The 66562-nt window shown below is 31.5% G+C and overlaps 2 protein-coding genes, 1 long non-coding RNA gene and 1 other non-coding gene across 7 annotated transcripts; 2 read left to right on the top strand and 2 right to left on the bottom strand.

Moving 5' to 3' along the window:
* The first annotated feature begins 3998 nt into the window (after positions 1–3998).
* LOC131178085 (small nucleolar RNA R71) lies at positions 3999–4105 on the top strand. Its single transcript, XR_009147217.1, has one exon. It is a non-coding gene; the product is annotated as a small nucleolar RNA R71 (small nucleolar RNA).
* Positions 4106–16455: 12350 nt separating this feature from the next.
* On the bottom strand, positions 16456–51890 carry LOC110646259 (probable LRR receptor-like serine/threonine-protein kinase At1g53430). Of its 2 annotated transcripts, XM_058137773.1 has the most exons (26): positions 51721–51890; positions 51274–51552; positions 49498–49648; positions 46407–46481; positions 30226–30297; positions 30052–30123; positions 29814–29885; positions 29655–29726; positions 29493–29564; positions 29329–29400; positions 28755–28826; positions 28573–28647; positions 28297–28359; positions 27374–27436; positions 27214–27270; positions 21530–21607; positions 21391–21402; positions 21249–21298; positions 18790–19163; positions 18518–18710; positions 18274–18408; positions 18080–18195; positions 17761–17992; positions 17403–17643; positions 17147–17297; positions 16456–17010 (listed from the first exon to the last, which is right to left on the bottom strand). In XM_058137773.1, the coding sequence occupies exons 2-26, from the start codon at positions 51503–51505 to the stop codon at positions 16717–16719; spliced, it is 3096 nt and encodes a 1031-aa protein (XP_057993756.1). In that variant the 5' UTR covers positions 51506–51552; positions 51721–51890; the 3' UTR covers positions 16456–16716. The 2 variants fall into 2 exon arrangements, with proteins under 2 accessions (XP_057993756.1, XP_057993757.1); XM_058137774.1 differs by lacking the exon at positions 21391–21402.
* On the top strand, positions 33216–45450 carry LOC131174442 (uncharacterized). Its single transcript, XR_009144744.1, has 3 exons — positions 33216–33675; positions 33778–33935; positions 45337–45450. It is a non-coding gene; the product is annotated as an uncharacterized LOC131174442 (long non-coding RNA).
* A 4860-nt stretch (positions 51891–56750) lies between the features above and the next one.
* On the bottom strand, positions 56751–60800 carry LOC110639392 (disease resistance RPP13-like protein 4). 3 transcript variants are annotated; one of them, XM_058137762.1, is made up of 3 exons: positions 60687–60800; positions 60516–60558; positions 56751–59645 (listed from the first exon to the last, which is right to left on the bottom strand). In XM_058137762.1, the coding sequence occupies exon 3, from the start codon at positions 59624–59626 to the stop codon at positions 57074–57076; it is 2553 nt and encodes an 850-aa protein (XP_057993745.1). In that variant the 5' UTR covers positions 59627–59645; positions 60516–60558; positions 60687–60800; the 3' UTR covers positions 56751–57073. The 3 variants fall into 3 exon arrangements, with proteins under 3 accessions (XP_057993745.1, XP_057993750.1, XP_057993754.1); XM_058137767.1 differs by having other exon boundaries at positions 60519–60558; positions 60687–60785; XM_058137771.1 differs by lacking the exon at positions 60687–60800 and having other exon boundaries at positions 60516–60658.
* Between the last annotated feature and the right edge of the window lie 5762 nt (positions 60801–66562).

Raw genomic sequence — 66562 nt, 5'->3', positions numbered from 1 at the left:
TTGCAATAGCTTCCACCCACTTTGACACATAGTCAACCCCAACTAAGATGTATCTATTACCATATGAAGGAGGGAATGGCCCCATAAAATCTATTCCCCAAACATCAAATAATTCCACTTCAAGAATATTATTTAGGGCATTTGATCTCTTTTTGACAAATTTCCACTCCTTTGACATTTATCACAATCCAACACAAATTTCCTCACATCCTTAAAAAGATTTGGCCAAAAGAAACCAGCTTGCAAAATTTTACTAGCTGTCTTAGAGATGCCAAAATGTCCTCCATAATCAGAAGCATGGCAATGATGCAAAATACTCTGGATTTCCTCTTCAGGAATACATCTTCTAATTAGACCATCACAACATCTCCTAAAGAGTAAAGGATCATCCCATCTATAAAACTTCACTTCATGCAAGAACTTTTTCTTTTGTTGCCATGTCATACCTAGAGGTAATATTCCACAAGATAGATAATTCACAAAGTCTGCATACCAAGGTAGTTTAGCAACAAGAGAGAAAAGTTGTTCATCCAAGAAAAACTCATCAATAGGGATTTCATCCAATTCTTCACCATCCAATTTCAACCTACTAAGATTATCAGCAACTACATTTTCAGCTCCCTTCTTATCTCTAATCTCCAAATCAAACTCTTGTAGCATCAGAATCCACCTAATGAGCCTTGGTTTGGCCTCCTTTTTACGGAGCAAATACCTGATGGCTGCATGATCTGAAAATATAACCACCTTTGAGTCAATAATGTAAGGTCTGAACTTTTCCAATGCAAAGACAATTGCCAAAAATTCCTTTTCAGTTGTTGCATAATTTGTTTGAGCCTCATCCAGTGTTCTACTAGCATAATAAATAGCATAAGCCTTTTTGTCCTTTCTTTGACCAAGAACAGCCCCAATTGCATAGTTGCTAGCATCACACATAATTTCAAAAGGTAGGCTCCAATCAGGTGGTTGCATGATTGGTGCAGTGATGAGAGCTTGCTTTAACCTGCAAAAGGCATCCAAACACTCTTGGTCAAATTCAAATGGTGTGTCATTACTTAACAAATTAGACAAAGGTTTAGCTATTTTAGAAAAATCCTTAATAAAGCGTCTGTAGAACCCGGCATGTCCTAGGAAACTTCGAATTCCCTTGACATTGGTAGGAGGAGCCATCTTCTCTATCACTTCAACTTTGGCTTTATCAACCTCTATTCCTCTGTTAGACACCAAATGTCCAAGCACTATCACTTCTGAACCATGAAATGACACTTTTCCCGCTTTAACACAAGGTCGATTCGCACATCATGCAAAATTTTAGAAAGGTTAGCTAAGCATATATCAAAAGAAGATCCATAAATGTAAAAATCGTCCATAAAAACCTCCATTATGTCTTCAATGAAATCTGAGAAGATTGCCATCATGCACCTCTGAAAAGTGGCTGGTGCATTACACAACCCAAATGGCATCCTTCTATAAGCAAAGGTTCCATATGGACAAGTAAAAGTGGTTTTCTCTTGATCATTTGGATGGATAGGGATTTGAAAAAAACCTGAATATCCATCTAAATAGCAAAAGTAAGAATGCCTAGCTAGTCTTTCCAACATTTGATCAATGAAGGGAAGTGGAAAATGATCTTTTCTAGTGGCAACATTTAATTTTCTGTAATCTATGCACATTCGCCAACTAGTCACTGTTCTGGTGGGAATTAATTCATTATTTTCATTTTTGACAACTGTCATTCCACCCTTTTTTGGGACAACATGTACTGGGCTCACCCAAGTACTGTCTGAGATGGGATATATGATCCCTGCATCAAGCAACTTCAAAATTTCCTTTTTAACAACTTCTTTCATATTTGGGTTCAACCTCCTTTGATGTTCAATAGATGGTTTACAATTTTCTTCCAAACTGATTCTATGCATGCAAAAGTGTGGGCTTATTCCCTTAATGTCATCTATGGTGTATCCCAAAACTTTCCTAAATTTTCTCAACACTCTTAACAGCTTATCAGCCTCTAAAGTACTCAAGTTTGCATTTACAATTACTGGATAAGTGTTATTAGTGCCAAGAAATTCATACCTGAGCTGAGAAGGAAGTTGCTTAAGTTCTACCTTAGGTGCATCTTCTTCCTTGAATGATGATTGCTTAAATTCAGCTTTTTCCTTTTGTGTGAGTTGAAAAACTGGAGCAGAAATGAATGGTGGACTTCCCTCTAAGTGTTGAGTATATGCAGCTACATGAGGGTTGTCATAGTCTATGCCTCCTCCATGAACCAAACAATTTTCAAGTGGATCTTCTGGATATTTTTTTCTGAAGTGTTCTTCAACCAGCTCATCAATAATATCAACTCTCAAGCAAGTATCAGCTTCAGAATGATGCTTTTTCATAGTGTTATTGATATTGAAAATTAACTGCTCTTCACCAACTCTAAGAGTAAGCTTTTCTCCTTTCACATCAATCAATGCTCCTGCTGTAGCTAGAAAGGGTCTCCCCAATATAATTGGAATATTAGAATCTTCTTCCATGTCCAAGATGACAAAGTCAACAGGTATATAGAACTTTCCAACCTTCAGGGGCACATTCTCCAAAATCCCTTCAGGATACTTGATTGTTCTCACCTAATCAAGAGAAATGTGGGTTGGCTTTAGATCTCCCATGTTGAGCTTTTCATAGATAGAAAGGGGCATAAGGCTAACGCTGGCCCCTAAATCACATAGAGCTTTTGTAGAACAAGACTCTCCAATGTGGCATGGAATTGAAAAACTCCCTGGATCCTTAAGCTTTGGAGGAAGTTTCCTTTGGAGGATAGCACTACATTCTTCTGTCAAAGCTACAGTTTCATCATCTTCAAGTTTTCTCTTGTTTGAGAGAATTTCTTTCAAGAATTTTGCATAAGAGGGCATTTGTGAAAGAGCATCAACAAAAGGCACATTTATGTAAAGTTTCTTCAAAACCTCTAAGAACTTCCCAAATTGCCTATCAAGCTTGGCTTTGTGAAATCTTTGTGGAAAGGGAAGTTGTGGCTTGTAGGGTTCAGGAGGTATATACTTCTCTTCTTTTTCTTCAAATTTCTCCTTACTCTCTTGTTTTTCACTCTCACGCCTTTTTAATTTTCTCTCTTCTCACTGTTTTCACTCTTCTCATCATTTATAACTTTTCCACTTCTTAAAGTAATAGCTTGACACTGCTCTCTTGGATTTTCTGGTTGACTTGGAAGCTTTCCAAAAGATTTGGCACTTGAGGAAGATGCTTGTTGTGCAATCTGATTTTCCAGCATTCTGTTGTGTGTTTGCATCTGTTCCAGCCTTGCCTTCACCTCTCTCATCTCCTCATCATGCTTATTTTGGTTGGCAAGAATCATTTGCAATAAAGCTTGATGGTGGAATTTCGTTCTTCTTTGTTTTGGTGGAGGGTTCATATTTTTCTGCTGAAAATTGGGCAATGGTTGCCTATTTTGCTGATATGGAACTTGACTTTGCTGTTGTGGTTGAAAATTCTGATTTTGAACTTGACCTTGCTGATTGCCCCATGAAAAGTTGGGATGATTCCTCCAATTTGGATTGTAAGTTTGAGAATAAGGATTCCCCATTTGCTTGTTTCCATAATTACCAACATATGCCGCTTGTTCTCCATAATCTACTCCACAGCTGGTAGTTTCCTCTGCATAAGCCACTTGTTGTTAACTTCCAGCTGATGATGATGAACTAACCAACATACTCAAATCTTCCATTTTCTTAGCAAGGACATTTGTAAGTGCATCAAACTTTGCATTAATCATGTTGAATGGATCAAGATCATACATTCCAGCAGCTTGCCTTTTCTGAGTTGGAGCTGGTCCTCTTGGACTACTCCAAAGATGAGTATTCTTTGCAATTTTCTCTAATAACTCATAAGCTTCATCTTCATGCTTTATAATAAATTCTCCTCCTATTTGAGCATCAATAATTCCTCTGATTGCAGGAGTGACATTTGTGTAGAAATTCTGATTTATCATCCATTTTGGAATGGCATGATGTGGGCATAATCTTTCCAATTCCTTCCATCTCATCCATGATTCATAGAGAGTTTCATCTTCTCTTGGTCTGAAAGATGTCATTTGATTCCTCAGCTCTTGAGTTTTTCCAGGTGGAAAATATTGTGCAAGAAATGCATCAGTTAGTTGCTCCCAATTTGTAATGGAGTTGTGAGGTAAAGAATCAAGCCAATCCAATGCTCTATCTTTCAAAGAGAATGGAAATAGCTTCAATCTTGCTGCATCATCAGACACTCCAGGTTGTTTTTGCATGTCGCAAATCATAGCAAACTTCTTCAGGTGTGTGTGTGGATTTTCAGAAGGATGTCCTCCAAATTGAGAGTTTTGGATCATTTGAAGAACTCCAAAATCCATCTTGTAACTATTTGCATCAATTCTTGGTCTTGCTATGCTCTCTCTCAAGTCATCAAAACGAGGAAAAGCATGATCCATCATACTTCCCCTAGGCACATTTGCATTAACAACTTCTTCACCATGGGCTGCATTTTCATTATTTTGATCATTTCCAGCATTACCAACACCAATTCTAACTCTTTCATCAGCCATGTTTGCTTCTAATTCAGTCTCTCTCGAAACTTCCTTCCTTCTTCTGGTTTCTTTCTTGTTGGCCTTACAAAATTTCTCAATTTCAGGATTAAACAGTAAGGTTGTGTCACTTGAGCTTCTAGCTCTTCTCATAAAAGATTAAAGTACCTGAAAAAGAACAAACAAACACAAAAATGAAAAGATAACAAAGATAAAACTAAAAACAACTAAAATAATCAAGAATTCAATCTTAAACAAACAACTCCCCGGCAACGGCGCCAAAAACTTGATGCGTCCCAACCGCAAGTGCACGGTTCTTACAAGTAGTATAGAAAAATATCGATCCCACGAGGAGTTGTGTTAATGATTGAATTTTCGATATAAAAGTTGACTAAATTGAAGTATTTATGAGATTAAAATGATGAATTAATGGGTAATGGAATGTGAAATCTAATTGTGCAAAATTAATATTCTATTCAACAATGTATTAATTAAACTAAAATTGCATCAAATAGAAATAAGCAAGTTCAAATATGGCAATATTTAAATTGGCAAATGATTAAATTCGATTAGAAATTAACAATGGTAAAAGGCGATTAGGAGTTCGGATTTCATATTCGAGCTATTTTGGGATTTTAAATTGGTTATCCAATCTTGTGAAACTAATGGGTTTTAAGGAGATTAATTCTTAAATCCTTTGAATTCCCTTTCGAGTGAGACAAAGAGTGCCTTAATCAAACTAATCCTACTTTCGTGGAGTTAGAATTAATTAAGACCCATTAAGTTCCTTAATTAATCTGTGAATCCTCTTAATCCTTAGCCTATTTCTAGGTCTAAGTTAATTAAGTCCAATTTCCTGATTATCTATCACAAGGCTTTCTCCTTTCGGTGCTTCAACCATGGATTAAGAACATTACTCAATGGGATCCTACATTAAGCATGTCATTAAGCTTACAAGAAATGAATAAAACTCATTAAGACCACAAAATATGGATTACCCAATCAAAATCCACAAATATCTCAAATATTACAACCCTTACTCCAGAATCAAAAGTAAACTACTCACTATCCATAATGCTTACAAGATATGATGAGTTTAAATGGAAATAAAGCTTTAATCTAAGCTAAGAAGTAAGTAATTAAACACTAGAAATGTAGAAAAGTGTAAAGAAAGAAAGAAATCTGCAAATCTTAGTTGAAAAATGGTGTGGAAGGTGAGATGACTCCTCAAATTCTGCCTCTCTTCTCCTCTTCTTCTTTTCTCCTTGCCTCCCCTCTAAAATGAGAAAATGGGACTATTTATATCATTTTTCTGACATGGAGCCCTAAAATAGTATGTTCTAGGAGGAATACATTAAGGGAATCTTCTGCCAGCTCATTAATGAACTCTTTATGGGATTGCATAAGTGGATCGCATAAGTTATGCGATCCCTTATGCGATTCAGCTGATTCGGGTCACTTATGCGATTGCATGACTTGGTGCATAGGTTATGCACAATTTCGTGAATCTGCATAAGGGAGGTGAGAATGTGCATAAGTGTGCGATCTCCTTATGCACATTTCTTTGGATTCTGGAACAGTGTTCTTCCTCCTTATGCAGAACTGCATAGCTTATGCGGCAAGTTATGCACAGTTTGGTCAATGCATATTTCAGCTTGAAAACTTGTTTTTGGCATCTTTTTGCTGTAGAAGACACTCCTCAAAGGCAAAATTCTCTTTAGTCCTTCAAAAACACCATTTTTCCTACAAAACAAAGTAAAAATTACAAATTAGTGCAAAATTGACAACTAAGAAAAACTAACTAATTAACTACTGAAATTAGCTAAAAATGACTAATAATCAAATAAAATGATTGTGAAATTAGACCTAAATGATTATGCAAAATGAATGCATCACTTTTCCTTCCATCAATAAAGCTTTTTCTCTAGTGGTGCAATAAGAAAGGCAGTTAGCTCCTATTTTGGCCACAAAACCAAAGGTGTTTATGAATAGATCAATTAGATCTGATGTGTCAAATTCTTGTGCAAAACCATTTTCTGCTCCCAAGACAATCACTAGTATACCAAAACAATTTTCTTCTGGTAGAGATAACAGAATTTTTACTTATTGTGGAAAGCCTAGACATACAATTGAGACAAGCGATAAGAAGCATGGTTATCCTCTTGGTTATAAAGCAAGAGGTTATTCTGCTGTTGCTAATAATATTTCTGGCAATGCTAAAGTTGAATCACTAATTGATACACCTATTTCTCTTGTTGAAGGAAGTAATGGCAATTCCAACATTGGTTTGACTCAAGAATAATATCAAAATCTGATAGCATTGCTTCAAGCATCACAACTTAATTCTACCACTTTTGTTCCCAACTCTAATTCATATCCTAATTCCACTCCTGTCACTAATTTAGTTTCTTCTTTTACAGCACAGCCAGGTACTCATTTTATCTTCTCTTGCTTTACTGATTCTCATTAATGGATTATGGATACAGGTGCTATAGACCATATCACATATTCAATAAGTAGTTTTACCTCTTTTAAATCCATTTCTCCCATATATGTTACTCTTCCTAATGGTGTTAAACTTATTAGCACTATTTCTGGCACTGTTCAACTTTCTAGCTCTTTATTTCTTGAAGATGTTCTTTATAATTCTAATTTTCACTTCAATCTTATTTCTGCTACTAAACTTTTATCATCCACTAACTACTTGGTCATTTTTCATTATTATAAATGTTTCATTCAGGACCTAAACAAATGGAGGACAGTTGGTGTAGCTGAAGTTCAAGGAGGACTATACGTGATGCATAATTCTGCAAAATCCACATCTCATACATCTCTAGCTACTTCCACCACATTTGACACCTGGCACTACAAACTTGTTCACCTTTCTGCTTCTAACTACAAACTTGTTCACCTTTCTGCTTCTAGAATAAAACTTTTACAACATTTCTTTCCTGATGTTACTTTTACCAATAATAGTACATGTGAAATATGTCATTTAGCTAAGCAAAAGAAATTGTCCTTTCCTGTAAGTGAATCTCAATCCAATAAAGCATTTGATCTTGTCCATGTGGACATTTGGGGTCCATTTTTTATTCCCTCTATCCATAATCACAAGTATTTCTTGACTATTGTTGATGATTATACAAGGCACACTTGGGTTTTTCTTTTGCAGTCAAAATCACAAGCAAGATAAATTCTACAATCTTTCTTTCTTTTAATTGAAACATAATTCTCAGCTAAAAAAGGGTCATTAGAAGTGGCAATCGTCCTGAGTTTAACATGCCTATTTTCTATTTTGCTAAAGGGACTATTCACCAAACTTCTTATGTTGAAACTCCTGAGTAAAATGGTTTGGTTGAAAGAAAGCACTAACATATTTTAAATATTGCTAGATCCTTACTTTTTCAAGCTAAGCTTCCTAAATCATATTGGTGTTATACCATTACTCATGCAGTTTACTTGATCAACAGAACTCCCTCACCTCTTCTACAAAATAAATCTCCAATTCAACTTCTCTATAATCATTTACCTAATATCAGTGATCTTAAAGTCTTTGGTTCTCTTTGTTGTGCTTTCACTTTGATAGCAAACAAGTCCAAATTTGACCGTAGGGACAAGAAATGTGTTTTTCTATGCCACAAACCCGGTACCATAGGTTATATCCTTCTTGATTTTCATACTAGAAACATTTTCATCTCTAGAAATGTTGTTTTTCATGAACATTTATTTCCATTTCATTATGAACCTCCTTCTTTTCCACCTCTCTTTGCCTCAAGATTCTACACTTCCTGTTATTGGTATTTTTTTTACTCCTCCACAGTCTTTTACTACTTCTCCATTTCTTGATCCTTCCATATATAATTCTTAACCGATAAGACAATCAATTAGATTCAGAAAACATCCTTCTTACTTGCAAGACTATCATTGCAACCTTCTCTCCACTTCATCTGCTACTGAGCAGTTCTTTAATATAGGTACCTTTCATCCCTTATCTTCTGTTTTATCTTACTCTCATTTATCTCCTATACAAAAACACTTTAGCTTGTCCATTTCTGTCCGTCATGAGCCTAAGACTTACAATCAAGCTATGAAACATGACTGCTAGAAGTAAGCAATACAGATAGAGATAGATGCTCTTTAACAAAACAATACATGGGTTGTTACTGACCTTCCAAAAGGAAAGAGTCCTATAGGTTGTAAATTGGTGTTCAGAGTCAAATACAAGGCTGATGGGATAATAGAGAAGTATAAAGCACACTTTGTAGCCAAGGGTTACACGCAAACAAAAGGTGTTGACTACTTTGACACTTTCTTTCTAGTTGCAAAGATAACAATAGTGAGTTACTATTAGCTTTAGCTGCTACAAACAATTAGCATCTTGAACAACTTGATGTCAACAATGCATTTCTTCATGGAGATCTCCATGAAGAAGTTTATATGTTGCTCTCACCAGGTTTTATTACTTCAAAACCTAATCAAGAATGTCATCTTAAGAAGTCCTTGTATGGCCTAAAATAGGCTAGTAGACAATGGTTCTCCAAGTTATCTTAGGATCTCTTATCTCTAGGCTATAAGCAATCATAGTCAGATTATTCTCTTTTTGTCAAATATTCTAATACAGATTTGACAGTGTTATTAGTCTATGTTGATGACTTAATAATTGCAATACAAGTTTGTCTGCGATTAACAGAGTAAAAACCTTCCGTGATCATCAATTTAAAATCAAAGATTTGGGGGACTTGAAGTATTTCTTGGGTTTAGAAGTTGCAAGAACAAACTCTGGTATTACTTCAAATCAAAGAAAATATGCCTTGGATATTCTCTCAGACACAAGGTTTCTAGATTCTAAACCTGCTAAGACACTAAATGTGACGCCCCTTACTCGTCTACCGTATAGCCGAGCAAGAAGTGCCACATTCGGTGCCGGAGCACCCTATCTTGTTTTATCATATCTATTGTAAACTTTTGATGTCATTTAAAACATGTATTCTTTGTGTAAATTTTTTTTTTTTTTATATCTTATTTCTGTGGAGACCCGGACAGAGCCTCCCTTATTTTATTAGCATCTGGCGGATTCCACTAGTCACCTATTAACATGTCCATATTCATTTCACACATTTCCATATCATATTCTCATGTATCATATCATTTACAATTATTTATGAGATCTCAAAATGAAGTATTATCTATTGCATTCATATAGAAATTCATAGATAATAAATTACAAGTTTTCATTTCAATCTCAAAGTTTAATTACAAGTCAAAAATAAAATACATCATAAACTAGTAATTACATCATGACTAAACATAATGAACCAAAATACTAGTCTATACATGGGCCCTACCAAAATACAACACACCGGTGAGGTGACTCTGGACAATGGCAGATCTGATCAAAGCTCACGTCGATTGCACTCTAGTCTTCTTTATTGCGTTCTGCTGATCTCCAGTACCTATGCGATGGAAAACCAACTCGCTAAGCATAACGCTTAGTGGTGCATAATTTATAATAACAATAATTTAATAATTTGAAACAATATATGCAACTCATAATTTCTGGGTCTTTTATATTTTTATTGCTCTTTGGAAATAATTAACATTATTGGGATCTTTTATGATTACTTATTGTATTTTAAGTCTTAATTATTTTTTTTTTCAGTGCCCAAGAAAACCTATAACAAATTATAAAAGCTGGATGTACGGGTGTATACTAGTTAGACAGCCATATGTCTATCCAAGATATCGTCATCTGCACGAGGCCGGTGTCAGCACGAGACCTTATCGGGCTTGTAAAGCCGGAAATAAAGTAGGCATATAGCCTGTAGAACAATCATACCAGACATATATTGTCAGTTCATGATTTTCTCGGTAGGCAGTACTGCTATCTGTAGTCCCTAATTGGTATACTAATTTATCCAATTAAATAAATAAGTCTAGGTATACTATGGGCAATTAAATATTTTTAATTAATTTAGCACTATTCACTATTACTATTTTCTAGTACTGTTCATTAGTACCATAAATTTCATATTAATAGGACATTAGTCCTAATTTACATATTCATATCATTTTTAAATATTAAATTTTCCTTATGAGTATTTTAATTATCCTATATAGCATTTTTCCCATGAACCTTTCATTAGGTTCATGTTGATGTGTTATCTTTATCTAGGAATTTGACTAGGTTGGGATGTCTATTTAGTCACAATTCCTTCATAACAATTGCTCCTCTATGTTTAAACTTGAATTTCAGTTTTTAAATCACTGAGTTTGGGGTTATAGAACTCAAGTTATGGACAAAATACCAAAGGAATAGTATTTTGGGACATTTTCTGGGTTGGTAGTTTCAGTGACCCAACTTGTGCTAACCATTTGAATTGGTTAAAGGCAAAACTGGGTTAAGTGGTCTTCATGAAAAGTGTAGCCCTATGTCTAAAATTTCCATGGGTAAAATTTTAGGTCATTTGGACCAGTATAGAGAGAGTTATGACCAAACGAACACGTACTGTTCATTTTGTCATTTTCTGGGTTGGCAGTTTCAGTGACCCAACTTGTGCTAACAATTTGAATTTGTTAAAGGCAAAACTGGGTTAAGTGGTCCTCATGAAAAGTGTAGCCCTATGTCTAAAATTTCCATGGGTAAAATTTTAGGTCATTTGGACCATTATAGAGAGAGTTATAACCAAATGAACACGTACTGTTCATTTGGTCATTTTCTGGGTTGGCAGTTTCAGTTACCCAACTTATGCTAACAATTTGAATTTGTTAAAGGCAAAACTGGGTTAAGTGGTCTTCATGAAAAGTGTAGCCCTATGTCTAAAATTTCCATGGGTAAAATTTTAGGTCATTTGGACCATTATAGAGAGAGTTATGACCAAATGAACACGTACTGTTCATTTGGTCATTTTCTGGGTTGGCAGTTTCAGTGAACCAAATTGTGCTAACAATATGAATTTGTTAAAGGCAAAACTGGGTTAAGTGGTCTTCATGAAAAGTGTAGCCCTATGTCTAAACTTTCCATGGGTAAAATTTTAGGTTATTTGGACCATTATAGAGAGAGTTATGACCAAATGAACACATACTGTTCATTTGGTCATTTTCTGGGTTGGCAGTTTCAGTGACCCAACTTTTGCTAACAATTTGAATTTGTTAAAGGCAAAACTGGGTTAAGTGGTCTTCATGAAAAGTGTAGCCCTATGTCTAAACTTTCCATGGGTAAAATTTTAGGTCATTTGAACCATTATAGAGAGAGTTATGACCAAATGAACACGTACTGTTTATTTGGTCATTTTCTGGATTGGGTGCAGGGAAATCCAAATTTGGGCAGTATTTAGCTCAAGTTTTGGACAGAATTTAGGCATGGTTTCTTCATGGAAAATGGGCTATTTTGGGTCTAGTTTCACCTCCAATTGGCTTCATACCAATTGGGGTCACACAATTTTATTTATGGCCTAAAATGTACACTGCCCTCAACAAATACAACCTGCAGAAAATTAACACTTCCAAAACTCAATCTCCTCCAACTTCCTTACTTCAATTTGCATGCAATACACTTCTATAAGCAACAATCTCATCCCAATAGGTCAATTTCAACATTTTACACAAAGTCCTCAACATTTACACAAACCCTAATTTTCAAAGTTTCAAATTTACACAAACACTACACAATCAAACACCCAAACATTTCAACTAATTACACATTCTCATGGAACCATTTTTCATCACTTAAAAGCAATAAACTTCAAGTTCCATGGCTGCCAAAAATTCAAGGGTTCTTTCCTCTAGATTTTCTTTTTGTTTTAATGGTATTTATTCTTAGCTAAACATGCTTTTCATGTTTAATAAAGAGAAGAAGAGGGATTAGTGCACTAACCTCTTGTGACCCACTTCAAACTTTAATCTTTCTTCTTCTTATGGGTATCTAAAGCTTCCTTATGGTGTGGGCTAAATTTTTTGTGAAGGGGTCTATGGGTTTTGGTGAGTGAAAGCTTGGAAAATCAAGCTTTAGGGAAGACAAAAATGGAGGGAGAGAGCTCCCATGGTGGACGGCAAGGAGAGAGAGAGAGAGAGAAGAGGGAAGAAGAAGATGGTTGGTGGTGTTTTGTCTCTTGTGGGTATTTATATATATACATTTATGTGTACTTTATTGTTTTTAAATTTCATAAATCTATTTCCTTTCTTTTCTTTTCTTTCCTTTTTTTTTTCTTTTCTTCTTCTTTCTCTTCTCATTTTTCAAATTCAAATTCATAAATTTAATTTATGTTATTTATTTTATTTCCTAATTTTAATTTGACATTTATGTCAAAATTCACCTCTATGGGTGAAATGACTAAAATGCCCTTCATGGTGCATATCGGGTTATTTTTATTATTTTTGTACCAAATAAATAAATTCTCTAAATTTTATTTTATTTTCTCAAAATTTTTCCTACATTTTTTTTAATATTTATTTCATTAATTTATGCCTCCTCACTATAGTTTAAGTGTAGTTCTAGACATTTTAATTGTTCGAACAGACATTAGTCATCAGAACGGTAAAATCTACGGACTACCTTTGGTGAGGACGTTACACTAATGGACAGCAAGTTGAAGTTAAGCTTAGCTGACGGTGAACCTTTGCTTGACACTCTTCAATACAGAGAGTTAATTGGTAACTACTTTATCTCACTTCCACCAGACCAGATATTGCTTTTGCTGTTCAACAGCTAAGTCAATTCCTAGATAAACCCACTTCTCAACATCTACAGGCAGCACATAGAGTATTAAGATATGTAAAAGCATCTCTTGGAGTAGGCCTTTTTTTCCCTTCTCAATCAGACATTCAACTTAAGGCCTTCAGTGATTCAAATTGGGCAGGTTGTCCTGATTTTCGAGAGTTTATTACAAGTTACTGCATTTATCTTGGCTCATTTTTAATTTGTTAGAAAGCCAAGAAGAAAACCACAATATCCAAATCTTCTTCAGAGGCAGAATACAAGGCTTTAGCTTCAACTACATGTGAAATTCAGTGGCTTTCCTATTTACTTCAGGATTTACATGTACCTCATCACCAATCTACTCTTCTATTTTATGATAACAAGTTAGCTTTTCAAATTGCTACTAATCTTACATTCCATGAACGCACCAAACATATTAAAATTGATTGCCATATAGTCAGAGAGAGAGTTCTATTAGGTCTTATCAAATTACTTCTAGTTCATTCTCAAGCTCAACTTGCTGATATTTATACCAAACCATTGCTTGTTGTTTCTTTTCAAGATCTCATTCTCAAGGTGGGAATGATCAACATTTACTCTCCAGATTGCGCGGGTCGGAAAGGTGCCAAAGTTTGTTAAGTAAGCTAAAGAAACTGTTAGTTTGTTACAGTCCACGTGTACAAGTCAGTTAGAAAAGTAGTTACTTTGGCTCTGTATTTATATGCTAGCTACTTAGCCCAAAACATAATCTTCTGTAATCTCTCTTTTCATTCAATAGAATTTCTATCTTCAAACGTTCTCAAACGGAAATGAAAATAGAATGGTAATTTTTTATTTGTATTCGGTTCATCATAGAATCGAAATTATATATTTTTTAAAGTGTTTTATTCTATTTATGTAGATTACGAAATCGAAATTGAATTTATTTTATATTTGATGAAAATCGACCTAAACTTATATATATTTTTTGCTTTTTTAATTTTAATTAATTATAAGAAAATATAAATATATATATATATATTAAATATATTTGATTATAATTAATTATAAATTTTCTATTTTATTTAATTATAACAAAATATAAAATAATATATTATTATTATTATTATTATTATTATTATTATGATAAAATTTTTAATTTTAATTAATATAAAAATTTTATTTTATTTAATAATATGGAACATATGAAAATTGAAATATTTAATAAATACATTGGCGAAATTGAGTATCTAACCATATAATCATTCTTATTCTTATATTTTGATTTCTAGGTTAAAAAGAAAAATGATGATTCTCTTAGTTGTGAGAATAAGATTCCCTAACTTATGGAAATTGAAAAAAAAAAAAAATTCTAAACACTCACAATGAAAATGAAATTCATTTATTCTCATTTTGAAGTCAATTTTTGGTGAACCAAATAGAACCTAAATCGATAATTTACATAAATATTTATTTTTATTTTTTTATCTTTTAACTTATTAAATTAATATTGCTAATGAATTTATTATTATTTTATTTAAATCTGTTAAAAAAATATTTAATATACTAAAAAATTAAAGTTTAAGAACTCAATTGGAAATAATAATTCACGGAAAGCTCAATACAAAAATACAAAAAAGTTTAGGAGAGCTTAAAAATAGATTTACAAATGAAGTTAACGCCAATAGTCAATTTAATAATTTTTAATTCAGTTATTAAAAAATTATAATATATTTTAAAATAAAAATCTAGGAGTTCAATTAGAAACGACAATTTTCAGAGACTTTATTTAAAATAAATTATATGTAAGAAAATAATTCAATGAAATTATCATAAATCATATAATTTTTATTTGATTTTTATTTTTTTAAATAATTTTTTAAAAATTAAATTCTTTTATTTATTATTTCTTCATTAATATAAAAATTGAATTGAATTATTATAAATTTTTACTTTTCAAACAAGCTGAAAAAGCTCCACAATAAAAACGCATTAAATTCGCGAGCTTAAAATAAGTTTTTCTTATGACATGAAGATTAAAGCTGCGTTTGTCTTCTTTAAATATGTTGTTTAATATTTCTGTTTGAATATCATATTTAGTTAATGTTTAATTTTAAGTAATACATTATATATTTATATCGCTTTAAAAAAATATAAAAACATCTTTTTAATTATTGCAACGTACAATAAAAATAGGTATACATTCAAACCCTTGAAAATGAATATTAAAATAAATATAAAATTTAATTAAAAATTTAAAAATAAAATATAACAAATATAATTTTATCAAAGAAAATTTTATCAAGTCTAACAAAATTTATAAAACATGAAAATACATGGCTTTATATAGAGTTTATAACTCCTAATTTAAGCATGAAATAGTTAAAAGAACTAAACCATTTAAGAATAAAATTTTAAAAAACCCAATTTAAATAGAAATAATATTTAAAAGTCCTAAACGCAACCATAGCTAATTAGGAACCTATATATTAGAAATTGAAACTCTTACAAATGTTCCAATAAAATCATACCTTGACATAGAGGTGAGCATTCGGTTCAAACCGAACTGAATTAAATCATGAAAATCGAATTACACATTTTAGAAATCGAACCAAATCGAAATGGATGAAAAATAGAATCGAACAAAACTACTCTATTTCGGTTCGATTCGATTCAAACCGATCGATTTTATTTTTTATTATTTTTTAATTTAGACTTCAAAAACTTGATTTTCAATTTATTTGGTCTTATTTCAATTTAGACTATTAATCAATTAAATTAAATAATTTTTATATATAAAATTACATACAATTCATAAATTCTCCATAAAAAAAGTCATTTCAAAAATCAATAAAACTATATTTTTTTCTCTTTAAAATCGAACCGAATTAAAATCTTAAAAACCGAATCGAATTACTGAATTAAAACAGTTCGATTCGATTTATTCAATTTGAACTGAATAATGCTCACCCCTACCTTGATCGATCTTGAAGGCAAGATCAATTCGTCTCACAGCTTGATTAATATTTTGTGGAGCGTCTATCCTAAGTGTGAGATTTTTGGAACTTATTTTTTATGCTTGCCAATTAAAAATGTTAACAAAACAATTATGTCCATGTATTCTTTGAAAGCAACAAAAAAATACTAAACTTTTGATATTTAATGAAATCCATTTGGAAAGTCATTTGATAAAACATAAAAAACTTAATATGCACATAGACAACACATCAAGTTTTAATGAGGCTGACACCACCAAATCTATCATTCATGAAAAACATATTTCTAGCAATCTGCTGTAAACATTATACAAGTTCTGTGAATATTATATAATTATACATACCCACACAGCATTAGATATATATGCTACAAACAAGGTAAGAAAAACACACTGAAAAGGTAAACATATAAAGAAAGCTGCGGAATTCCCTCAGGAAATTAGGACTTTGGAGGGAAATTTTTGAATACTCTGAGTGCTGAAGTGCTTTCTCGCTCATAAAAATGTAGGCTTTTTGTGTAATAAAAAAAGCAGACCCCACATAATTATTATTGAGGATGGATGTGCAGCTGGAGTATTGGATAATTTCCCAACTTTAGATATCTGATCAACGGTTTTCTCATCTTCAAGTACACTGACTACTTCAGACATTGTAGGCCTAAGATCTGCAGTTGCATTGATGCATAAAATCGCCAAGTTCATAATATTCAAGGCCTTCTTCCTATCATAATTGATTAATCTCCTATCAACCAAACCAAACATCTTTCCCTTTGCATGTGCAATACGAGCCTGAAATTACACAGCAGCTAGCTAGGCTTTAGAAATTGAGCTTACATGGAACCAAGGATTATATATTTATATTCGTAACATATTTAATCACTTGATCTACTAGTGATAAAGAGTCGACCAATTACTAATCACTTACATCATCTGTAAGAATAGCAGCTTCCCGATTTGGTTGATTGTCTATACCAGGTCTTCCACTGAATATTTCAAGTGCCACAACCCCAAAACTATAAACATCAGCTTTATCGGTGATGGGTTGCCCCAGTGCATACTCAGGTGCAACATATACTCTGTAACGAGAATAGATAAAAATTAATTGTCAATCAATGGTTGCAGAATTCTAAAATGGTAAAAGAAAGTTATATCTTCTTAAAGAAAAAGAAATAATTAAATACCTTGCCCCTCCTGCTTTGATAGTCAAAAATGGATCTTCCTCACTATAAACCCTTGCCCATCCAAAGTCGGTTAACTTAGCAATGTAATTTTTATCAAGCAAAATGTTACTGGTTTTTATATTCCTGTGCAGAATTTTGAGTCCATCTTCTTCCACTTCATGCAGATACTTCAAAGCTTTTGCTAATCCCAGGCAGATATTAAATCTAACTTTCCAATCAAGTTCTATTTTGGAATTTGGATCTGCCAAACCAAAACACTCAACTCAACCTCATTGCCAATCATGTTACAATATTAACTATAAACAAAATTTTGCCACTAGAAGGGTTAAATTGAAAATAGATTTCCAAGGTAGATTACCAAATAAGGCTTGGTGAAGGGAGCCTTTCTCCATGTATTCGTATATTAGTAGATGAAGGTCTTTTCTTGAATAACCACCAAAAAGCTGAATTATGTTCTCATGTTTCAATCTTTTCATCTGGCTGAAAAAAATCTCCCCTTGTAATTCATCTTTAAGCTTGTCTTGCATTGATTCAGGGGAAATCTTCTTCACTGCAAATTTAATCAGATCATTCTGATCTGACAGTTCAGCCTGCATATCCACTTATAGAGTATAAGATACGAATGGTTAATTTATTTTTATGTAATAACTTGAAAACTGAAAAATAAACATGCCAACCTTATACACTATCCCAAAACGTCCTCTACCTATCATCATTTCAGGGCTGAAATTTTGAGTAGCATCTATGATTTGTTTGAGGGTGAACCTTCTGTCTTCAACATCTATATGTATTTCTGTTTGAAGAAATTAAACATCGAAAATTCTTAGCAGAATGGTGCAGAACAGTTTTAATTAGATCATAGTAATCTCACCTTTCAACTCTCTGTTACCTAGCCAGCCCATTTTCCACATCAAAGCCAAGAGAAGAATTGGAGCAAGTACAGAACCTACTGTGATCCCTACTATCTGTGGAGTAGATAGTTTATTGCCTCCAGGAATTGTGAAGTCTGAATATAACAGCAGACGACAGAGAGCAACAGAGAAATTATATCATCTGAAGTGATTTAAAGTAATGTCAGCTAAAATAGAATTAAGGATGACTGCCATATATTTTACTTGGGGTCACAGAAATGCCTGACACAAGTGGTCCATTGAGAAGTGGTGAGGTGTACATAGATCCCTTTCCAGCCCAGTGAAAATGGATCTCCAGCAAATTGTCATCTACATGTGCCACGAATTCTTCTATTAATGCTTTGTTTGGATCCTTAGCTTTATCCTTTATGCTGAAATCTTTTAGTTTTCTCTCACCCTGCAATGAAGAGCAGTTCCTTGAATGATGACAATAGCACAATGAAGCTGTCACAAAACTAAAAAAATAAATGTAATACCTGAATATACACATCAAAAATACGTTTTCCAGAGCTGCTATAATCTTCATCCTTTGAATAAACAATTTCAGCAAAGTGAAGTTTTACAGTGTAATTTCCCTTATGTAAACAGAACCCATAATATGTGAGAGACACGGGACAAAGACGAGCTGTTTCATGCAAAGATTCCTCTGAAACTCCACATGTCTTGTTCTTTATGTAATCACTTGAATTAGCGTATGATGATAAGAATTCTCCAGAACAAGAATAAGCCCATCTTTTTTCTTTACTTTTCTCTGGACCTTCGTAGAACTTGGCTTGTGATACATCTCCATCATACTGATTCCCTTCAAAAGGTAAACTTGCACCTCCACAATTTATGAACAAGGAATAGTCTGCAGTGAACATTATTGTAAGTAGAAGATCAGAGTATTCTACAACAATCGCGAAGGTAAAGCTCCAATATTTTGGTCTTAACCGAGATTTGGCTTCATCATTATTGAGATCACCTCCAACTGATGGACAACAAGTTTAATGGTACTAGTGCACCTCTTTTAACCCATTAGCTCTCCAATCTTAGGACATGAGTTCTAAGGTTGGGCTTGGATTTCTATAACTTAGGAAGTGTTTGGTAGGAGATTAAAAAATTAAGTACTAAATATTACTTTTGTAAGTTTTAACTTTTAATGAGAATAATTATTAATTTAGGCTTCTGAGGTTGACATTTAACTCCTCAAAAAGGTATAAATATTAATGAGATGAAAAATTAACATACTCACACATCATTAACGAGAGATTAAAAATTACAACGATAACAATTACCCTACTCATGCCAAACACTCCTTTATATGGAAGTGAGCTATTAACAAAAATTTTTGTTAGCGTCTTATTTCATATTATCTGTGTTTTAAGGTTGGGCTTTGACTTCTAAAACTAATAATGAGAGTGAGAATTATAGAGGTAACATAGAATATCGGAAATATAATTTTTATGTTAATTCGTATTAATATTTACCCTTTCAGTATAAAAGTATGATAACACAAAAATAAAAATTATTAAATTAGATAAAAAAAATTTAACTTCAGCATTTTTCAAAGGCTATGTCAAATTCAACAATGAGGTTAGCTCAATTTTTATAATAAAAAAGGAAAAGGCCCTTTAAACTATTAAAAAATAGTTCACACTTCAATTCTAGTCAAATCAAGCATGTCATTGAAATCCTTAAATTTTTTAAAATAGCTACTCAATCTCTTAAACTTTAAAAATAACTCAAAAAAGTTTAAAACCTTAACTTTGTTAAGTCTCCATTAAAGAACTAAAAAAAATGGACATTTAAGCTCCTAATAAATAATTTGATAATCATTTAAGTTCAATATTGAAGAAATAAATTTAATTTTAAAATTTTAATGATTAAGTTTATAAATAAATTATGTTCATTAATATTGTTAGTAAATAAATAAAATAATTTTATAAAATCTTCAAAATGAATAAAAATTATTAAAAATATTAAAATTTGAATTTATAAATATGAAAAAATCCTTTGCTTCAACCAAATATTGAAAAGAAAGTAAATTTTCTTTTCTTTTCTCATCAACTAAATACTAAACATTAATCTTAACATCTCTTTAAAATTTTTTAAAGAGTCGCTAAAAAATTTATGTGTATTATTCTATAGGTAAGTTAAATAACAAAAGTCACAAAAATATATAGAAAATATAGATTTAATTTTCTTATATAGATATAAGATTCAAACTATATTACAATTGAGAAATAAAGAAAAACTAAAAATACTTTTTATAATTCTTTATTAGCTTTATTAAGAAAATTTTATTTTTATAGATTTTATTATTTATAATTTTTATATTTTTTATGGCTTTTATTAACTTTATTAAGAAAATCTAAAATTATTTCTTATAATTTTAATTTTAAATATAATTTTATGCTTTTGTTTTTAATCATGTATATAAAATAATATTCATATATTTTTTAATGGTATTTTAAAAATCTTTTATTAAGATTTTAAAGTTAAAGTTTAGTGTTTGGTTGGTGAGAAAGAAAGAAAAATCTAAATTCTTTTTGGTATTTGGTTGAAGTAAATGATTTTTTTATACATTTTTAATAAATTTAAATTTAAATATTTAAAAATTTTAACTAATATTTAATTTATTTTATAAATTTTTTAAAATTTATTTATTTATTTATTCAATGAGCTTAAATGGCTATAGGGTTATTTCTTATAAGGATTTAATTGTCCTTTTGATTAGTTTTTTTAACAGGAACTTTTTAAAGCTATTTTTAACAATTTAAGGGCCTAAAACTATTTTAAAAAGTTTAAATAAAGGACCCACTAAATTTGATTAGGCCTTAAGTGACTATGGCCTATTTATCAAGGGCTTAAAGCCATTGGCCATTGAAAAACTAAGATTCTACTAATTGCACAATGATAATGTTCAGAGTAAGCCCTTCTGAATAGAACATACACTTTGATTTCCCCTTGCAAAATTTGGTTCTCGCTTCAAGTGTATAATTCCTAGGAAACAAGCAAATTTGTCAGAGAAAACTCAGGATATATTGTTCTGACTGCAGGGGAGAAAAAAATAAAAAATAAGTTCATCAATGTACCTGCTCGGTTTGCTAGTTGAACAGCAACATGATTTGCAAAACAAGTCGCATGAAATAAGAAGACACTCTCTCAAATTGAAATAGCCCTAATTAATCAAGGAAACAAGATAATGAAAAAGAAATAGAATATGTTCGTTACATGTTTGGCTTTGGTGCATGGGACTTGTTTCTGGAATCGTTGCTGGGCAGAATTGAGAAATTGTTGTAAGACAGATCCCTGAAACGTAGTAATTTTTTTTTAATTTATTTTTAACTGCAACCATTTGCATTACATGGAACAATTTGTGTAATAGAAGGACTTTTTTACATATAAATAAGAAGATAGATGACAGTGCACTGAAAATTTGCCTCTTCCTTATGCATAATAGAAAATCAGAAAGGATTTGCACGTAAAAAGAATTAAAAAAAGGGGGAACAAAAAAAAGAATCAATGGTTGTTTGGTGTGGAGAAGCACCTTTAAAATGCTTGCAAAAAAAACATTCATACAAATAAATTTCCGAGGCAATAATGCACATAGCAGAAAAAATAGAGAGATGGCACGAGAGGTAATGGGCATTTATCAAGTGTGGCAAATGCGCAGGAATACAATGGGTATATAAAGTGTTTGAGGGAAATTTATAATGCCTTTGGTTATACTTAGTAATATAATTATAATTTTAATATTATATAATGTAATTATCATTACATTCTTCTTTTTATTGTAAAATAAAAATACAAGTGATTAATGTAATAATAATTTTTATTTTAATATTTAATTTATTTATAGTGTTAATAATAAGAGATAACAGTTGTAATAGTTGGTAATTGAGTAGTAGTAGTAGTTAAATGATGGTGGTAGTGGTAGTGGCAACAACAGTAATTAGATGATGGTGATAGTATTAGTGGTAGTGATCAAGTGATGTGAAGGTGACAGTAGTTAAATGGTGATATTGGTGGTCAAGTGGTGTGGTAGTGGTAGTGACAGAGTAGGGGTAATGGTGGTTGTTGTAGTGGCGTTGGTGGTGGTGATGGTGATGATAGGATATGAGTAGTGGTAGTAGGAGCATTGGTAGCCAAGTAGTGGTGAGAGTAATAGTATTTACAATAAATTCAAATAATGATTATAACTATTTTTGTATGTAATGATTATATTTTAGATATAATTGATTACATTATATAATTATTATTTTATTACATTAAATTTTTTTACATTATCAAATAACATAATTAAATACGTAATGTAATCACCGTTATATTATAACTTTGACTGTACCGTACCAAACATGACCTTGGAGCACTAAATAATATTTGAGTGATTCCTTAAAGTGAGGAGAGCAAATTTTATTTACCGTGAGAGGAAAAGCATGTATCACTACAAGAATTTTTAAGATTACCAAGGATTACAAATGGATTTCATCGGTTGTAGTGAACCTCGTGAATTTTTTTATATATATATATAAATGCATTTAAAATCTGTTAATAAGGATAGGAGAATCCATTCATAAATAAGGAGAAAATAAAAAAATTAAAAAAAACAACAAATATTACAATCTATTAGTAAATTCGATGGTAATTAAAAAATAAAAAAATATTTCTAATTAAAAATAATAAATTTTATTATTATTTTTTAGATTAATTTTATCTTTAAAATTATTTGATTATTATAAATATGCTTTTATTTTATGAATAATAATGATCATAAATAGATTATAATGAGAGAAAAAAATGGTACTTATAAAAAAAAATAGAGATGAGGAAATGAAATGATGGAAAATTATATTAATGAAAAATAGAAAATATGAGGTAAAAATTAAAAGGGAGAAAAAAAATGAAAGTGAATAAAATAATGAAAAAGAGATGAAAATAAGAGAAAAGAGAGGAAAATGATAGAAAAGAGAAGAAATGATGAAAGAAAGGAAAATGAGAAAAAAAAAAAAAGAAAGAAGAAAATGAGAGAAAAAAAGAAGAAATGATGAGAGAAGAAAATTTAATGAGAGAAAGGGAAAGAAAATGATGAGAAAAGAGAAACGAAAATGAAAGGTTAAGAGAAAAAAATGATGATAGTAAAGAAAAAAGAAGAAAATAACGAGAGAAGAAAATGAGAGAAAAAGAAAGAAAATAAGAGAAAATAATAAGAAAATAAGTCAAAAATTATGAAAATGAATGATAAGAGAGAAAAAAAAAAAGAATAAATAAAAGAAACGTTAAAAAAAATATGTGATATTTATATGTGTATATACGCGATTTATCAACGAATTTAGCCGCGAATTGCGAATACTTTGCCAATTTTTTTTATTTTAAATAGTGGGTTTTTTCCCCTCTAAGAATTACCAATAGATTTTGAAATTTATTAGTAAATTATTAACAGATTTCAAAATTTATTAGTAACTGGAAAAAAAGTGGGCTTTTAAAAAATAAACGTGGGACTTTTCCATATAAAATTCACCAACATTGTAAAATATGTTGATAAATTATGAATGGATTTTAGAATGGATTTTAGAATCTATTGGTAATTTAAAAACTAAATTTTTTTAATCACACAAATTATCAATGAATTTTAAAATTTATTGGTAATTTACTAACGAATTTTAAATCGATTGGTAAATTAAACCTCTATTTTTTTTTCTCACAAATCACCGATAGATTTTAAAATCTATTGGTAAGCTACTAAAGGATTACAAAATCCATTGGTAATTTGAGCACTCAATTTTTTTTTTTTTTACAAATCACTAATGAAATTCAAATTGGTTGATAATTTAGACATCTTTTTTTTTCTTTGTCTCACAAATCACTAATGGATTTTAAAATCTGTTGTTAATTTACCAATCGATTTGTAATCTATTGGTAAATTAAACACCCAATTTTTTCCCTTATAAATTAGCAACAAATTTTAAAATTCAATAGTAATTAGCAACATATTCATATCCCTTGCTATGTCGGTAGATTCTTGTAATGTATTACAGGAGCCAAAAGTATTCAATAATCTCAAGTTTTAGAGAGCTCAATAAGCATGATCGCTATTATGTTTGGCACAGTATAATGTATTAGAATGCAATTAACTATATAATGGAATAAAAATTATAATGTAATATAATATATTAATCATTCATATTTTCAATGTTATCACAGCTACCATCACCATGTGGTAGTAGTTGTAGCTAAGTGGTGATTGCGGTGACAGTATCTGAATGATGGTGGTAATGTTGGTGGTGGCGATAGTAATAATACGGTGAGAGTGGTGGTGTTAGTAAACAAACACCCCCCCCCCAGAAAAAAAAAAAAATCCATGCAGCTTTACCCCACACAATTTTTTTTTAATTATATTTAAAATATTAATATTTATATAATTTATGAAATTTTATTTATAACTAATTGTAAATTTAGTCAATAAGTATAAATTATAATTAAATATTATTTATGATCTCACATTAATTTAATTAATGAATATATTTTATTTATTAATTTTCTCAATTTAAATAAAAATATTTTATTTTAATTCAAAATATGCTTTGCTAGCTTGTTTACAAAATTAATGAATAATGTTTAAAAAAGAAAATTAATGAATAAAATAGATTGAATTAATATAGTAAATTTATGTTATTTTTTAAGTGTAATATTTAGATTGAAAATATTTTATAATATATTTTAAGTATAATATAAAAATATATATTTTTACTTATGAATAAATGTAAATAATTAATAAATTAATTTATAATTTTCTTCGATTCCTCCAAAAATTATCATTTAACTTCGCTATTGACCAGGTGAAAGTGGTGGTGGTAGTGGCGACAATAACGATGGGTAAGTGTTGGTGGAGTGGCGATAGTAGTGGTGGCGAAAATGGCAATTACATGGTGGTGACAATGGAGATGATCGAGTATTGATAGTAATAGGGTTAATAATAAATAAAAGAATTAAAATAAGTAATTGTAATTATATTATTTTTATATGTAATAATAATTATATTACTTAAAGTACAATTGATATCATTATGTGATTGTTATTTAATTACATTAAATTCTCTTGTATTACCAAATAAATACATTACACCTAACATTGTTTGGTTCAATTTTATGGCATAATTCATTTCATTTGTAAATAAATTCCATGATAAAATTTATTTACAAATGACTTTTTTGTATATTTTATATTAACTATGGAATTCATTTCAAATGAAATAAATTTTATATTTGAAATAAATAAAATAAAATAAAATGATATATAATAGGACATGAAATATGTATAATTTAAAGTTTAAAATTCATTTATAAATTTTATCAATTTTGATGAAATTTATAAAATTAATTATTAAAAATTTCAGATAAATTTTCATTTAAATCAAACACTAAAATTTTAGATTTATAAATAAATTTCATTAATACTAAACACTACCTAAATTATTTTTGAGTTTGTATATATAAAATAATATTTAGAATCAATAACTAAGATATATTTTCCAATATATGATTGCTATTTTTAAAAAATTATAAATTTAATTTTTATTTTTTGAAAAAGATTTTAACCATTCAATTTGAATGGAATGGTAAAAATTATTAAAATATGATAAATTCTATTTTTATTGAGGGGATTCTTTAAACCCAATAAATTGTGTAAAGGGGCCTTTGAGGATGAGTTTCAAGCCACCGTTATATAGTAAGGTAATTTTTATAAATCATCTTTAAATTTTATTCTGTACTTCATTTTCATTCCTTAATTTTAATTTATTATTAAAAGATTCTTCAATTTTAATGTTATTCCACACAAAATTTCTCTAACCAATGATAACATGTTTTTAGGATAAATTACTAAAAATTACTATTATATCCCTCTTTTCTAAACTAAAATCACCATTTTAACATTTTATCAATAAAATTATTTTATTTTTATTTAAGTTATTATTTTTAATTTATTAATAAAATTATATGATAATTTATATTTTTCTATTTATTATTAATTCAAAATTTTTTAATTTATTAATTCATAAAATTATTATTTTTATTAATAATAAAATTATTTATTAATGATAAAATCCATCCATCTACTCTATTAGAAAGATGAATTGAGGGGAAAGAGAAAAAAAAAAAAAAAAACTGTGGCAACGACCTATCTCTCATCCTTTTTCGACTGTTAGGAAGCAGATTGCTATGATCGATAGTATTAATATTTTGTGATAGATCTAGATGGTGGTTGAAATGACTAAAAAATTTTGGGTTTATGCGGAAGAAAGAGAAAGAAGAGAGGGAAAATGTGGAAGGTGAGGAAAGAGAGTAAAAGAGTAATTATATATATATATATATATATATATATATATACACTTGCTATAGCAAGTTAAAAGGGATTTTTGTCAAATAAAATTAAAGTTCAAAAATTTTTTAGTAACATATTAAAGCGAAGGAATTAAAGTGAAATATAAGACGAAGTTCAGAGATCGATTACAAAAATTATCCTTCCTACTTGTAATGAAAAACATAAATGTGGCATTTAAAACAAGTGTGTTTTAGCTATATCTTTAATAAGCTCTTAAACCCTCAATGATGTCAAAATTCTAAAAATCTCATTGATATGAAAGTAATTCTGAAATTCACTCACGAATTTTAGAATTAATGAAGGATAACAGATCAGTATATTTTAGAACTAATTCTGAAATTCAATCACCTAAAACTCATCAACAACTAAAGTTTTAGTTAGGAGATAGATGGATGGCTATCTAAATCTTAGGCATACCTCATTATGAAGCCCAAGATGGCAATATGCAACATATCTTTCAATATGCAATAGCTATATATAATCAAATAACAATAGCTTCAATGATTCGGGAAAAGAAAAACTTCAATGGAACATACCAGTTATCATCAACGAGAGGAGGGATTGGTCCTTCAAGCATATTTCCGGTCAAAAGCCTAAGCATAACCACAAACAGGTAAGAGATGACAAGTTTTTTATGTGTTGGGCAAAAACTCATAATGGATTGAAAGATTGAGCTCAAAGGTTTCGTTTACTTACATCGTTGTCACATTCTCCACAGCTTTTGGGATCTCACCAGTTAATTGATTAAAGCTCAAATCCCTGTATATATGTGACAAAAATCAAAGCAACAATCATCTTGAATAAAATATTAATGGATTGAAAGTCCAAGTATGCCCCTCATTTTCACATCCAAATCCAAATAAATTCAATTTCATCTTTTTGTCAAACAAACTCTACGCTTTACATTTAAGTTCAAATAAATTTATTTTTTAAAAAATTTAAAATAATAATACTTGAAACTTTTTATTAATAAAAATATTAATTTTCATATTTTTAAATATTAAAATATTTGTTATTTTTATTAAAATCAATAAAAAAAAATATTAACTCAAATTCTCAAAGTAGATGAATCAAATCTTGAACCTCCCCCTCCTTCCTCTTCTTTCTGCTTCTTCAAATAACCCTGCAACCAAATCTTGAACCTCTTCCTCCTTCAAATAATCCAGCAACCCCACAAATCCCTAAACACAGATGGCTCCAGGTTTTCACCTCGCTTTCTCTGCTAGGAGACGATACCAAAACGGCAGCCTAGTGGTGGCGAAGAAATATAGCATTGCCTCCTACAGGGATATCAATGAGGCATCGAATATTTGGGTTTGCTATTCTGGCTTTAAATCAAGTTGGATTTAATTATGATGCATTTGCATCTCAAAATGGGTTTAAATCTGGGTTGAATCTGTGTTGATGTTTATGGGTTGAAATCCGAGTAGCTTTTAATCATCATATTAATAATTACTTTTTTAAAGATTAAAATTTATTTTTAACTTTTTATCAAACACATCTAAGAGATAAAAATTGAATTATAAAATTATCAATGGAATGAGTCCACTTTAATTATAACTCTGCACTGGAGATTAGCAAATATGATCCAATAGATTTTCTGATTAGAAAGAACTTACAGGTAATATAACTGTGGAATATTATTAGGAATATAGCCTTTAAGGGAGCAGTTCCTCAGTATCCTGTGAAGAACATCAAAGAAGTTGGGGATTTATATTTTTTATTTATCAATTTATTTTCCACATGCATATAATTAATCAAATTTAAACACAATTCAAAAATTAATCTGGCGGATCAGGTGCGGTATAATTAAGAAATTAACAACAACAAATTAAATGATAAATGTAATTTATATATAAAGTTCAATGAATATGCAACAGTAACAGATCACTCACATTTTATATATTGACGGCATATCTATATGTTTTGGAAAAGAGAAACCAGCGCTGTTGTTTAGGTCACTAACCCACCTGTAACAATAAACAATTAATTATCGCTTTTAAACATGATTTTTCACTTTTTTTTTTCTGCAATTAAGAATTGAACTATTGAATGAAGAACACGAAACTGCACTTACAAAGATTGAAGATTTTTCATTCTAAAAATTTCATCAGGCAGGCCCCCTTCAAAATCATTTCCCATGAGATACCTGGGAGATCCGGGCAGAATATCACACTTAATTTGAAGTAATTTTTATCTTAAAATTTAATTAATATTCAATTTAAATAATTTTATAATAAAATTAATGTGTTTGAATAAATTTTAATAATAATAAAATTCATTTGAATTTTACTATTTAACAAAATTAAAAAGTAAAATGAATGTACTATTATTTTCCTATTTTTCTTTATATAAAAAAAATATATAATTTGAGCATGAATATTTAGGCTTTAATATAAAATTTCATCAAATTAATTAAATTTTTATAAAATTATTTTTTTATATGAATATTTTTAAATAATTTTTTAATTCAAAAAATTAAATTTTAATAATTTCAAGCTTTCAAAACATAAAAATTAATAAAATAAAAATTAAGCTATGTTAGCTCATTTCATTTTTAAACTTTCTAAACACACTCTTAAATCTTTCCAAGTCAATTCATGCAATGCACAACTTAACCATAACCATGAATTATTGAAAAGAATCCTTACAGAGAACTGAGATTAGTCCATCCTGAAATGAATTTTCGTATCGAACCATTCAAGCTGTTCCCAGCTACTCCACTGCATTGCCCACTTACAATTTTTCTTTAACAACGATAATATGAACCACAAGTCAGGCTGAGGACTAAAAGAAAATGAAGGGTCGCACTTACAAAAAGATTAGAGACTTGAGGTCTTTATAAGTTGGAGGCAGAGGTCCAGTCAATTTGTTGGAACTCAAATCACTGCAGCAAATAAAAGACTTGTACTTTTATCTAATATTTCAAACTAAATGTGTTTCTTTGACTATTCTTTGTTTCTGGGCCAAAACTTACAGGCGTTCAAGCTTCCTCAGGTTTCCAATTTCCAATGGAAGACTACCACTGAGTTGATTCTCATCTAATTCCCTAGAATTAATTAGACCAATAACTGAATACATAAAAATTAAAGAAAAATAGGAAATTCATGGAAGTTAAGAAGAAAGAGTATATTACATTGTAATCAGATTATAGAGTTTGCCCAGTTCTCTAGGAATTTCACCTGACAACCTATTGTTGCTCAAAGTCCTGAAAAATCCCAGAATTAATTACAATATAAGCATATTCAAAGCTATCAACAGGATTCCCCCTTTATCTCCAATAACACAATTTTACCGGAATAGAATAAATAAGAAAGTTTAATTTTTTTGTGAAAAACAAGGGAATCTTAAGTGATGATCGTGCTGATACTTACAAAACCTGGAGTGATGCCAGGTTCCCCAATGATAGAGGTATGGAGCCCTTGAGGAAGTTATTTTTCAGATTGCTGTGGCGAGAAAACATTTAGTAGGTAACATATTAAATTGGCAATTAAGTGGACAGGCCAAGATTATGATGCAGGTAAAAAAATACTAATAGAAAGACTTACAGATAAACCAGAGCCTTCAGATTCCCTAAGGAGTCAGGAATAGCACAACGAAGATGGTTGGAGGACAAATCACTGTTTCAGGCAAATCCGTCAAAACCATGACTGCTGAAATTTGAATTTGTGGCATAGCATACCATATTTCAATTTTCAAGGGAACAACATTTTCTAGTTAAACTCGATCATAAGCTCTAAAAATAAACATATATAGTTTTATAAAGTTAAAAAAAAAAATTGGAAGGAATTAATTTTTTGTTTTGATACTTATAAACGCTACATACTTATAAATTGTTTTAAAAAATTATTTTATTATACTATTTTCATTTAATTTTTAAAATTTCACAACATATCTCATTTGATATTATTTTTAGTAATTTTAATAATAAATGTACTTATAAGTTATTTTTTATTAAACATGTTAGTTATTTACTAATTACTTATAAACACTTTAACTAAATATATTATTACTTAAAATTTTAAATACTTACAAGATTAAATTAACTTCTAAACTAAGTGCTTATAAACTATTTTTATAATTTAAACTAAATACTTAGATGATCAGTTACTTTTTACTTTACCTTTTTTTTTATTTAATAATTGCTTCATGATATATTTACTTATGAGAAATGATTGATAGTTTTTTTTATATAGTTGGCTCTTTAAAATCTAAACTCAAAGATTTCATAGTCATAAAAACAAAAGCAGTACTACTAAATTAAAATTTGTTAATAATTGATTTTTTAATGATATATATTGTATGTATAAATTTTTGGTGTCTTGATGCATCTCCAGCTCCAACACTTGCGATATATAGTTGCACATTTGCATGAGATAATGACACCTTTAATTATATGACGTTTCAATAATAAAAATATATCATAAAATTTAACTAAACAACAAAATTGATCACTGGTTAATTTGGTAGATTATCTACTTACGATATGAAAAATTATTATTAGAGTTATTGTTATATCTTTATTATTCATTAAAAGTAATTAGCTAGGTTGTGTTATATATATATATATATATATATATATATATATATATATATATATATATATATATATATATATAAATTAAATTAATTATTAATTTACATGTATTTTAATATATTTGGTGGCGTATATTAATTAATATTTAAAAATTAAAAAGTATTTCAATTCAAAAATCTCCCTCCCCATGCAGCACATATACTCAGGTCGCCATTACACATACACATATATATAAATAACTAAAAGAAATTATTGTTTGTGCTCCGCGATTTCACCATATATAATTAGATAGCTCAAAATCTTCGTCCAACAGTGCAGGCCATATTTTAAGCATATATGAATGTATATATATAGAACTTGGTGTTTAGTATCTTATCTTCCATGATATTCTATTATGAGTAAAGCCAAATTATATTAGAGAATTAATCATAGTTTATAACATTAATTTATAATTTATCTTATTGTATAATTATATAAAAGTAATATACATTGTCCCATATATCGGCTTGGAATAAGGTATGTGGTCTAAATGTAAGAACTTGGGTAATTCTTCTTTATTTTGAGTTGAGTGAGACCTGATCCATTTTTTACATGGCACATCAAATTTTTTTTTTTAAAATACTAAATAGTGCATCAGTTTAGGATAAAGAAAAAGTCTAAATATAAGGACTTGGGTAATCATACCCTCTCATGTGTAAACATTAAGAGCCAAAATTTAAATGATTATATAATTATTATAATTCATAAAATTTTTTTTGTAGATTATGCATTTATCAAACAATTGTCAACATTCATTAATATTTTGATATATCATATATTTTATTAATTTTAAATAATAAAAAATTAAATAAAAAGTACATAAATCATAATCAGTATTTACTGTAGTATTTTTTTAGTCATCTATTAAGAGATTAATTTTTAGAAATTTTGATTTAGGGTTTCAGAATCCAAAAGGTTAAAGTGTAAAAAAAAAAAAAAACTAAATTTAAGTTTTAAGAGTTTAAATGTGTGTAAAGATATTTTTAAATTAATTACTATTTTAAAATATTAACTTGTAATTATCATAACAGATATTAATTAAAATAAAATAAATTGATAAATTTTATGCCAAAAAAATTTTTTTAGCTTCAATATTTAATCTATTTTCATAAATGTTGATAAAATTAAATTTAAATATTAAATTTGATAAAATTATGTAATAACCTGAATTTCAAAAATATAAATTTTATGAATTTTGATATTATTTTGATGTTTTATTTTTGTAATTTAAATATTTTATTTAAAAATTATTTTTATTATATTAAATTAAATATTGGTTCTATTATTTGATTAATATATATAATTTTATTTTTATTTATTATAATTCTATTGTGCTAATATCTTGAGTATATTGTTATTTGATTTAAAAGAGTTGTTATTATTATTATTATTATTATTATTATTATTATTATTATTATTATTATTATTATTATTATTATTATTATTAATGCATTGAAAAAGATTTTGGACTTAATTGAAAAGATTAGGAAAGTTTAGGGACTATAATAAAATTAAACCCTTCTCTCTTCTCTCTTCCCTGACACCATACTCAAAAAATTTAAAGCCTTATAAATATATTTTGTCCGTTAAAAAAAATACAAAAATATAATGAATAAATGAAAAAAAATATATTATAAGTCAAAATTAATTAAACTTTAGTTTTATTGTACGAAAATAGAGTGCGTAAATATAAAATCTATTCGTTACTAATATTTGTAACACCCCAAATTTTATTATTTATGAGCATTTTTGATATTTTAATTTTATTTAAATTTTAGGAATTTTTTTCAGATTTTTCGGATTTTAAAAATCGGGTTCGATTTTCCGAAAATATAAACTTTGATGATTTTTAAAAATTAATTTAAAGACCACGTGGCAAAACTAAAAATATATTTGGAGTCTACGTATTTTTCTGAGTTTCTGAATTTTTCAGAATTTTTGGACCTCGTTTTCGGTCCCGAGGCAGAGTAAAAATTCAAAATTTTGTATTTCGAATCGAACCGGCCGAATCGAACCGGACCGGATCGGACCGGTCGAATCGAACCGGCTCCCTTTCCTTTTTCTTCTCCCGCGCGCGTCGTCCCTCTCTTTTCTCTTTCTTTTCTCTCTCCTCCCCTCCCCTGCGCGCGCGCGTCGCTCCAGTTTCTCCGGCCAAATCCGGCCGATCCGGCCACCGATTGGACCGGGTCTTGTGTCTAAAATCATCTACTCGGCGAGAGCTTTCCATAGACACCAAGAACGCCGAAATCCATCAAGCGGTTTGTCCGATTTTTGCTCGGAAAGATTTTAGCCCATTTTGACTTTTAGGCTAGATTTCTCGAAAACCGTGAATCCCACGAGGAAACCGAGGCCACCAGCACACTCCATTCGTCGAGAGCTTCGCAACGACATAAATTTCGAATTTTTCCGACACCGTTTTTCGGTGGGTCCCACGGAACTTCGCAGTGTAATTTCGAGCATTAAATGAGCTTAGAAAATTCTGAAAAATTTATGTGCTAACCCCCGTGTTATGGGCTTCGTGTAGGTATCCTCGATTCGCGGAAATTCGACAGTTGACCGGGTCTGCAAATTTCGGGCCAGACAGACCCGTGACCGGAAAAGTCTCCGAATTGGGCCGAGGTTTTGGCTAGCCCCCCATTGTCAGACGTCCCGAGCGCGTCCCCGAAGTCGGAATCGGCAAAGGTAAACCCGAACCTAGTTTTTACGTAATTTTCTAGTGCTTAAATAGGATTAAAAATCCATAAAATATTCGTGGTAGCTTAGAAAATTACGATTCTTTTTGCAATAGCTTAGTAATATTGCTAAGGACCGCGGGGCAAAGTTTTATAATTTTTAGAGCTTGTTTGGGCAGTTTTTGCAAAAATGATCAATAATAAGGACTAAATTGAAATTTTGCGTATTGTGATGGATGATTGATTTGATGGGCCCAGGAGGGGCTGTGTGATATGATTGAACTGTTGATGTATGGATTGTGAGTATAGAAGTGCGTTTTTAGCCCTTTTGCAGGTTGGGTAGGTCCTAGGTATAGGGGAGACTCTGCCGGATTTTCGGTACGACTTAGGACGTAATTGGTCTTTTTCTTTATTTGTATTGAGTCAGTTGTATTAAATAAATGTAATATGATTGTCGGTGAGCGGACAGACCTTCTTCCTCCGCCGCCACAGTAATTTGTCGTCAAGTCTGTGAGTAAAATATTAATTTTAATTATAATTTCGATATTATTATATGTTCAGCATGCCCATGCATCACTTATATGCATATATTTATGTAGTTAAACTCTAGGCACGATTTATGTTGCATTCATAACTGTTGATGTACCATGGATGTTGTTGTGGTAATTTGGAGCAGTGTGCGTGCGTTGGCGTGCGTGTGATGTGGTGTGGACTATGGATAGGACGGGGTAGTCACGGCTTGAGTAATTCGCTGGGACCCATTCCTTCGAGGGGTAGTCACGGCTTGAGTAATTCGCTGGGACCCTCGATTTGGTTATTAAGTGGAAGTCCGAGCTTGAGTAATTCGCTGGCACCAGGTTGGATTTAAGAGAGCTGTATAGGGGATCAGCTCATATGTTATGATTGATACTACAGGGTGTGTGAGTGCTCCAAATTACCTTTTTGATGTTATGATGTGAAAATGTTGTGTATGTTGCATTTCACTCTACAGGTTGCATTAGTTTCAGATAGTTATAGAGATTATAGTTAAGATTGATATTTTACTCTCTGAGTCGAACGCTCACTCTGTTCAAAAATTTTCTGAGCCACAGGAGGATATTTTGTTCTGGGTTAACCTGCCTTTTTACCTCGCAGGTTGTTTATCAATATTGTGTAATTTTAATTACTCCTAGAATTTTCGCATGTGTTAGAAATGTTATTTGATTTGGGTCTGTAAACTAAATTATTATTTTGGGACCTGTAAACTTAATATGCTATGCATGTTTGATGGATTGGATGAGGGAGCTGAGCTCCCATTTATTATTATGTTGATGAGTATGTGGAGGGTGAGCTGAGCTCCCCAATTGACTATATATTGTGTTTACAGGTCGGGTGAGTCGAAAACTCCCCGTTGGAAAGTCCATTTTATGGCCGGACTCTGTCCGTTTGTTTTCTTGAATTTGGGCCCAATGGGCCTTAGAGTTGGGTTAATGAACAGTTAGGCTTACTACGGGCCTCGGGGGCTTTAGGCTGGCCCAGGTCCTAGTGCCGGTCCGGCCCATAGGTTGGGTCGTGACAAATGTGGTATCAGAGCTTAGGCTCCAGATTCCTAGGGAAAAGTTGTCTAAAGTGTTGGGAAAAGTCTAATAGGAGTCACATGCGGAAAAATAGGGTCCATATTCGTCTTGCATTGTCGTCTTTGCTTCTAGTTTCTGCTTCATATATTGTGTGTAAATATGAGTCTATAGAGCTGTGCAATGTGCAGTTTTGAATTTTGTGGGCTAATGCTGCTGAATTTCAGGAAAATGCGTAGAAGCAGGAGAGCTGCCACTGCACCAGAGCCAGATGTGCCTGACGAGGTGTCAGCACTGTAGACCCTTAATTTGTAATGAGTATGTGCATTGAGGCCGTAGGAAACCCGATGATGAAAAATTATATGACTGTAAGATATAATTGAAGTCATGGAGCTGAATTATTAATTCTGTGGCATGATCTTGAAAAAATAAAAATAATAATAATGTTTTGGGGAAATTAATTTAATTAAATTTAAATAAAATTTTATTTTGTTTAAATTTAATATGGGTAGTTCTTAAATAGATCTAATTAAGTTTAATTGGGCTCTATGGGCCTAAGAAAGCCTAGTTATGAATTTTAAATGGGACCCATTTAATTATTTCTAAAAATTAAAATAATAAAATATCTCTCTCCTCCTTGGCCCCACCCTCTTCCTCATTCCCTATTGGTGCCTTCCATTTTTTTCTTGCCTTCCTATTGGTTGAAACACCTCACCCATATCCCAGTCTTATTCGAACTCTGCAATTGTAGTTGTTTAAGTCATCTAAACTTTATCATCCTAAGACTCCAAACCCTATCACACCTCTCTCCCAAAACCCTATAAATACCCTACTAGAGAAGAGAAGAAGGGAGGATGGGAGGAAAGAGAAATAGAAAATTCAGAGCTATAAGAAATTTAGAGATATTCAAGACTCTTTGAGTTATTCCTTATTTTTTCTTTTCTTCAAGAAGATTTTCATACAAGATTTCTGAAAGGTCAGTTTTTATTGTTTTCTTTTCAAGATCTATGCCACACAATATTTTAATTCTATGCTTTTTGTCTTCAATTTATTTTATATGTTCATATAGATCATGTAATCATGTTTAATTTGAGGGGATACACAACTCTGCACATGTTTAGTTTCTGTCTCTTGTATTTTTATTATTTTTCTTTATATTCTGAATCTATAAAAAATTTGTAAAAATTATATTCATATTCTACACGAAATTCCATTAATTTTAGGCTCAAGAATCACTAAAAAAGCTTTAATATTTTGTAAGTTATGGCTGTTTGAAGTTAGGGTTCCTGTAAAATCTGATTTGCAGGATATCCGACTTGTGGAGCCCATATCTCCCTTGTTCCTTAATATTTTTGTGCAAATCTAGTGTCTAAAATTAACTTCAGAATCTTATGAATCTTTTCCAATTGGTTTTGCATTCATATCTTTTGTGGTTAATGAGTTATGAATTTTACAAAAAAGTAGTACGATTCTGTCACTTAGAAGAATTACGATTTATGTAGATCATTCGGCTAGGGTTTTGTTTGATTTATAAATTTTATGTTATTGTATGATATGTAGGCTATCCTCTGTAATTTTTTTATGATTTTTAGGCATGTTTAACTATTTTTAAAAAATCGAATTTCTTGCTACTGTTAATCTGCCAGAATTTGAAAATTATATATTTATGCATATTCTTGTATTTTCTTAGGTTTTAATTGATATTTGATCTATTTTCTGTATTCTTTTAATTCAAGAAGTGTTATAAAGTGTTTGGATCATGTTAGAAGACTTAGACCATTAGGTAGTTGTAACTAATTAGGAATCTTAACCCTTTAGGAGACTAGAGTTAGAATCCAATGTAAATTGTTATTAATGTTTTCTTTATTTCTTTTATTTTCTTTAGTTTCTTTATTTTTTATTACAAACAAAATTGGTAAGTAGCCCTAAGGTAAGTACCAAAGAGGGCATTTGCGTGGAGCTTATATGGAGCTAAACGGGAGTAAGCCAGGGATATCATTGCCATACTAGAAGAGAAGACCCTTTTTTAAGGGTAGCTTGCCCCAATGGCAACTGCATTTACCAACAGGTAAGTAGCTCTAAACTTCTCGAATAACCATTGGTATGAAATTGTAGTAATAATAGAACTTTTATTTGGCAAATTAAAATTAACTTTGTTTTTAATTTAACTGACTTTTGCATGTAATTAATTTAAATAAATACTTTGTAAATTAAAATTAATCTTGTTTGTAAATTAAACTAACATTGGCATGTAAAATAAATTTAATTTAATACTTGGTAATTGTAAAATAAATTTGCATGTTAGAAATCTTTATTAGGTTGTGATTGTTTGGGACTTATGTGATATTAGAATAAATTACACATGTACATAATTAACTTAGTTAAATTATCCTTAGGGTAACTTGGTGAAAATTAATTAATTAGGTTAAATAGAAACATAGGGTTATTTGAAATTGAATTTGTTTGTAAATTAAATTCTCAATAATAAATTAATTTTAGTCATCTGGTAAATATCATTTAAATAATTAGCAACCCCATAGATAGGAATTACTTGTGCATGAAAATTGTGTGTAAACAACAATCCTTTTGTGAATTAATTGCGTGTGTAGGATTAGAATTGCATTTTTAGGATAAAGTTTAATAAAGGAATAATAAACAAGACTTCTAGAAACATTAGTAGAGGACTGGCACTCGAATTAACGAGGTTAGACCAGGCGTAAGGGGTGCCTAACACCTTCCCCTTACGTACCCACTATCCCGAACCTAGACATTGGGCTATGGTAACGACGGTTGTGGAAACTCTGCAAGGAGTAAGTTGCCATCCATGACCCTCGGAAGAAACACTGAATATGTCCCGGTTATTACGGGTGGCGACTCTGTCTATCTATGCCTTTGTGGCATAAATCCTTAGTACCGTGGTAGTGTTATGGGAAGACGGTACTTACCAGTGGTTTGATTCTATTAGGATTGTATGAAGTGCATGTCTAGGAAATGCTGTCTAAGGAGGTGGTACTTAAGTGAGACCATTGTGACTCCACCATCTTTCCTGGGCATTACCTGGTGCATTTTATATAATTCTAATGGATGATATTTCGCCTCACGCCCCTCCTCCCACAAGCACAGGATGAGGCGCCTGCCCCGAGGAGGCGGGGTAGGAGGCCTAGAGCTGCTCAAGTAGAAGAGCAGCTACCCACAGTTCAGGAACAGTCTTTTATGGCACAGGGTCCCATGGACCCCATGGCAGCTACTCTAGCTGGTCTGCAGAGAACCATCGACATGATGGCGCAGTATATGGTCCACCCTCCACAGCAGCAGCAGTCCACCGCACCAAGAGAGGAATCTTACAAACAGATTATAAATTTCAAGAAGTTGGTGCCTGGTACCTATGATGTGTCAGACGATGCATATCGGTTTTTGGATTCCTGCAGACAGGCGAGAGCAGAATCTGATTGACTGATAGAAGATTGATAGAGTGTATGCAGCACGTCATGGGGCCCATGCCTAGACAATGGATGAATGACTACGTGTTACCCCGGATGGAGGGTTTGACATGGGCTCAGTTTGTGGAACTTTTTATCAATCGGTTTGTGCCAGAAAGCTTCAGAGATCAGAAGCAGTGGGCCTTTGAGGCCTTAAGACAGAATGGCAGGTCTGTAGATGAATATGCTACAGAATTTCTGGAATTGAGCAGATATGCCCCTACAGCAGTATCTACAGAGACTATGAAGGTGAAAAGATTCCTAAAGGGGCTAGACAGGAGATATGCAAACCTGGCCATGATGTCTGATCAGTCTTTTGATGTGGTGGTTGATCGAGCTAGACAGATTGAGATCAGTTATGCTGTGGATGACAGCGGAAGAGCAAAGAAAAACAGAGCAGAGGGTTCCTCAGGTGTCCCTTCCATGGGTACTCCGGACAGTGGTGGCCAGGGTAATTACAGAGGAAAGGGTAGGAGCAAGAGAAGTGGTTTCAGACACCGACCACGAGGATTCAGACCAGGGTACGGATCCAGCAGTGGTAACAGGTCGAAAGTCTGATAGTTCGAGAATCCTCCTTGGCACCTTGTGCACAGTGTGGAAGAGGACATTCAGGACCTTGTTTGATGGGATCAGGAGTATGCTTCAGGTGTGGCCAACCGGGTCACTTTGCTAGAGAATGCCCCATGTTCAGCGAGCCACAGATGGGGTCACAGGGTTCTGTTGCGAATGTTCCTCGACAGTTGTATCCGGGTGCTTCCAACATGGCAGATCGGTTCGATGGCCAGGGCGAGGACAAGGGGCGTGGATTTGGAGGCGGTCGGAGGTAGAAGTCGATCGTGGTTCTGCCACTCAGGGTAGGGGTCAAGCTCGGGTTTTCACCCTGACCCACCAGGATGCTCAAGCTTCAAATGCAGTTGTGGCAGGTATTCTTCTGGTCTGTTCTTATGAGGCTCGTGTTTTGATAGATCCGGGTGCTACGCACTCATTTGTCTCCCCTGTGTTTGCCATGAGGTTGGGTAGAAACCCTACAACCTTAGAATGCCCTTTGTCGGTAGCTACCCCACTTAGTGACAACATAGATGTAGACATGGTATTTCCGGGCAGCCCAGTGGTAGTGGATGGAAAGATCCTCCCAGCAGACTTGGTTCCTATACAATTAATGGATATCGATGTAATCACGGGGATGGGTGGTTGGCAACTCATTATGCCACCTTAGACTGCAGGAACAAAAAGGTATACTTCCACATACCTGGTGTGGAAGAGTTTAGCTTTGATGGTGACAGGAGCGTGGCTCCATATAATTTGGTGTCAGCAATTAGTGCCAGAAAAATGTTGAGGCGTGGATGCCAAGGGTATTTGGCATTGGTGAGAGATACATCTGTAGAAGGTGTCAGCATGGAAAATGTTCCTGTTGTCAGAGAATTCATGGATGTCTTCCCTGAAGAGCTTCCAGGGTTGCCACCAGAAAGGGGAATAGAGTTCTGCATTGATGTTATTCAGGGAACAAAACACATATAGATGCCACCTTACAGGATGGCACCAGGCGATTGAAAGAAGCGAAGGAGCAACTACAGGGGAGCTCTTGGACAAGGGTTTCATACGTCCGAGCACTTCACCCTGGGGTGCTCCTGTTCTATTTGTGAGAAAGAAGGATGGGTCATTGAGGTTGTGTATCGACTACAGACAGCTGAACAAGGTGACTGTGAAGAACAAGTATCCACTTCCTCGGATCGATGATTTGTTTGATCAGCTCCAAGGAGCTAGATTCTTTTCCAAGATAGACCTGCGGTCAGGCTACCATCAATTGAGAATCAGGAATGAGGACGTGTCCAAAACGGCTTTCAGGACAAGATATGGTCATTATGAGTTCTTGGTGATGTCTTTTGGACTCACTAATGCACCAGCAGCCTTCATGGACTTGATGAACAGGTGTTCAAGCCATTGTGGACCGTTTTGTCATCGTATTCATAGATGACATTCTGGTATACTCTCGGACCGAGGAAGAACACGTGTGGCACTTGAGGATGGTGTTGCAGACTTTGAGGGAGCACCAGCTATACGCCAAATTTTCGAAATGTGAATTTTGGCTAGAAAGCATCTCATTCTTGGGACACGTGGTTTCAAGTGACGGTATTCAAGTGGATCCCAAGAAAATTGAAGCTGTAACTGATTGGCTTAGGCCTACAACGATCGAGGTGCGAAGTTTTACGGTTTAGTAAGCTACTACAGCGTTTTGTGCAAGATTTCTCGGGATAGCGGCTCCTAACTAAGTTGACCAGGAAGAATGTTCCATTCATTTGGACAGATGACTGTGAGGTGAGTTTCCAGAAGCTCAAGGAGTGTCTAACCACTGCCCTGTGTTGACACTACCTGTGAGTGGTGAAGGATACGCCGTGTCTTGTGGCGCCTCGAGTTGGCCTAGGGTGTGTTTTGATGCGAGAATGGAAAGGTAGTGGCTTATGCTTCAAGGCGGTGAAGAGGCATGAGCGAACTACCCCACCCATGATTTGGAAATGGCGGTGTAGTCTTTGCACTTAAAATCTGGAGACACTACCTGTACGGTGAAGTGTTCGAGATATACACAGACAACAAGAGTATAAATTACATCTTACAAAAGAGCGATTTAAACATGAGAAAGAGTAGATGGATGGAGCTTACGAAAGACTATGATTGCACCATCGGTACCACCACAGGAAGGCCAATGTTGTGGCAGATGCCTTGAGCGAGAAAATCTTACAGCGGTTTGGCGCACATTTGTGAGAGAAAAGACCATTGATTCAGGAAGTACATGAGTTGATGGATCAAGGTCTAATCCTAGATCTTTCAGATGAGGGGGTATTGTTGGCTCACTTTTCAGTGAGGCCAGACTTGAGGGACAGAGTTAGAGTTTCCCAGCACAGAGACCAACAATTGATGAAGATCATAGAAAGAGTACAACAAGGCGAAGGTGGTGAGTTTGGATTTGCCAATGATGACGCCCTAGTGCAAGGTTCTAGGATATGTGTGCCCGATGTGGACAATCTCAGAAATGAAATCATGCAAGAGGCACACTATACACTGTACAGTATCCACCCAGGTTCCACCAAGATGTACCATGATGTGAAAGATAGCTACTGGTGGAATGGCATGAAGAGAGACATAGCAGACTTTGTGTCCAAGTGCTTGACTTGTCAGAAGGTGAAGTTTGAACACTAGAGACCGTCAGGGAAGCTGCAAGAGCTCCCTATCCCAGAATGGAAGTGGGAAATGATTACTATGGATTTTGTGGTAGGTTGCCTCGTACCACGCGAGGATATGACTCGATATGGGTAATTGTAGACCGCTTGACCAAATCAGCTCACTTCTTACCTGTGAAGACTACATATTCTGTGGCACAGTATGCCCGGCTCTACATTCGAGAAATAGTCAGATTGCATGGAGTTCCGGCTTCCATAATATCTGACAGAGGGCCCCAGTTCACTTCTCGATTTTGGAGAAAGTTGCAGGAGGCACTTGGCACACTGATTGAACTTGATCTGACCTTCCACCTCGGACAGACGGACGATCGAAAGGACGATCCAAACATCGGAAGACATGCTTCGCATGAGTGTCTTGGATTTTGGAGGTCGTGGGATGAGCGACTAGCTCGTGGAGTTGCCTACAACAACGATTATCACTCCAAAGATAGGGTTGGCACCCTATGAGGCATTATATGGAAGAAAGTGTAGGTCTCCTCTGTTGGGCGAAATGGGGAAGCGAAAGTGCATGATGTAGACCTAGTGCGGTACACTTGAGGTAGTTCCTTTAATCGAGGAACGGCGAGGACGGCTTTCGATGGCGAAGAGTTATGCGGACCCAGACGGAGGGATGTGGAGTTTGCGATGGCGACTATGTATTCTGAAGGTTTCTCCAATGAAGGGAGTCATGAGATTTGGAAAGAAGGGCAAGTTGGCACCTCGGTATATCTGACCTTTTGAGGTTACTGATAGAGCTGGAGCAGTTGCCTACCAGTTGGAGCTACCACCCAACCTTTCTCACGTTCATCCCGTGTTTCACATCTCCATGCTCAGGAAATACATTCCTGATCCTTCTCATGTCTTTAAATGGATGTGATAGAGCTAAAAGAAAATTTGACATTTGAGGAGCAGCCTGTAGCCATAGTGGACTACCAAGTGAGACAGCTGAGATCAAAACAGATCCCTATGGTTAAGGTTTTGTGGAGGAGTCAGTCGGTGGAAGAGTGCACCTGGGAGTCAGAGCGGGACATGCGTAGCAAGTACCCTTACTTGTTCAATGCATAATCATGTGTTTTATTCTGCCTTGTGTAAAAAAATTCGAGGACGAATTTTCTGTAAGGGGGGAAGAATGTAACACCCCAAATTTTATTATTTATGAGTATTTTTGATATTTTAATTTTATTTAAATTTTAGGAATTTTTTTGAGATTTTTCGGATTTTAAAAATCGGGTTCGATTTTCCGAAAATATAAACTTTGATGATTTTTAAAAATTAATTTAAAGACCACGTGGCAAAACTAAAAATATATTTGGAGTCTACGTATTTTTCTGAGTTTTACGGAATTTTTTCAGAATTTTTGGACCTCGTTTTCGGTCCCGAGGCAGAGTAAAAATTCAAAATTTTGTATTTCGAATCGAACCGGCCGAATCGAACCGGACCGGATCGGACCGATCGAATCGAACCGGCTCCCTTTCCTTTTTCTTCTCCCGCGCGCGTCGTCCCTCTCTTTTCTCTTTCTTTTCTCTCTCTTTTCTCTTTCTTTTCTCTCTCCTCCCCTCCCCTGCGCGCGCGCGTCGCTCCAGTTTCTCCGGCCAAATCCGGCCGATCCGGCCACCGATTGGACCGGGTCTTGTGTCTAAAATCATCCACTCGGCGAGAGCTTTCTATAGACACCAAGAACGCCGAAATCCATTGAGCGGTTTGTCCGATTTTTGCTCGGGAAGATTTTAGCCCATTTCGACTTTTGGGCTAGATTTCTCGGCAGTGAATCCACGAGGAAACCGAGGCCACCAGCACGCTCCATTCGTCGAGAGCTTCAGCGACATAAATTTCGAATTTTTCCGACACCGTTTTTGGTGGGTCCCACGGAACCGCGGTGTAATTTCGAGCATTAAATGAGCTTAGAAAATTCGAAAAATTTATGTGCTAACCCCGTGTTATGGGCTTCGTGTAGGTATCCTCGATTCGCGGAAATTCGACGATTGACCGATACGCAAATTTCGGGCGAACGGACCGTGGCCGGAAAAGTCTCGAATTGGGCGAGGTTTTGGCTAGCCCCATTGTCGACGTCCGCGCGTCCCGAAGTCGGAATCGGCAAAGGTAAACCCGAACCTAGTTTTTACGTAATTTTCTAGTGCTTAAATAGGATTAAAAATCCATAAAATATTCGTGGTAGCTTAGAAAATTACGATTCTTTTGCAATAGCTTAGTAATATTGCTAAGGACCGCGGCAAAGTTTTATAATTTTTAGAGCTTGTTTGGGCAGTTTTGCAAAAATGATCAATAATAAGGACTAAATTGAAATTTTGCGTATTGTGATGGATGATTGATTTGATGGGCGGGAGGGCTGTGTGATATGATTGAACTGTTGATGTATGGATTGTGAGTATAGAAGTGCGTTTTTAACCCTTTTGCGGGTTGGGTAGGTCCTAGGTATAGGGAGACTCTGGGATTTTCTACGACTTAGGGCGTAATTGGTCTTTTTTTTATTTGTATTGAGTCGATTGTATTAAATAAATGTAATATAATTGTCGGGTGAGCGGGACGACCTTCTTCCTCCGCCGCCCACGGTAATTTGTCGTCAAGTCTGTGAGTAAAATATAAATAATAATTATAATTTCGATATTATTATATGATCAGCATGCCCATGCATCACTTATATGCATATATTTATGTGGTTAAACTCTAGGCACGATTTATGTTGCATTCATAACTGATGTACCATGGATGTTGTTGTGGTAATTTGGAGCAGTGTGCGTGCGTTGGCGTGCGTGTGATGTGGTGTGGACTATGGATAGGACGGGGTAGTCACGGCTTGAGTAATTCGCTGGGACCCGTTCCTTCGAGGGGTAGTCACGGCTTGAGTAATTCGCTGGGACCCTCGATTTGGTTATTAAGTGGAAGTCCGAGCTTGAGTAATTCGCTGGCACCAGGTTGGATTTAAGAGAGCTGTATAGGGGATCAGCTCCCATATGTTATGATTGATACTACAGGGTGTGTGAGTGCTCCAAATTACCTTTTTGATGTTATGATGTGAAAATGTTGTGTATGTTGCATTTCACTCTACAGGTTGCATTAGTTTCAGATAGTTATAGAGATTATAGTTAAGATTGATATTTTACTCTCTGAGTCGAACGCTCACTCCTGTTCAAAAATTTTTACAGGCCACAGGAGGATATTTTGTTCTGGGTTAACCTGCCTTTTTACCTCGCAGGTTGTTTATCAATATTGTGTAATTTTAATTACTCCTAGAATTTCCGCATGTGTTAGAAATGTTATTTGATTTGGGTCTGTAAACTAAATTATTATTTTGGGACCTGTAAACTTAATATACTATGCATGTTTGATGGATTGGATGAGGGAGCTGAGCTCCCATTTATTATTATGTTGATGAGTATGTGGAGGGTGAGCTGAGCTCCCCAATTGACTATATATTGTGTTTACAGGTCGGGTGAGTCGAAAACTCCCCGTTGGAAAGTCCATTTTATGGCCGGACTCTGTCCGTTTGTTTTCTTGAATTTGGGCCCAATGGGCCTTAGAGTTGGGTTAATGAACAGTTAGGCTTACTACGGGCCTCGGGGGCTTTAGGCTGGCCCAGGTCCTAGTGCCGGTCCAGCCCATAGGTTGGGTCGTGACAATATTTAAGAAAAATAGTTGAAAATTTATAACAAATAAAATATTTGTTAGTGAATAAAATTAGAATTTTATATATAAATTTTTATTTAATTAAATAATTAATTATTAATAATAATTCTATAATTATGTTAATTAAATGGTTATTTTTTAATAATAATTTTATAATATAATATTATAAGTTTGTAACTATTTATAATAATTAAAAATATAAATTAATATAAGTGAGATTCGATATTTAATATTGTTTATTAATTTCATTGCAACAAACTAAATAATTTTAATGAATTCATAATACATTGAGAATTAAGAATATAAAATTATAATATGATTTTTAGTATAAGTACTATCACTATTAAATTTTTAATTTATATTAATTATAATAATATTAAAAATTGACAGATTTTTGTGACTAATTTATATTATTAACAATAAATATGTACAACAGTCACTATAGATATGCTTTTTTATATTTTTGTGAATAATAAAAATTATAAAAGGCAAAATTAATATTTATCCTTCATGTGTATATATATATATATATATATATATATATATATATAAAATCTAATTAAGAAGACATTAAAAATGTGATACTCACATTTTCTCCAAGAAAGTAAGGATCGATACATCTTTATCAATTCTTCCATCTTTCAAGTCCAAAATGCCAGTAGATCTGCCATACATCGAAAAAAAAAATAGTAATAAAGTTGAATTTACTATCTATGCTAATGAGTAATGTCCAATTAGATCCAATCTTAATTTTAAGGGCAAATAAGTACAAAATTTTTAGTTTAAAGACCAACTAAACAAATAAATAGAAAAGTTGAAAAAAAAAAAGACTAGAAAAAGAGAAAAAGAGAAAAATAAATCGGATACAACAAATGACGGCTACAAAAGGTGTGATAATTAACGATGGAATTACTGTCAACCGAGGAAGGGCAATAAAAGGGTCTGGTTTACTCAATTAATTAGCCTTCTAAACACTTAGGACCCCAAAAAATATTAATTTTTAGATCATTAAATATTTTAGATCTATATCAATGAATTTTAAATTAATGATATTGAAATGGTCTCTAAAATTGTGAGATATTAAATTTAAGTTTTAATCAAATTTAATTATACCAAAAAAATATTTTAGGTCTATAATTAATTAAAATTAGTTTTTTATAAAATTAATTAATTAATTTTATCATATTAATTAAATTATAAAGCCAAAGATATTTGCAGTTGGTTACTTTAGTGGATAAGGACAGTTATTAGAAAGTGGATGAGAGGTTAATGATAGTTAAAGGAGGTTACGAGAAGTTATAGATAGTGGGAATTCAAGAGGCACTTGAGAAACTAATGAGCCTTCTATTCAGTTCTTTAGATGCCTTCAAGATGGCTATAATTATCGGACTAAACAACCGGACTAAACTAGTCTTTAAAATAAAAGATTTTAATTTGAACATTATTTACAAGTTTTAGTTTTAAATTAAATTTTATGCCAAAAGAAAAAATTGAAATACATTTATTCCTATATATATAGTGATGGATGTATAAATTTAATTTAAGAGATTAATTAAAATATGTGATTTGTTAATCATTTACTTAGGTGCTGATTGAATAAATTAATTTATTTATGAAGATAATTTTGCAATGAAATGATTTATAATTATAAAAGCAAAATGTTCAATTAATATAGTGATGAAAATCAATAATTATTTAAATAAAATCCGTTTGACAAAAATTAAATGAAATTGCTATATATTACTTTAAAAATATAATGAATATTTAATATTATAAATTATTGAACTTAAAATATATTTATCTCTTAAAATTAAAAGCTTATCTAATTTTTCTCTGCTAAAGGAAGCACATGAATCTAACATATAGATACAATCGCACAATCACAGTAAAGAGAAGAGAAGTAGAATTAATATAAGATTAATGTGATTCGATTATAAAATCTATGTCTATAAATAAGACACCAAAGAAAATGTTATACTATGATGAAAAAGCAAAATATAATTACTAAAAACTCTCAAATTTCAACCCTAATATATTTTTCAAATTTCTCACAATATTGTAGCAATAGGTAAAAAAAATATAATATTTATACTAGTTTATACCATAAAGGCAATAATCTCAAATCTAATTTTCTTTTTTAAAATGATGAAAAAAATTCAATTAAAATTATAGATGAAATAAAATGAATGATATGATTCTAACTTTTAATATTATGAAAAAAAAAAATATAGTATGAGTATGAAGAAATTTCAGTAAGAGATATATTCAAATAATAGTAATGAAATTATGAAAAAAATTTATTAAAATTTTAAATAGATAAAAAAAAAAAAAGAATTGTGCTAGACTTTCCTATAATGATCTTGTCCAATAGTTTAAGTTTCTAAGAATAGAAGCTGATAATTATGAATTTATTGGAGAAAAAAAAAAGATTAAATAGAATTAATGGAGAGGCTAAAAGGCAATAATGGTTTGAGTAATTTTTTTTTTTTTTTACCTTTTAGAATAGAGCTTGTATTTCATTACTAGTACCATTCTTTTAAAAAAGAATTTGAATTTTTTTTATAAAATTATTAATAAATTTGTAAGAGCTTTTAAAAATATTATGGAGTCCTGTCTATTAAAATTTGATAGAAACAGTAAAAAAATATTAATTTTTTTAAAAAATTATATATATATATATATATATATATATATATATATATATATATATATATATATATATATATATATATATATATATTATTTGACTAAGTTTCATTGTAGGTACAAGAATTTATTTCTTTTAAGAAAAGACATTTAAAAGAAATAAAATCATAAAAACTATAAAAATTTATAAAAATTCAAATCATTTAATAAAATTAATATTAAAAATATACAATTTCACTAATTAAGATAAATAATATATTAATAAATAATGATAAATATTACAATTATTTATTGTACCGTTAAACTGTTTCAGATAATAAATTAAAATAAATTATATTTCTTTGGAATTTATTTCAAACACAAGTTTTAAGTAAATTGAATTAAATTCTAGCATGGAAATTGTTGCAAACAAGTGAATAATTTTTCTTTAAATTAAAACCATAACTTATCATTTATAGGCTTAAACTAATTAAGTTTTGGGAAAAATATAAATATTAAAATAAAATATGCATTGAAAAGTTTGACTTAATCTATGTTATTTAAAACTTGTAATTTATTTTAATTAATATAAAATTTGAAATGGTTAAAACTAAAATAATTTGTGAGGTTACAACTTAAAATTGATTTATTTGAATCGATAAAATCAATTTAAATTTTAATGTAAAAATTAAATGAATAAAATTATTTTTAAATTGTATTATTTAGTGTCTACTTATATAATATTTAGTGTCTTATAGGACTTAAATTGGTTCTCTGAATAAAATTATTATTTTAAATATTTTTTAAAAAATAATTTAAATTTTTTTTAATTTAATATTTTTATAATTAAAATTTATTAAATTTAATTTTAAATTATTTTTTATTTAATATATTTTAAAAAAAATAATTTATTTTAATAATAATATCAATAATAAAACTAAACAGATGCTTAATAATCTAGATTTTTAGCAAAAGATAGAAAAGCAGTGTAAAAATAAAAAATTCTCAATAGACTTTTGCAATCCAGATCCAGTAAATTGAGTTGGGAAACATACATGGAAGTGACATGACAGACGGGGCTATTATTCTCGTCGGAGCAGGAGCATCCAATTGTAATATCATCGAAGTCCATCTTATCGCAATCCCCAGTAATGAGCGTTGATGATGGTAATTTCAACTCTTCTACGAATTTATCAAGAGCGTGTACTGCCAAAAATTTTGGTAAAAATTATTTTACCACCCAGACAGTAATAATTTTTTGGTGTTTGATATATAAAGCTTACAGCAAGATAATTTTCCCATATAAATTTATAACGTTATCATCGATATCACAACTCATATTAGAAGTATCCATTCAGTTAATCAAATTAAAATTTTGACTAATTAAAGTTTTAATTGATTTTTAAAATATTAATTAATTTAATTTTAATTTAAATTATAAAATATTAAAAAATATACTTATAATATTTTTTATTTATAAAAAATATTTATATGATTTATTTTTTATAAAAAATAAATCAAATTAAAATTATTAATAAAATTATAATTAATATATTAATTAAAAGAAATTTAATTATTAATTTAATTATTAAATAAATAATAATTAAATTAATAATTAAAAATAAAAAATTTTAAAATTATTAATAAATAATTAAATTAAATTAAATATACTTTCATTAAAATAATTAAATTTTATTAATTTAACTCGATTATTTAATTATAACCGAAATTTATGCTGCTATCAATAATATTGTGTTGCGTTCGCTATTGTCTTGACTGTTCTACTTCATTTCAAATAATGGATGGCCTTTTCTTTGTAAGCCCACTCAACACTTTTCTGACCCAGTATCTTTAATACCAACTGAGATGTCCCAAATTCAATTAACTTAAATAAATTTAGGCTTAAATCATTTAACATAAAATGATTAATTCAAGTTAACTGGAGCTGGCAATTAACCAAGAAATAGAAGACCTAACTTGTCTTAGATTAGACCAACGTTTAATGATATCAACATTTTTCAAGAGTTGAAGACCAAAATATGAAAAAGGAGGGGTGAATACATTGGGTGAAAAGTTAGTAGCTCATCTAGAATTTTTTTTTTTAATTAATATATAAAAAATAAATATTCTTATAAAAAATAAATAATAAAATATTCTTAAAAATGTAATATTAATATTTTATAATTAGACTCAATAAAATCTAATACCTTAAAAATTATAAAAAAAATTACATTATTATTAATGCTATCAAATATATTATATCATTTTATTTTGATAAAATTTATTATTGAAAAAGTTACATTAAAATTTTAAAGTAAATAAATTTTTAAATCCACATAATATTTTTTGTCTCAATTAATTTTAAATTTTATTAAAAAATAGTGTAATAATTAAGTTTATGAGAGGTGTATATATATATAAAGAAATCAATTTAGTCCTATTTCTTATTGTATATACTCCAAATAAATTTTAAACATTGATTATAGATAAATTTTAACCGTTGATTACGCTGAAATAACTTATACACCATGTGATCAGAAACTGCCTCATTTTAATTGTTAGCTAGGCTACTAACTCATATTAGTTCAAATGTTACAAGCAATCACATTTGCTATCTGTTAAAGACTAATTTTCTTGAGCTAATCTGGCTTAGTCAGATCAGATTTTTCACAAGTGTGTGGAGAATGGGGATTCTCACAATTAAGTCTCTTATGCTCAAATATGTTGAGAATTTTCACATTTGTGTGCAGGACTATTTTCTATCCTACATGTTGAAGAGAGGGAAAAAGTGTTATTTATGAGAATCGGATGGGAAGGGATAGTGAAGTTACCTTCATCACATGGCAACGTTCCAGGATTACTGCAATTTTGTACCTTGTCCGTGGATGAGCGGCCGCAATTTGGATTGTACGCTGGACAACGGCAAGCTGGACTATACACTGTACAATCGGTAAATGGAACATCCTTTCGGATGTGGAATCCATAACCAAGCAGCTGACAGAAAAGAAGAAGAAGCAGGAACAAAACGACCTTAGTGTGTAGCATCATATGATGCTCAATCATTTCTCTTTCCTCTGATCCTGCTTAGCAATATTCGTATATATTTAAACCTGAGGAACACGTAAACAAACAAACACTTTATAACTTATACCAGAAGTTTCGTTTTCTACAAACATGCATGAGAAGAATCCATTAACACTAAGTTCAATCGCATGCATTTCCTTCCAGTTTAAATTCTCAATGGAGAGGCTCTTATATGGTAGAAAGGAAAAAAATACCAGGAAGATAGAGAAGGAAAGCTGGTCGGGTAATCAAACCAGAACGTTTGAAGGGGTGATCAGTGAGGCTGCCTTACTTCAGTGGACTAACAAAATCGAAGTTATATAAATAATTACAAGTCGAAAAATAAAATATAAAAAAGGCCCGCAAGAATACTGATTAGCATCTATAATGAAATGGTCGCCCACTACTGCACGTTGATCCACGTCAGTGGAAGAAGTAAAGTTGCTTTATCAAAGCCGCTTAATTAATAATGTGGGCTTTTTTTTTTCAAAGTAATAACAAGGGCCTGTTTGGATTAACTGTTGAATACAATCGATACATTAGGTGATGGTACATTCTTGTTAGTGATAGTGATAGCGATAGCTGATGATAGCTGTTTTATATTAAGTGTTTGGTAAAATTATATTTAGCTATTGCTATTAACATGTGAAATGACTAATAAGGGTATATATCATATAATTTATTTTATTATTTAAATAAATATAAAATTATAAATTTATTATATTATATTATTTATTTTATTATTAAATTAAATATATAATTATTAAATTAATATATTATATTATTTAAATAAATATATAATTATTAATCTTTTATATTATATCATTTATTTTATTATTGAAATAAGAAAATAATTATTTTTTAAGATAATTAAATAATTATAAAAATATAGATAAAATAATAAAATAATTATTATTGTTAATAGAAAAATTTATAATTAATTTTAAGTTTTTGGATATAAATAAATATTTTATATTTTATGTTATTAATAAAATATATTTTAACAAAATTGAAATACGTTAATTAAAATATTAAAATTATAAATAAAAAAATAAAAATATTAATAATATTAATTTCAAGTTAAATAAAAAAGGATAATATGGTCAAAATAAAAAATAAAATTATATCAGCTATCAGCCGATGAGAAACAGCTCTAAAAATAGAGCTGATACAAACTGCAGCTGATGGGTATCATATCTGTTACCCATCAGCTATCAGCTCTATTTTTTTTAACTTGCCAAACACCATAATTTACCTGTTTGGGTGTCTATCAGCTATCAGCTGCACCCAACAGGTAAACCAAACACCCCATAAATCTAGTTTGGAGGTTGACCGGAAAAAAAAAAAAATCAAACGAGTAAATTAGTGGTTTAACTAGTAGGTTGGTGATTTAATTAATAAGTTATTAAAAATTAATGAAATATATATAAATGAATTGAATATAACATTTAAAATATATAAATAAATAAATACAATTAATTAACTTTTTAATAATATTTATTAAGTTATATTTAATAAATCTTAATAGTGTTTTTTTTAGAACAATCTTAATAGTATTTTTAAATTTTATATAAAAATATTTAAGTAATATATTGTGTAATTTTTTTTAATATTTATAAAATATTAGACATATATTAAAAAAATAAATATATTAAAATAAAAAAATAACTATCAAAATTAAATCAATACAGAGAGAGAGAGTGTGTGTAGAACATCTCTTATTTAGATGTCAATAAGCAGAGTAACTGTAAATCATTATATTCGAATCTGAACCTGATTAATATTATTAAAACTTAAATTTATTTTAAATCTAATTATTATTACCTGAAAAAAAAAATCAAACTCATTTAATTTTATATAATTTAATTAATATTTGACATAAAAAATTATTTTAATTAATAATTTATATTTTAAAATTTTAATAATTTCATAAAATATTTAAATTTTATTTTATATAAAATAAAATAAAATATATAAAAAATTATAAATATTATTATAAAAAATATATATTTATATTTAATTAAATAATTATATAAATAAATTCAGATAATAATAAATATCTAATATATAAAATCTAATCACGATTAGCATCATATTATTTTTTAAATTTAATTTTATTTTAAATTCAATTATATAATTCCTAATCTCACCATACTAAAATTCTGTCAGATTAAATATCCGATTACCATCCTTGTCCTCCTTATTTCATCATGCGTTAATAAAATTACTACTAATAATAATTATCTGACAAGTAGCAATGGATGGGGTTAATTAAAACATGCTTTTTGCTGATAGAAGACAGTTAATGACGTCTCGTGGCAGATGTCATCACCTATCATTTCCAACTTTCTACTTGCAAATGAGGTAGTGCTGTCTCCGCTCATCTACTTTAACTTCAAATCAGCCAAAGCCAAAATTAGTGTGAAAGAGGTGACGTTGTTAGGGATAAGAGCAATGTATGGTCGCGTGATTTTGGACACTTCTTTTTAATTTTTGCAGTGAATTAGATTTAATTTATTTATTTTTAAAATAGTATTAAATTTAATATTTAAATAAATATTTTACACTCAAAATGTTTACTCTAAATATGGGAGAAGTGTGTTAAAATCTTAAATTGATTTGTTATAAAATAATATATATCTTATATAATCTCAAATACTTCTCTCCTTTTGAAATGATTTTTTAAGGGTGAATTAACCATGACTCATTTTTTATGAGTCAATAATTAAATGGTTAAAGCTATACTATATATATAAAAAATCAATAATGAAATGGGCTACCACCATCAACAATTTCCAAATAAAGATGAACTAAAGTAAAGATGAACTAAAGTTCCATTTCTAATTGGAAAGAAAAGAATGACTAAAGTTGCTTTATCAAAGCCGCTTTAGAATGTTGTTTTTTATCAGTGCATGTAGGGCATCCCTTTAAAACCTTACAGAATAATTTCTCCGTTGGAGTATCCTCTGGGTGGCCATTTGCATTATTATCCGACGAGAAGCTGTGGATGGAGTTTTCTAATTAATCACGTGAATCAGAGGAGCGGCTTCATTTTGCTGATGGAAGACAAATTAAATGACTGCTCGTGGCAACTTTATTTTTAATACATAAAAAGGGTGGATAAATAAACCAGTCACACACTGATACAAATAATATTACGCGTTTCAGAGACACTAAGGGCCTATTTGGATTAACTGTTGAATACAACTGATAACTGTTAGCTGATAGCTGATAACTGATAGCTGATGATAGCTGTTTTATATTAAGTGTTTGGTAAAATTATATTTAACTGTCACTGTTAATATGTAAAATGACTAATAAGGGTATATATCATATAATTTATTTTATTATTTAAATAATAAAATTATAAATTTATTACATTATATTATTTATTTTATTATTAAATTAAATATATAATTATTAAAGTAATATATTATATTATTTAAATAAATATATAATTATTAATATTTTATATTATATCATTTATTTTATTATTGAAATAAGAAAATAATTATTTTTTAAGATAATTAAATAATTTTAAAAATATAGATAAAATAATAAAATAATTATTATTGTTAATAGAAAAATTTATAATTAATTTTAAGTTTTTGAATATAAATAAATATTTTATATTTTATGTTATTAATAAAAAATATTTTAACAAAGTTGAAATACATTAATTAAAGTATTAAAATTACAAATAAAAAAATAAAAATTATTAATAATATTAATTTTCAAGTTAAATAAAAAAGGATAATATTGTCAAAATAAAAAATAAAACCAGATCAGCTATCAGCTGATGAGAAGCAGCTCTAAAAATAGAGCTGATACAAACTGCAGCTGATGGGTATCATATCAGTTGCCTATCAGCTATCAGCTCTATTTTTTTAAACTTGCAAAACACCACAATTTATCTGTTTGGGTGCCTATCAGCTATCAGCTGCACCCAACAGGTAAACCAAACACCCCCTAAGATTTTTTACCTCTGCACCTATATTTAAAATCGAAATTTAAGATATTTGCATAATTAAGCTTAATTGAATGCAGGTATGTTAACACTTACCAAGTTTAAGATATATATATATATATAATTTTTTAATAAAGAAATCGGAGAAGTTGAAACTAGAAATATGATATAGTAAGGAAGTGATACTGTTTTTAACTACTGAATCATGACAAACTAAGCATATCTTCCATGAAGTTTTGTATACTTCTAATTTTCTACCAAATGAAATAGTGTCATCTCTCACTCATCTCGATTAACTTTAATCAGCCAAAGTTACGTCCTGTCTGGTGGAGGAAAAACAAAAGAAAAAGTGAGTTTCTCTGGGGAAAATTAGAGGTCTTTTTCCCCTTTTTTTTACGAAAAAAAGCAGATGCCTTTGTCTTTTGGTAAAACAAAAGTCGTTGAATTAATTGATTATGGCACACTTTAAAAAAAGTTGAATTTAAAAATAATTTTAGTAACAAAGAAAATGATATAATTCAGCCACTACAACGACTTGGGCCTATAGCCACAGTTTATAGGCCACTCTTACTTCAAGTGTGGCCAGTTGTAGCCCATAATTAAAATTTCTTCATGATGTTTTATGGTTATGCAATTGTGGAACTTTCAATTTTATTATTTTACTATTTTGGAGCTGATTAATGCCAATGTTATCGTCTTCTTTCAAATGCAAAGGCATAATTTAATAGTGAATTGATTCTTGTCCCCATGTTTAGAAATTTGTTAGCATTTTAGAAATCGTAAACTCCATCCCTTCCTGCTATATTTTATATGCAACCCCAATTTTACAACCTTAAATATTGCCAAGAATACTAACAGATGGACCGTTTTTGCTAGACCAGAAAGCTTGCTTTGCAAAGGAAAGAAAACCGAGTTTTTTGTTTTCTTCTTTGCAACACATGCAAAACCGTTGCAAGCAAAAATGGCTCTTGCCCATTTTTATGCCAGCAGTTCAATGTGGTTTCTTCCACATTCCCACGTCAGGCATGCACATGCAAGGAGGAATTTTCCAACTCTCCAAGTTCTTGCAGTTTTCACCCATGAAAACTGCTGCAAACCAACAGCAAACTTTCACATAGGAGGCTTAGATCCTGTGTGCTTGTCATAACAACATGCACGTAAAGATAACCCTTGCAGAAAACCAGTAATCAATTGTCAATTGAAACACACCTAAAGGAAATTTATAGAGCTCACATGCAACAAGTGTAAAGAACACATAAATTCTCTGGTCTGCAAATATTTATAGTTAGCGTCTTTCACGCTAAGTTTTAATTTTTTTTTTATGAGCCAAAATTTTATTAAAATTAAGATTGAAAGGAAGGAAAAATTTAGCAAATGTCACATACTGAAACCCAACCACTGGCCTTCCCCCTTACAGTCAACCTACGCGGCAGATCCTAAGCGAAAAAACCAGTGAAAGTACAAGAGTGGAGGTAAAAAAAAAAAAATCAAAGAGAAGATCAACACTCTGTAGCCCTATCTAATGAGAAACACACAAGAACAGAGCAGTAAGGTTGCAACAGCAGAGATGCAAAATGTCAACCATAAGTTTGATTAGCTCTTCAATCTTCATTCTTCCTCCAGACCACCAACTTGTCATCAGAACATGGAAAATTTTGCAAATTGAAGCAACCACTCACCTCTGCATAACGTAATAAAGGCATATCCTGCTCCAAGTTCTTCCAGTCCACCTTTAAGCTTGGCAACACCTTGAAACATAGACCCTCAATGTTCCAAGTATATAGATTATCAGCAACATGCTGAGGACTGGTTTCGATGTGGGTGAGGTCTCCATTCTCAATACAAAGATATTGCAAACTAGAAAGCTGCTCAGGATTGATCCAGGTAGGGAGAGCTTTATGCCGATAACGCCTGAGATAGAATTCCTGAAGACTTGTTGGAGGTGTAAGAGCATTAAGCATTTCTAAAATATTTCCATCTTCACAATCTTCAGCATCAATGGCCAGAACCTTAAGTTTACTGAGCTGCGATAAGACACTTTTATCATCTTCTAAAATTACAGAATCAATGCCTATGTTCATTCGCAGGACCCTCAGGTGGCTCAGTACCCGAAGCTCATGAAGTCGACAGCTTTGCTTGTTAGCCTGATTGCTTATCTTGAATCCAGACAGTTCTTGCAGATAGAATAACCTCCCTAGTCCTCTGGGTAGATACTCGAGACCACAAGATCCTAAATCCAACACCACCAGCTTCTTCAATGTAGTAATATATGGATTTAATCTGACCAGATTACTGCATCCACATAAAATCAAAAGCTGCAGGTTTCGTAGCTTTCTAATTGAGGATGGCAATTCTTTAATGCCTGAGACACCACTAAGATTTAGATACGCGAGGCGTTTAAGAGAGCAAATCCAAACCAAGAAATCCTCTACAGAAATATTATCCAGCTTACCAAGTGAGAAATCCAACACCCTGAGGGAACTAAACCACCCAATGCGCCTATCGAGGACAACTTCACTGCTTGGCATTAATAATAATGCCCTGAGCTTTGTGCTGTTCCTTAAAGATTTTGAGTGCATTTTGCTTGTGATACCCAACCACCGAGAATTTGCAATCGGTATCTGCCTGCTTTGCTCATCAAATTTGCCAAATGATTCCTCCTCTGCAATCTTAATAGTCAATTCCCGCACCATATCATGCATCCTGCAACAGTAGACTCTTCCATCATAGTCTCGCCTATGTACAGCTTCAACCAAACATCTGGCTACTAAATCAGATAGGTACTCAAATCCCATTTCTTTTGCTGTTTTTGAGCCCTTACCCTGGATAAGTCCCTCTCCAACCCACCAATGGACTAATTGTTCAGCATGCATCTCAAAGTCTTCAGGATAGATGGAGAAACACAAAAGACATTGCTTTAGATGGGTTGGAAGTTCATCATAGCTCAGTTGCAAAGACGCCATCACTGAACTAATTTTTCCTTCCACTATCAATTCATGAAAATTTTTATTAATTTCATTCCATTGGACAAGTGAATTGGTTTTTGGTGCCAGTAATGCTGCTACTGTCTTGATTGCCAGTGGAAGTCCCCCACATTTATCCAGGATTTCCCTGCCTTCTTTCTCAAATTGTGCATCTGGGCAACGTTTCCCTCTGCACCTTGCAAATGCAAATTTACTGAACAACAACCAGCTTCCATCTTTATTCAGAGTTTTTGGCTGATGAATTTGTGATTTGTCAACACCCATATCAGTTGCAACCTCTTCATTTCTGGTAGTGATAATAACACAGCTACTTCCACCAATTACTTTCTGCAGGCTTGAACAGAATTTATCCCACCAAGGTAAATTCATCCTCCAAACATCATCCATAAAAATTAGGCAAGTTTTACCTTCAAGACCTTGGTTGATTTTGTGCATTATCTGACTCTCATCAGTCATGGAGAAATTCGGTTCCAGTTGTTCCAGCATGCTCCTCAGGATCCTTTCCTCGCTAGAATTTTGAGAAACTGACACCCAAAGCATCTTTTCATAACGTTTAGTAACCTCCTCATCATTAAAAATTTTCTGGGCTATGGTTGTTTTCCCTAAGCCCCCCATCCCTACTATGCCAACCCGATGAAGTACATTCGTTGTGCCAAAAATCCAGCCTTTTAACTTTTCCAAGTCGTGTTCCAGTCCAATTATCTCAGATGGGTCATAATCTTGTGTTGTGTATTTCACAATTTGGTGTTCATTATCTCCATGGTTGCTCAAGTCTTGTGCTTTCAAATATGCACCCAAAGATCTTTCCATTGCCTCCATTTTTGCATTAATATCCTTCAGTTTCTTGCCTGTTTGATACCAGAACAACGGTTTTTGGAATGTCAAACTAGAACAGGATCCATCATTCTGATATTCATCTCTAATTAGGCAGTCTGTTAATATGTTGTCAGCTTCATAAACCAATTCTCTTAAGCTCGACAAACTTGCCTTGACAATTTCCTTCTTACTTTTGAGATTTTCTGTGTCAGCAAGCAAGGCCTTCGTTAGATCCAGTCTCGTCTTCATCACCTCAAATTGACCTTTGAAGTCAAGTGCAAAATGAGCTTGCTTCTGGAGAGCTGTAAACACTTGCTGTGCGAGGATTTGAATCATAGAATCTACCACCGCCATCTCCTCACTCGAATTTTATCTATGAAATCCACATTTAAGGTTAATTTCATTATCCAATAACTTAATAAATCAAAATATAACTGCAAAAAAAAAAAAAAATCCAATGATGTCAACAAAAAGTTGAGTCACTTTTTGCCACACATCAAAATATTCACACAATTGTCACAACTATAAAGGAAGAAAAATGCCAGACGAAGAATTCCTGGCAACAGTCGATGAGAATAGAGAATTGGATATTAACGAGAATGGAAAATTGTTGTACATTATTCATAGAAGGTAAGAATTATATATATACAAGTACAAATAACTGAAGCCTAAATTTAAAAAGCTAAATAGAAAGTAATATTCATAGAATCTAAAAAACCACCCAAAATAGGAAGAAAAAAAAATAAAATCCAGAACAGGAATATATCAAGTAAAAACCCACGATAAGAAGGAAAATATCAAGGAGTGACATTGGTTAACAGATATTCTGTCCATCCCATCAGGAACAAAAAAACAGATATTCTGTCCATGATAAGAATACAGAATTTGATGGACCTCGTTGGTATTTCATAAAAATCCCACCATTCTTATTATCACAGACTTGATTCTTGTAAAATATGACATTCATTAGATCATTGCTCCAATTTGCAATACTGCATTGGTTTTTTTTTTTCTCTCAAATTTTTCTTTGCATGAACTGAATTTTAACAATTATATGCATTCCTAATATAATTAAGAATAGTCCCATCAAATGGAGAAAAGAAAAACTGAAATTCCTAAACAAATTGAATTTTCAGACTGTTTAAACCCAAGAAGCTCGCTCCTTAAAACAATAACTCTTAGCAAATATGAATAAATATAATCATTGAAACAGAAAAGGACTCTTAACATGAAAAGCTCATACCACCTTCCTGCGGTTCTTCTTTTATGCTTTAAAAATTCGAATCCTGGAAGGAAGTTGGAAGATGAGTCTTCTTATTACCAACAAGTGACAAAGAGGTTAGAATACACAACATATAAACATGGAGAGGAGAAGACAAGTTGCAACTTGCAGGTGATATGGAAACATACATACCTGGAAGGGAAGACAGAGAAAAGGATGAATTTATCAAAACAGTGGAAGACAAAATTCGTCACTTGAGGCGTGTTCAATACTGTGTAGCAGCTTTACTTCTGGCCTAATAAAATTATATATATATAGTTTAAGGGAATATAAGCCAGAGAAATTATTAGGGCAGCCGCCCCATATGCACCATTTCTTTTAATATATTCTCCACAATATTATCATGGAAATAACTTACTTTTCTACAAAAAAAGAACGTTATTATTTTTGAGTGTTTTTGATGTATTTAATAATTAATTTATAAATCATATTTATTGCAAATCAGAATCAATAGCGACAATGGGTTACCACCATTAATAGCATTTTGCAGAATAAAGTGGATGAATTAAAGTTGCTTTGTTAAAACCACTTTATGTTAAAGCCACTTTGTTAAAAGGGAGCATTACCATTGCATGGCGAAGCTTTCCAAAACACAAGGCAACAGAAGAATGGAGAAGAAAAAGAATCGCCATCATTTTGATGCTGATGCTGGGTCATATACAGGGAAAATTGGGTTGACCAAGGCGTATGTGAAACTGAAGGAGACCATAAGCTAACCCCACTCTTGAAGAAATGCATTTCCACTTGTCTAATAGGGCCGTTTCTCTCATTTCTGTGTAACATATATATATATATATATATATATATATATATATATATATATATATATATATATATATATATATTTCTTTTTTTTTTCTTTTTAATATAAGGATATGAAAATTTAAATTTCTCATTTTTTATGTTATAAAAAGTAAATGTTTTATTATTAAGTTATTAATGATTGTTGTTCTAATTAGTGTTATTAAACCTAATTTGGAGGTTGACCAAGTGTAGAGACCGAGTGAATAAATCAGTATTCAACCAATGGATCAATAGTTTAATTATTAAAAATTAATTAAATATATATAATAATTAAAAATTAATTAAATGTAAAACAGAGTAATATAAATAAATCTAATTAATTAAGTTTTAATAATTTAAAATGAAAATTCAATATTTATTAAGTTATATTTATATAAATTTTAAAAATATTTTTAAATTTTATACAAAAGTATTTAATTTTAAATATTATAAATATTTTTTAATATTTATGAATAATCTCAACTCAACTAAGTTTTTATCTCAAAAATTTGGAGTCGACTATATTAATTCTCTTTCTCCACTCTAAACGATTTTGGGTCAAATTCTCGGAAATGTGTAGTGCTTTTAAGTCATGTTGTACTACTATCCTCCAAATCAATTTAGGCATGCCCCTTCTTTTCTTTCTATCCTCTAACCTAATGTGTTCTACTTTTCTAACTGGAGCCTCCGTATATTTACACTTCACATGACCAAACTACCTTAATCTCCCTTCTCTCAACTTATCCTCAATTGACACCACTCTTACCTTTTCTCTAATATTCTTATTACGGACTTTATCTAATCTAGTATGGCCAGTCATTTACCTTAACATTCTCATCTCTGCAATTCTTAACTTAGATACATACGACTCTTTCAGTGCCCAACACTCACTACCATATAACATGGCCGGTCGTATGGCTATACGATAAATTTTTCCTTTCAACTTATTGGAAATCTTGCGATCACATAAAACTCCTGTGGCACGTATCCACTTCAACTATCCAGCTTTAATCCTATGACTAACATCCTCCTCACATCCCCCATCTACTTGAAGGACTGAGCCAAGATATTTAAAGTGATTACTTTGGGACAGTACCATTCCATCCAAACTAACTCCTTCCCTATCACCAATTTGGCCTTCACTGAACTTGCAATGCATATATTCTATCTTCGTTCTACTTAACTTAAATCCCTTTGACTCTAGAGTACTTCTCCAAAGCTCTAGCTTTTCATTGACTTCTTCTGGCGTCTCATCTATCATAACTATATCATCCACAAATATCATGCACCAAGGGATACTCTCTTGTATATGTTTTGTCAATTCATCTAAAACTAATGTAAAAAGGTAAGGGTTTACAGCTGAACCTTGGTGTAATCCAACTGAGATAGGAAAATCTCTTGTGTCCCCTCCCACTGTGCGCACAATAGTAGTTGCTCCTTCATACATATCTTTCAACACTTGTATGTACCTAATAGATATCCTCTTTTGTTCTAATACTCTTCATAAGACATATCTTGGAACACTATCATAAGTTTTTTCCAAATCGATAAAAACCATGTGTAGATCTTTCTTCTCATCTTTATATTTCTGTCACACCCTACTCCTCGTAAGATGTAACATGTTCCCGTAGTACACCTAATGAATTACCGTACTTCACCTACCGGTAACCCATTAAATATACTACAAGGGATTTTAAAATAATTTTCGTTCATTTTGGAATTGGTGGGTAAAATTTTTTCAAATATTAAAAACTTTTATTTAAAGTCCAAACATAAATCAAATTTTTGGATATTTAAGATTTCCGCAATTTTTACAAAAATTTCGGCAGAGTGCCGTCTGTATTTTGAGAAAACAGTTCTTCAAAACCTGAAAATAAAAACACTCCCAATATTTTTCTCAATCACAACTTCATTTGCAACCTCCAAATTTCAATTCAACAATAATGGCAACACTTCAATTCAAAATCCAAATTTCAAATCAAGAATTAATATCTCAAAATATTTCATAACTCATGCATTTTGCATTTTAAATCATTAATTTACAATCATAAACTAATTTACAGATGCAAAATCTCAAAAATAATATTATTACAATTTTATTTGTATAACTGCTCAAACTATAGAGATACATATGCATACTATCATATTTACATCAAACTAAACTACCAGGGTATAGACAATACCCGTACAGAAATTCTTCAACCGTGCTCCTCTCTGACTGTAGCAGCTCACTCTACTGCTATGTCCTTTTCTCTATCTGCGACAGCAAGTTAAAGCTATCGCTGAGTATATAAATACTCAGTGGTGCACAATAAAGAATAAAATGCAAAATATAAAACATTTATGAACAAATCGTCATTCAAAAATCTCATAATCTCATTTCACAATTTTTTTTTCTCAAATCACATTTATAACAAATCATAATTTTCAAAGCTTCATACAACACAAAATTTAATCAAACAATTTAATAAACATAGTGTTGCCAAACAATAACACAACTTAGGCCATGACACAAAATTTCCGAACATGCCGTGTGTACATCACGACAAGGCAAACACCCTCACTAATCAAAATCAATGAGGGAGGTGGCTAGCTAGCTAATGAGTACTCATCCAAACTCGCCTCGGTGGGAAGCCAGAGAGGGAGGAAACTGATCAAATATCAAACTCACCCCACAAGTGGATGAGGAACATATTAATATTGTCATGCCAAGTGTGAATTAAAACAATTTAAATCAAGTTATTCAAATATTTAATGCAAAACATAATCAATTTCTAAAGTCAAATTTTCATTCATACGTGGCAACATCGTAGTACTTAAAACCCATAATTAACACAAAAATTTCACAATGCAGAAAATTAAACAAGCTTCATTTCAAATCTCCATTGTAAAATAGGTAGCACAACATTCTCGAAATTCATATTAAAATAAACATATTCACAATGTATAACAAATCAATTTTCATTGTGAAAACTATAATTTATAAATTTTTGTGCACAAACACAATCAATTTTCAAAATCAAATTTTCATTAACAAGTGGCAACACCAAAGTTCTCAAAATCCATAATTAACACAATGCATACAAATCAAGTTTTCAGTGGAAAAACAATAATTTAAAGTTATTGTGCACAAACCTCAAATGAGACGCCTTTTGGCCTTAACTCGACTCCTCGAGTTCTGTCCCGGTATTCTTTTCCACTAAAACGCACAATTTTATAGTGTTTCAGTACCATAATTTAACATAAATCCAAAAATAAACTTAGCTTCACAATTACCTAGCTCTAACGTGCTAAATTCGACATTCTTTAAATTTTGTGTTTCGGGTCAACTATTCAAGTCAAATAGTTGACTTTCTAAGGCTTATTAGGTATGGGGATTCCAACTTCACCCACATACCACATTTTGGTCATTAAACTTGTTGGTTTTGGTCATTTTCTCAAAGCTTAGGTCATTTTGGCAAAATTGCCAATTTTCGGTTTTGGTGCTCTTAGTTGCACTATTCCATTGGTCAATCTACTGTTGGAATTTGGCAAAACTTCCTTCATAAAAAATGTTCCTTATTGTCTTAAGTGTATTCTCATTTTTGGATCACCCCAATCAGAGTTTTGTAGCTCAAGTTATAGCCAAAATACATTTATTGTTCACGTGCACTGTTCATACTGGTATTTTGGTTCTGGCAGATTTTTGGTCCAACTTTGTTCAGTAATTTGATCAAGTTAAGTTCATAATTTAGTCTAACTTTCTTCAAATCAATTGTTCTACTATGTCTTAGGTTTCCATCGGTTCAAGAATCACCTAAATCTGAGTTTCCTAGAGAGAGTTATAGCCCTTCAAACATTACTGCTTAAATGGAATTCTGCAGAATCGCAGGTACAGTAACTCAACTTTGCTCAATAATTTGAATGGGTTAATGGCATAATTTGGGGTGGTGTTCTTCATGAAAGTTTTAGATCTATGTCCTATCTAATTTCTGATAAAATTTCAGGTCAATTTGACCTGTCTAGCTCGAATTATGACCAAATGAACAGTTACTGTTCATTTGGTCGATTTAATGCGATGGCAGCCTGCTCTCATTTCACTTTGGTCAATTGGTTCACCAAGTTTTAGTCAGTTTTTGGCCATGGTTCCTTAATGAAAATTGTGCTATTTTATGTCTATTTTCATCCCCAATTGGTGGTATATCAATTGGACTTGTAAAATTTCCGTTTTGGTCCTTCAAAGTTGGTTTGGTCATGCTGCCAGCAGCATGACCATTTGACCTACGAATTTGGTTTCACTTCCAATAATTCAAACACGACTTATTTGGTCACAATTGACCATTTTTCACTTCACAATAGGTTAAACATGCCATTTACTCAATTCTTGCATTTTTGGTTCACAACCCTAAGTCCCAAAACCCTAACTCACTAAGTTGTTTCATTTAACCTTCAATGCCTATATACATGCTTCTTTAACTCTATCAAGCTCATATACACCTTTAAGTCCATCAAATTCATGCACACACATCAAACCCTAGCTAGCCTAAATTCAGCTTTGATCCCTCACAATTATTTTTGTTTCATTTTAAGTTACTTTCTAAGTTAATTAAACTAAGAACATAGAAATTTAGTAAAATAATTCAAATTTATATACTAACCTTTGTTTGATTTTCCAATCACTAATTTTCTTCTCTTTTTTCTTCTTTCTTGCTTCTTCAATCTCCTCTTCTAGTAGCCCAACCAAAGCTTAATCATAATTTAGTAGAATTTTTGGGGAGTTTATGGGGTTAATTCAAGCTTTGAAAGCTTGAATTTCATGGCTATGGAGGAAACTAAGGAGAAAAGAGAGAGAGAGGATAGATACACGTTTTTTAAGAAGAAGAATGATTTTTTTTTCTTTTCTTTTATGTTTTTATCCTTATGGAAGACAACAATTAATCCATTTAATTAATTTATTAATTATGGGATTTATGGCATCATGCATGATGTCATGCATGATGTCATTTCCCTACACCTTTTTCATTTTCCTTCTTTTTTCTTTTTTTTTTCTATTAGTTCTTTAATTTAATTTTCAATTCCGAAATTTTCTTTTCTCCGATTTTATTTGACAGTTAGGTCAGGAGTCAGCTCTCGGGGTCAATTGACCAAATTACCCCTCGCCGGTTCATCCCAGTTTGTAAATAATCTAATATTTCTTCCGGCTCCCTGACCTAATTATTTGACTAGCTTAACAGTTCTTTTTCGTG

Source organism: Hevea brasiliensis, chromosome 2 (assembly GCF_030052815.1).
Source record: "Hevea brasiliensis isolate MT/VB/25A 57/8 chromosome 2, ASM3005281v1, whole genome shotgun sequence".
Lineage (NCBI taxonomy): Eukaryota > Viridiplantae > Streptophyta > Magnoliopsida > Malpighiales > Euphorbiaceae > Hevea > Hevea brasiliensis.
This window is presented reverse-complemented; position numbering and strand designations above follow the sequence as displayed.

What these genes read in the sequence shown, in the direction of transcription:
- LOC110646259 (XM_058137773.1), bottom strand. Translation starts at nt 51,505, where the DNA reads ATGATTGAGCATCATATGATGCTACACACTAAGGTCGTTTTGTTCCTG. An exon ending in CTCTATAATCTGATTACAAT is followed by an intron (nt 29,727 to 29,813) that starts GTAATATACTCT and finishes AATTAATTCTAG; the next exon opens with GGAATTAGATGAGAATCAAC. An exon ending in CCTTCACCAAGCCTTATTTG is followed by an intron (nt 17,644 to 17,760) that starts GTAATCTACCTT and finishes TTGGTTTGGCAG; the next exon opens with ATCCAAATTCCAAAATAGAA.
- LOC110639392 (XM_058137762.1), bottom strand. Translation starts at nt 59,626, where the DNA reads ATGGCGGTGGTAGATTCTATGATTCAAATCCTCGCACAGCAAGTGTTT.